Consider the following 72,089-nt stretch of genomic DNA (forward strand, 5'->3'; position numbering starts at 1 on the left):
CTGTTGGCAATCTGTATATCTTCTTTGGAGAAACGTCTATTTAGGTCTTCTGCTCATTTTTGGATTGGGTTGTTTGTTTTTTTGTTATTGAGCTGCATGAGATGTTTGTAAATCTTGGAGATTAATCCTTTGTCAGTTGCTTCATTTGCAAATATTTTCTCCCATTCTGAGGGTTGTCTTTTGGTCTTGTTTATGGTTTCCTTTGCTGTGCAAAAGCTTTTAAGTTTCATTAGGTCCCATTTGTTTATTTGTGTTTTTATTTCCATTTCTCTAGGAGCTGGGTCAAAAAGGATCTTGCTGTGATTTATGTCATAGAGTGTTCTGCCTATGTTTTCCTCTAAGAGTTTGATAGTGTCTGGCCTTACACTTAGGTCTTTAATCCATTTTGAGTTTATTTTTGTGTATGGTGTCAGGGAGTGTTCTAATTTCATACTTTTACATGTCTATTTCTTTTGGTGGGAGCATTTAATCCATTTACATTTAAGGCAATTATGGATATGTATGTTCCTATTACCATTTTCTTAATTGTTTTGGGTTTGTTTTTGTAGATCTTTTCCTTGTCTTGTGTTTCCTGCCTAGAGAAGTTCCTTTAGCATTTCTTGTAAAGCTGGTTTTGTGGTGCTGAATTCTCTTAACTTTTGCTTGTCTGTAAATGTTTTAATTTCTCCATCGAATCTGAATGAGATCCTTGCTGCGTAGTGTAATCTTGGTTGTAGGTTTTTCCCTTTCATCACTTTAACTATGTCCTTCCACTCCCTTCTGGCTTGCAGAGTTTCTGCTGAAAGATCAGCTGTTAACCTTATGGGCATTCCCTTGTATGTTATTTGTTGCTTTTCCCTTGTTGTTTTAATATTTTTTCTTTGTATTTAATTTTTGCTTGCTTGATTAATATGTGTCTTGGTGTGTTTCTCCTTGGATTTATCCTGTATGGGTCTCTCTGTGCTTCCTGGACTTGATTGACTATTTCCTTTTCCATGTTAGGAAAGTTTTCAACTATAATCTCTTCAAATATTTTCTCAGACCCTTTCTTTTCTCTTCTTCTTCTGGGACCCCTATAATTCGAATGTTGGTGCGTTTAATGTTGTCCCAGAGGTCTCTGAGACCGTCCTCAATTCTTTTCATTCTTTTTTCTTTATTCTGCTCTGCCGTAGTTATTTCCACTATTTTATCTTCCAGGTCACTTATCCGTTCTTCTGCCTCAGTTATTCTGCTATTGATTCCTTCTAGAGAATTTTTAACTTCATCTATTTTGTTGTTTATCATCGTTTGTTTGCTCTTTAGTTCTTCTAGGTTCTTGTTAAACGTTTCTTGTATTTTCTCCATTCTATTTCTAAGATTTTGGATCATCTTTATTATCATTACTCTGAATTCTTTTTCAGGTAGACTGCCTATTTCCTCTTCATTTGTTTGATCTGGCGGGTGTTTTACCTTGCTCCTTCATCTGCTGTGTGTTTCTCTGTCTTCTCATTTTGCTTAACCTACTGTGTTTGGGGTCTCCTTTTTGCAGGCTGCAGGTTTGTAGTTCCCTTTCTTTTTGGTGTCTGTCCCCAGTGGGTAAGATTGGTCCAGTTGGTTGTGTAGGCTTCCTGGTCGAGGGGACTGGTGCCTGTGTTCTGGTGGGTGGGGCTGGATCTTGTCTTTCTGGTGGGCAGGGCTGTGTCCAGTGATGCGTTTTGGGTTATCTGTGAACCTATTATGATTTTAGGCAGCATCTCTGCTAATGGGTGGGGTTGTTTTCCTGTTTTGCTAATTGTTTGGCATGGTGCATCTAGCACTATATCTTGCTGGCTGTTGGGTGGAGCTGGGTCTTAGCATTGAGGAGGAAATCTCTGGGAGAGCTGTCCTCAATTGATATTATGTGGGGCTGGGAGCTCTCTGGTGGTCCAATGTCCTTAACTTGGCTCTCCCAGCTCAGACCCTCAGACCTGACACCAGGCCGGAGCACCGAGACCCTGTCAGCCACATGGCTCAGAAGAAAAGGGAGAAAAAAAGAAAGAGAAAAAATAAAAAATAAGAAAAATAAAAATAAATACAATAACATTTTTAAAATAGAAAAAAATTAAAACAAAAAAATTAAAAAGTAATAAAAAAAAAGAAGAGAGCAATCAAACCAATAAACAGATCCACCAATGATAACAATCGCTAAAAACTATACTAAGATAAACATAAAAAAATAGAAAGAATCCAGTCGCAGACAGCAAACCCCAAGTCTACAGTTGCTCCCAACGTCCACTGCCTCAATTTTGGGTTGATTCATTGTCTATTGAGGTATTCCACAGATACAGGTTACCTCAAGCTGATTGTGGGAATTCAATCCCCTGTTCCTGTGGCTGCATGGAGAAATTTCCCTTTCTCTTCGTTGTTCGCACAGCTCCTGGGGTTCAGCTTTGGTTTCGGCCCCTCCTCGGCATGTATGTTGCCTTCAGGCATCTGTTCCCACCCAGACAGGACGGGGTTAAAACAGTGGTTGATTAGGGGACTCTGGCTCACTCAGGGCTGGGGAGGGAGGGATACGGTAGTTATAATTGGAGTGCGGTATGAGCCTGCAGTGGCAGAAGCTGGCGTGATGTTGCAATAGCCTGAGACACACCGTGTGTTCTCCTGGGGAAGTTGTCCCTGGATCATGGGACCCTGGCAGTGGCAGGCTACACAGACTCCCGGGGTGGGGGGTGGGGGGGGCGTGTGAACTGTGACCTGTGCTTGAACACAGGATTCTTGATGGCTGCAATAGCAGCCTTAGCATTTCATGCCTGTCTCTGGTGTCCAAGCTGATAGCCATGGCTCGCTCCAGTCTCTGGAGTTTGTTTAGGCGGTGCTCTGCCTTCTGTGGGCAGACAGGGAAAGAATCCCCTCTCCTCATGCACCCCGAAACAATGGTCTCTTGCCTCTTAGCGGGTCCAGAGTTTTTCCTGGACTCCCTCCCGGCTAGCTGTGGTGCACTAGCCCCCTTCAGGCTGTGTTCACGCAGCCAACCCCAGTGCTCTCCCTGGGATCTGACCTCTGAAGCCCAAGCCTCAGCTCCCAGCCCCCACCCGCCCCTGCGGGTGAGCAGACAAGCCTCTCGGGCTGGTGAGTGCTGCTCGGCACCGATCCTCTGTGCGGGAATCTCTCCACTTTGCCCTCTGCACCCGTGTTGCTGTGCTCTCCTCCGTGGCTCCAAAGCTTCCTCCCTGCCCATGCCCCCTCTCTGCCAGTGAAGGGGCTTCTTAGTGTGTGGAAAGCTTTCCTCCTTCATAGCTCCCTCCCAGAGGTGCAGGTCCCATCCCTATTCCTTTGTCTCTGTTTTTTCTTTTGCCCTACCCAGGTACGTGGGGATTTTCTTGCCTTTTGGGAAGTCTGAGGTCTTCTGCCAGCGTTCAGCAGGGGTTCAGTAGGAGTTGTTCCACGTGTAGGTGTATTTTTGATGTATTTGTGGGGAGGAAGGTGATCTCCACATCTTACTCCTCCACCATCTTGAAGGTCCCCTGCATGGGAAATCTTCTGCTCAATTCTCCTGTGAACCTAAAGTGCTTTTAAAATCAAGCCTATAAAAAAATTAATATCCTTTAAAGTACTTAAGTATGTAATGCAGAAGAGGAATGGAACTTCTGGGAGAAAATCACTAAGTATTTTGAGATTTGTAATAATTTATTCATATGTTATTAATGCAGTTTTAGATGTATACACATTTAAGTTTTTATTTATTCTGGATACTTGTGAATACTAATATCAAAAAGGAGTATGTTATTGCTGTGTATGTTACTTGCTCACAGTAACTGTCATAAGTAAACTGTTCCCCCTCAACAACCTTAAATGGCATATTATATATAATTCAATGTGCTTCTTTGGTGTATAACATTTTCTTATGTATATGTGGCTTCTAGAAATTTAGCCATTTATTCAGCACTTAGTGATCAGTGTGTCAGGCACTCTGCCAGTTGCTGGGTATTGAAAGATGAAAACTTTAAATTCTGTCTGCCTTCCAAGGGTTCACATTTATTGGAGAGCACAGATACTTAGTCATATAATTGTAGGTTCTTAATAGTTTCCAGGGACTTCTCTGGTGGCACAGTGGTTAAGAATCCGCCTGCCAATGCAGGGGACACGGGTTCGAGCCCTGGTCTGGGAAGATCCCACCTGCTGTGGAGCAACTAAGCCCATGCACCACAACTACTGAGCCTGAGCTCTAGAGCCCACGAGCCACAACTACTGAAGCCCATGTGCCTAGAGCCTGTGTGCTCCGCAACAAGAGAAGCCACCACAGTGAGAAGACTGTGTACCACAATGAAGAGTAATGCCTCTCGCTGCAACTAGAGAAAGCCCACGTGCAGCAATGAAGACCCAATGCAGCCAAAAGTAAGTAAATAAGTAAATAAATAAATAAATACATTTATTTTTAAAAAAGTTTCCAAAAGTACAAATAATTGGCTGAATTATAGAGGTAAGAACATGGTGCTATGAGATGTTTCAGAGAGTCATCTAAGCCAAGGAGGGAGATCAGAAAAAGTCTTCAGAGTACACTTGAGATGGTATTTGAAGGATGACAGGGAATTGGCCAGATTGGGTGAAGGCAGAAGGTGGGTACCATGTCCAAGCTAAGGGAATGGTACATGGCAACGCATATATGTATGAAAGAATGCTTTTGGGAATTGTAAGAGGTTGGGTAGGTGTAAAGTGGTAGAAAGCCCAAATACTCCTCTACGGAGTTATGACTTGGTTGTCAAGATACTAAGAAACCACAGAAATATTCTAAGCAGAAAGTGACATGAAGTTATATGTGTTCCAAAAAGATCAATCTATCCTTGGTGTAAAAATTAAACAGGGGAGGGGTCAAGATTAGAACGTGAGAAAGGTTAAAACCTGAACTATGCTGGTCTCAGTAGGGTTTGAGAAGGAGACAGATTGAGGACAATGAAATGTGGTCCCAGATCACTATTGCCAATCATGAACACGGATTAAGTGCCATCAAGATTTTATCTTTGTTGCTTTAACTTCCCTCTAGAAATTCAACAATGTATATGTGCGTGTGAACGAAAATATCGTCTCCTTATTTTAATGTTACAAATATATCTCTTTGGTAGCTTCATCTTTTTCTTACTTATTAGCTTAAAGTCAGTCGAATGACAGCAAACTTTATATGTGTGTTCTTCCAGAGAGTCTATCTAAATTCTAGTCAAGCCATAGTATAGCAGATGCATTCTATGTGTGTCTAACAAAATCTTTTATTACCAATGGAATTTTTGCACCATTTTGCAATGAACTGGTAGTTAATGTGTGTTTACTCTTTTCAACATGCTTTTAAAATCTTAACTGGGAATGAGGCACTGCGGGATTCAGCTGTTCTAACTGTGAACAGAAAGGTCTGCAGGAGCATCTGATGATACACATAAGGAGTCATGTCGCTCACCATACACGTGGGAAACGCCAGTTGAGGCTACAGGCACATTGAAGAGAGCTGGGGTCAATTTTAAAAGAAAGAAAATAAATTTGATGTGAAAATATCTTTGTTAGTACTGTTGTTAGGGGAAACACTGACTGAAACCGCCCGCCCTGGCCAGGCAAAGACAGTAACAATTTGCATGAGTTATTTTACGGCAGGAGATCCTGGTAAGGAACACGGAACTAACAAGCCACCACCAACCAGAAGAATATGGGAAAGGTCAAAAGGAGAGAGGAGACACCAGTCCACATGTCCTACCAACCTCCCAGAATATCCTCCTCACTGGAATCCATCTTGGCTGAGAGGTTGCGCGCACCACCAGGAAGGACCCTGAGTCAGAATGATTGGCCAGAGACAACCCGGAAACTAACCCCATTCCCATAAAACCCGAGACTGCGAGCCACGTGGCAGAGCAGTTCTCCTGGGTTCCCTTACCCTCCTTCTCTCCACCCCGGCGCCCCTTCCCAATACAGTCTCTTGCTTTGTCAGCACGTGTGTCTCCTTGGACAATTCATTTCCAAGTGTTAGACAAGAGCCCACTCTCAGGCCCTGGAAGGGGTCCCCCTTCCTGCAACACTATTGTCCTAACTTGTCACGTTTTTGTTCAAATTTGGAATGAATTAAATAGAGAAGTAAGTATAAACTCTCTGTGCCTTAGCTTCCTCATGTGTGAAGATTTCTATGAGATTAAATTAATTTTCACCTGGGGATGAAGCAGTCAAGTGCAGACTTCAGACTTCACAGACAGAATGCTGGGCTAAAATTCCAACTTGACCACTAGTAGCCCTGTGACCTTGGGCAAGTTATTTTCCCTCTCTATACTCAGTGTCCTCATCTGTTAAATAGGGAAAATAATAATACTTATTTCATAGAGTTGTTGGGAGATTAAACAAGTTAATATTTACAGTGCTCAAAATAGTGCCTAGTACATAGTAAGTGCTATGTAAATGTTTGCTAAATATATAAAATTAAAAACAGGGAAAAAAGGAAATAATTTGGTCTCAATAAAAGCTTGTTTCTTTCCCTTTCCATTTCAGATGCTTTTAAAAAAACTTCTTTGGATGAAATATAGTATATGATTTAGGTCGCAGAGTGATCTGTGAAAAAGAACACTTCTTTTTAAAATAGTTTTCCCCATTTTTCCTTTAAAATCTCTTTCAGGTGTATCAACACATACAAATGGTGATTTACATAGGAGTGTGAATTTGGGTATATATCAATGTTTATATACATAAATAAATGTATTTTTATGTAAAAATGTATATCCAAAGACTTCTGATTACATCCTTTGTTATTGTATAATCCCTGTGATAATGACATTAGTGTCTGAATAGGCTGGTCAGTCAATACATTCTGATGTGAGCCTCTTTTTCCTGTTCATTGACAGGACAGAACTGAGACTAAGAGAAGCAACAGTGCTCTGATCTAGTTCTGATCTAGCTTGCTTTCCAAAAAAGAATAGTGTTTCCATTAGAGTATTTGGCAAGCGTGAAGTAGTTTTTGTGTTTTTTTTTTGAAGACCTGCTTTTAAGGCCAAATTTGCTTAGGCTGGAGCCCTACTGTTGGCTTAGAAGCCACATTCACCACTGGCCCCTTAGCTGGGAAACACGAATGGCCAATTATTCTGTGACCTGTTGCTGAACTGTTAACAACCTGCAAAAAAGAAGGTCCTCAGCAAACATCTTTTAAAATGCAGGAGAATCTAGGTGTCAAAGGATGTCCATACCATGGAGACCTTTATATCATAATGCAGACCCCTCCTAACTCTTAAAATGGAGGCACCACGGTGACTGTTTCATTTGACAATAACTGGGGTGACCCTGTGTAATGAGAATGAACCATCCTAGCAAGACACAATACCATAGGCATTTTTACTGATTAAACAACCCCAAGACTAGAATTTCCCCAAAGACAATGTCTAGGGTTCTCCTCTTAGTACTCAATTTCAATCTGAAAATATTTGACCTTTGATGGCAGCCTTTTTATTTTGGTGCTTTTCATGACAGCTGAGGGAGGTACAGGGAGGGCTGTGTGGGAGAGTCCGAAAGATAAGTAAACAGTGGACTGCATTTCTTTCATCTGAAGACACCACTCCACATTTTATGCTTTCTGAAATCAAGATGTGCAATACAATCGCCATTGCATTAAATGGTGTGTGTGTGTGTGTGTGTGTGTGTGTGCGTGTGTATGTTTTTCTTTTCTCCATTTTCCCTGCCCAATCCTAGGAGTTTCCCCCCACTAAATTGCCACTGGAAACTGTCTAAATCAATGAGGAGGTGATTACAAATGATCGCCCACCTGCTGAGTGTAAAGAGTTTCACAGCAGGGCTGAACCTGCCTCCTTTGGCCATTCATTTTCTTTCTCTTCCCTTCAATCCCTCCCTCTGTGGAGAGGGAGCTTTACATCCCTATCTCCTTCCTCCAAATCACACTGTGATAATGATATGGTTTTCTGTTATTCTGAGGTCTTCTGGTTGCTTTTTCACTCCTCTTGGAAGAAGAGTTCAAATACTCAAGATCTACTCCAGTTAATTCCTTGATGGCCCATTTGCAGGCTCACCGAGTCTTTCTAAATTCTAGAGCTCCTCATTTTTAGTAAGCACTGATCATTTTTCACCACCCATCTTAAGCAAATAAAAACTGTAGAGGGAAAACTAGAACAATGGCTCTATTTATTATTCTACAAGAATCTGTTAAGCAACTAATACTTTCTAAGAACACTACGGCTGAATACTACGGTTAAGATGAATCATTCTGACATTTGGATATTTGCTATCTTGGCAATTAATTACATTACTCCTTTTGTTTGTCTCTCTTGTTGCAAGAAGTCTTGTGGGTGTGGATGACCTTGTTAATCATATCTCTGTTCAGAGGTCCCTTACCTGTGTATTCTTTTTATTTAACTTTTTTATTTTTTAATAAAAATTGTATGTGTATAAGGCATACCATGACGATTTGATATAGAGTGAAATAATTACCACAGACCAGTTAATTACCATCTCATCTCACATAGGTACCTTGTGTGTATGTGTGTGTGTGTGTGTGTGTGTTATAAGAACACCTGAAATCTACTTTCTTAGAATTCAATACAGCATAATTAACCATAGTCATCATGCTGTGCATTCGATCTCTAGACATATTCATCCTACATAACTTTGTACCCTTTGGCCAACACCTTCCCACCCCTGGTAACCACTGTTCTACTCTTCACTCCTCTGTATTCACTTTTTAAAATTCCACATACACATGAGATTGTGAAGTTTTTTTTTTCTTTTCTGTGTTCCCTTACCTGTATTTTCTATCATTTGAGGAGAAGAATAATTCTATTAGCATGCAGAAGATTCAGGCATTTCACTTGTAATTATGAAAACCTGGGCATAGGTGATGGTCAACAAAAGACTAAATTGAACTAACAAAAAACCCTCACAAGCCTGGACAAAGTCATATTTCTCAACTCTGTGGGGCTTAGGACAGGGTGTGAGGCCTGAGGTGAGGACTGTGGCTGTCATTACTTTTTAAATTCTCTTCCTGGGGCTTAGGCTTTAGAAATCGGTAAGATAAGAGCTTGGAATTTTTTATTTTTTGGTTTGTTTGTTTTTACTTTCCAGGGATGGCAATTTGGGGCTGCAATTGGCGTGGCCCTTCAAATCAGGAAAAAAAGAGGCTTAGTAAGGCTAATCTCAAATAAGACCATAATAATAATAAAAAGGAGTGCAAATGAAAACACTGTCAGAGAGCATGCAGTGAGTGAGTGCTCCCCTTACAATGCCTGGGGTGATTTTGTGTTCATGAGTAATGAGTCTGCAGTCTGTGATCAAGATTAGAGTACTGAATCCAGAGACCATTGCTGGATTTTGGTATGCTTTACAGTTCACTTATGTTGTTATTTTTATTCACAAGGCCATTTGATATAGTAGGCTGTTGAATCAGACAGGCCCCAGTTTGCATCCTGGGCACTTAATTATCTATCTGACCTTAAATAAGGTCTGGATTTAGACTTCTCTTTTGTAAATAGGAACGGTAATATTTATTTCATAGTGCTGCTGTGAGATTTCAGTACGTCTGTACAATGTATCTAGTACTAAAGGAAACTCTTTTCTTCCCACTTTTCCTAGCTTATGGCCTTCTTAAGTACTTATGCTCTACTTAAAAATAAAGCATTTTCTAAAGAACTGAAGGAACATCCTTTAGTTACCACATCCTTTAGAAAATAGATGAATCATTCAATAGCTAATAACAGAAAAGTAATTAGTGGCATGATGATGAACTCTTCTGAATGGCTAAGTGGCAAATTAAACTTCAGGAATGCCCCAAACGATAGCATTATAAACTGCATAAGTTTAATAAATGGGTTCCCACAGGTTTATGCATCTTTTAGAACTGTTAGTTATTTCTTTTTTCTTTCTTTCTTTTTTTGAAAATTCAATAAAAACTTTTTTTAATCATCATAATCTCATTATCCAGATACAAGCCAAGACAACTCTCAGTACACAGTATTATCTTAATGGTTTAAAAATATACACATAGAAAATCTGGGGATCTCACTGCATGGGCTGTTTTACAGTCTTTTATCCATCTAACATTACGTGTAAAAATGTTACTTTAAAAAGCTGCATGATGTTCTCCTGGGGGTGTACCATACCTTATTTAATCATTCCCAACCTGTTTCCTATTTTTCTCAAGTTAAACTTTTATCCCGATCTCCTTCTTCAGAGAAACACTTAAAAGTTATTGGGGCAAAGGGAGTGCACTTTAATTTTTAATATTTTTTTCTTAAATTACAGAAAACTTGTCTTCACCATCAGATCCACTCCAGAGAAAGTCTAGGGTGGCTTTAATCCAGTTCAATTCAAACCACCCCAAATTCTCTTCCACTACTGTTTTCAAGGTCTTAAAGAACATCTACCAGCACAATCGCACAGACCTGTTGGTTATTAGGATATTTTTCTCATTTCTTGAAGCAGAAAGTCTAGGGGAAACCTCCAAACTTGAGAAGTCAAGTTCCCGTACCTGCCCTGGGCTTATGGACTCCTTCTTTAGCCTAGAGTTACTTCAACACTGCCTCCTGGTGGTAGAGAGAAGAGGTATTTTATAAACAGATTACAGGTGTAGGAGGTATTGGTTTGATTGGCTAATAAAAGTCCAAATGAGAACTAAATTCTGAGAACAAAAAAGGAACAATATCAGATCAAATCAGTATGTTTCCTACTCTGAGCAAGAAACCATGTTTCTTGGATTTGAGAATCCTTTTATAAAATATGAGCAATGGGCGTTCCTTTGGCAGACGAAAGACTGAGGAAGACTCACAGATTGGTTGAACAAGGGATACAAGGATTATTTCATTTTAGTGCCTTTGGGAGGAACACTGTTTTTCCTTGTCGTCATTATAGTAAACTGGTGAACACCCAGGGAATTCAGCCAAAGACTAGTAAAATATCAGAGTTGGAAAAGGTAGTAAGCATCCTTGAAGTCTAACTCGCCTTATTATAGTAAATGACTAGACCAAAATCACACAGGCAATTAGTGGCAGATCTTAGGGCCTGGAATAGTCATTTTTCACTGAGCCTTTATTAAGTGCCAGGTATTGTGCTAGATCATAACGGTATAGTGGTAAAAATTCAATATAGCCCCTGCCCTAATGGAGCCATTGGCACATTGATAGCTATACCCATTGTCTTCTATTGTGAGAAGACTGTGAAATAAATGCTCTTCAAAAGTGATATTTGGAGACTTCCCTGGCAGTCCAGTGGTTAAGACTCCCCACTTCCACTACAGGGTGCACGGGTTTGATCCCTGGTCGGGGAACTAAGATTCTGCATGCCATGTAGCGCGGCCAAAAAAAAAAAAAACCTGATATTTGCTTGTATGGAGATGTGTCATCAGGCTGGACAGTGAAATTCCTGGGAGTTTAGATTCCCTACCATAGGCAGGATTCTATGTTATGCATAGGCAGGCCTAGCATAGGCCCCTGCTTAATTTAAAATTGTCAAGAGCAATGATGTCAAGCCCTCATAGAGGATAAAAAATGAAGCCTTTAACATTTAAGTTATAATAGATGGATCTCATTTTCACATTACTGTCGTATGCCTATAGAAGTTTGGGTGGGTCCAGGATCTCTGGTCCCCTCTGTGGAAAGTCAGAGCTTACTCATTTTAGCCAACGTGGAAGGAGTTTACCTGTCACTGTTTAAAGTCATTACGCCATGCAACACTGAAAGTGTCTAAGTATGAAACTCATGAATTAGTTTACAACATATCTCGTCATCATGATTAATGTGGTTAAATAATAGTACATGGACTCTGTCCTTTTCTACTAGTGTGATGAACTCCCAATGCATTTCAGTATAGAGGTCCCAATTATCTCAAAAGTCACTGTTGATAGTTTTTAGACTTTCATGTTTACCTAAGCAGAGAAGACCACTGTGTGTGTGTGTGTGTGTGTGTGTGTGTGTGTGTGTGTGTGTGTTTAGTTGTCCCTTTCTCTCCAACCACTTTGCCAAGGTGACACAATATGGCTCTAAGGAAGTTCCCCCTTAACTTCTTAATTCTAATCTAATTTTCCCGGATGGTTAAGGGGCAAGTGATCACCAAGTACTCATTTTATTGACAATTTAAGGATTTATGGTTTTTATACTAGTATTATAAGGATTTAAAACACATAGACCCTTATTTTCCATCATATAAAATGTTCTTTCCAAGTTGTTTTGAACAAATTATCTCTTTGCTTTCACACATGTTTGAGGAAGTATCTTTCTGGCTCAAGTTTAAGTGGGATCAGTGATACCTGTCTCTTACAGGGATATTTTAAGAAGCAACTTGGATAATCCAGGTAAAATGCTTAGCACAGTACTAGGCACTTATGTGCCCAATAAATAGCAATTTCTTTTATTATTTGATAAAATAATTGGCAAATGAGCTGATAATTGGCAATCAGCACAAGTCCAAGTAGGCAGGTAGCTATCAGCACATCACATTATAGACGTCATGGACCCAGTCATAGGGAGGTTTGTGCCCAAGATATAAACTTGTATCCATGGTGAAGGTGGATAAGATATAGAGCAAGTGTATAATTATTGTGAAATTGTGCCATGAGATGGAAATCTGTCATTGGAGGCTCCAAGGACAAAATAGGCTATTTCAAGGCATGATTGATAAACAAATGAGGGAACTCCTATTCTGGGAATTAGAATCTCAAATCCAAGCCAACCAGTTAGAAGTGATCCTTTCATAGGGATACACATCCCTCCATAGGGTGTAAGGACAAACACACCCTCCCAAATCTTTATCAGTGTTGCACACTTCAGGGCTCCGCTAGCGAGGCTAGAGGGGGGAAGGGCAGAACCAGCAAGTGGTTCAATTCTCCAATGGTAGAGTTAGAAATGGTTGAGAGAAAGAAGACTTTAATTATGAGTCCAGGAAAATGTGTATCTGTGCATCTAAGAAAATTAGCCATTAAACGTCCACAAAGAAATTGATCCCCAAACAAATTCTGGAAGTTCTGTGTTCAAGGGGGAAAAAAAAAGAAAAAGAAAAAGCAAAGATTTGGAGTAAAGATTTTGTGTGTGATTTCCCACTCAACTTTGGACAAAATACTTACCCTTTCAGAATCTTAATTTTGTCCTCTGCAATAATAGTGCATATTGGGACTTCCCTAGAGATCCAGTGGTTAAGAATCTACGCTCCCAATGCAAGCGGTGCAGGTTCGATCCCTGGTTGAGGAACTAAGGTCCTGAATGCCACACAGGCACAGACAAAAAAAAAAAATAGTGCATATTAGAAATACAGAACTATTATGGCAAATGATAAAGTGCATAGGGAAGCATGCAGATTGTAAATACTGTAAAGTGCTTGTCATTATTTTTACCCACTCTTCCCTGCTGTGCCTTTCTCCATCCTCTTCCTTCTCTTTCTGACCAAAGAACACATTCTCTTACATTCAGAAGACAGTAGGTTAGACCAATGCCCTCTCCCCTCCTATGAGCCTTGGCAATAGGAGTAGAGGAATCTCCACTGCCTTGTGCCCTCACAGGTCAAATGAACAGAGGCTCTGGCTAGGTGGCAGTGACCTAGGAGCCAGACAGCTCGGAACCTAAACTCGTTAGTTCATGACCTCTCATTCCTTGCTCTTAGCAGAACGAAGACAGCACCTGCCACAGAACTATCCCAAATAGGTAGAGAACTCCCAAGAAGCTCTCCTTTTTATGGGAGGTTCTCTTTTGCCTGTGGATCCCATTAAATTATCTACCCTCTTCTAATCTTATGGTTTATTTTTTGATTAGTATGATGGTCTTTCCATCTAGAAGATCAACTGGCTTTTTTTTTTTTTTTCTATAGGTTATCTGAAGCCTCTTCTGCCATTCTGTACCTGTGGAAATGAGAAGAGGGAAGCTATCTTATTTCAGGGGCAGGGAGGGGACCCTGTGAATGATGCAATCATTTCTTATGGGAAGAGAAACACACTTGTGTGTTTTTAATATATAAAACCCATCCAAAGTTGTAGTAACAAAGGGCGTTGCAGAGGAATTTGAGATTATTCTCTGATGAGAAGAGAACCATGACATCACAGGGGAGGGATCTGCACCAGTTTCATTGGAGTTTCATTGTAGTCAGAGCCTGTTGCCTAATTTCATTTCTAGTTGGGGTTAAACCATTTAAAACTTACATCTGTCTGCATATCTTGCTGCTTACAGTTTTGGCAAAAGATGGAACACAGGTATAACCATCAAAATAAATTTATGGAGGGATCATTATTTGTTATTGTCGTTGTTTTAATAGTTGCTTTGGGATTCATATTTTTCCCCCTACTCTAATAGTGATTTTTATGATACTGAGCTAAAAACCTTTCACTCTGCTCTGAAACACAATGTATTTTTCTTTCTTTCACAAATGATTATCACAGAATTCATGTGGTTTTCCCACAGAGAGGAATTACTATGTCGATACACTAAGTTTTCAGATTGCACACATCTTCACCATTCTGCCCCTCTAGGTTTGTGTACTTTTTATTTCTGGCAGAAATTTCTCAACATCCAAGCCTGAAGCAAAAAGTTGGAAACAGATTTTTCTCCAGGGATATCTTTTTCTACATTCAGGAAAATGTTTTATTTTTCCTTCACTCAGATTGAAGGGTCTTGAACCCTCAGCAAACTGAAAAGATTTCTATGATCATCTAGTTCAAAATCCTTATTTTTCAGATGAGAAAACAAAGTCAGCAAGCTGTCGACCCAGGACAGATACTGGTGTAGTTCCAGTCTAACTCCAAAGACCTATGAAGCAGGAATGCCAATGGTATGAGTTCTCATCCAAGTCTGAGTCTGAGTGTGAAGGAAGTAGAAGACCAAGGTCCCAGTTTGAAGACAGAGAGTGAGTTGTCTCCTACTCAGTCTTTTTGTTCCATTCAGCCTTCAGCGGATTGGATGGGCCCACCTGTACTGAAGAGGGCAATCTGCTTTACTCAGGCTACAGATTCAAATGAAAATCTCATTCAGAAATGCTCTCACAGAAAGACTCAGAATAATGTTTAACCAAACATCTGAGTACCCTGTGGCCGAGTCTAGTTGATATATACAGTTAACCATCACACTGTTCCATATCTGAAGACCCATTAATGTACTTGGCTAATGAATGAGTTTATGCTTTAGCTTTCAGGAAGAGTTATTGAGGGATAATATTACATTTCCCCTTCTTTCTGTCACTTCTGTGTCTGTGAGGGGAAGAAAATGGTATCAGGGTTTATTCCCTTAGTGTCGAATTATGCTACAGTCTTTAGGAGGCAGTGGTGGCAAAGAAAGTTTCCTTTAAATAAAAAAAAATATTTTGCTTATCTCCCAGTTATAATGATAAGTTAGTTTGGTTGGGTCACTTCCTTTAAAGTTGGGATCCTTAGGAGAAAACTCAATTATATTTTGTGGCATTGGGACAAAGACCATTTATCATCATCATGAGTTTAATTAGGAATGTTTGATGTCCATTTGTTTTTCCTGAAAAAGCTTTGGCTATTTTCATGTCCATGGTGAATTGGACAGTTGATATTAGATTCTATTACTTTATAATTATCATTTAACTCATAGTTAATTATATCATTCTATTCTAGTTGCAAATATTCAACTAATATCTTGTCTCCATTCCTGCTTCTGCCCCCAGCAACAGAAATCAGTCATGAAGGAAGAATCAAGACTAAGTAGTTTTTCCATTTGGCCCCATATCAAATGTATTTATCAACACCCAGAATTAGCTCAGCAAATCCAACTCAAACTGAGAAAGCTGCCTTCTTTTTCCATCTATACTGCCACTACTTTAGGTCAAATTCTCATCACCTCACCTGACTTGTTATGATGGCCTCCTCTTGGTCACCTTGCCTACATATTTCTTCTCCTCCAGCCTATTCTACTTATGTCTGATTCCACTTCCTAAACCTCAACTATGATCAAGTCATTACCCTTCTCAAACATCCTTTGTACTCGCTATTACCTCCTAAACAAAGGTTCACATCGTAACCTCATACTCAAAGCCCTCATGCAGAAGTGGATCCAAGTTTATATATATAAGCACTTAACTTGGCATAGAATAGGCACTCATGTGGTATTTGGTGACTGAAGGTATAAACACGGAGCACAGATCTGAGGACAGGTCTCGGCTGGGAGATGAGTCTTACACTCTTGGTTGATGGGGCAACCAGTTTTAAAGAAAAAAGGATTCATTCATCTATTCCACACTATCAATATTTTCAGTTTCTTTTAATTATTTCCTTTCTTTCTTTCTCTGGTTGTGCTGGTTCTTAGTTGCAACATGCTGCCTCCTTAGTTGTGGCACGTGAACTCTTAGTTGTGGCATGCGAACTCTTAGTTGCGGCACATGGTATCTAGTTCCCTGACCGGGGATCGAACCTGGGCCCCCTGCATTAGGAGTGCAGAGTCTTAACCACTGCACCACCAGGGAAGTCCCTCTTTTAATTATTTTCATCATAATCTTACTACTATTAGGCTAGTCTACTTTTTTTGGAATTTAGATGAGAACATGTTATTTATATAGAGAGGGCTTCAGGACATGGGTTCTCCGTCATTTCCTCCAAGAAACGTTTCTCTCCTAAGGACTTGATTTCTCTATCTATTTATCTCTCACCATTTACATGTTACTTCTACTCTGGAAAACAACCTCAGTTGGAACAGTTAATCCCTTTCAACTTGAAAAATTTTATTTATTAATGTGCTTACTCACCCAGAGATTATATTTGTTTTATATCTTTCTTACATAGTAAAGTGCCAGGAAATTCCCTTTGGATTGCTGATGGTAGCATCTACCCAACTCTACCCTCTGCTCCAGAAAAGTATGTGTCTATTGCCTGGAGTTGTTTTGGCGGTTCCTACGAGAAGGCAGGCTCCCTTAGGTGCATTGCTACATCACTGAAGATCACCTGTCCTAGGACTGTGAGTGTTTGTGTATGTGGTAGTGAGTGAGGTGGGGATGGGGAACATAGTCTTCTTGGGTTTTTGAAGATACCCTTCTTTACAAGGGTGGACAAATTGAATGCTATCCAGGTAAGCAAGAGAAGAGAAAGGGATCAGAGTCTCTACATTTTGAAATTTTAAAGAGATAAGCCTCTTTGAAAGCCATTATGAAACCCTGGGGAAGAAAAGAGGTTGTCATTTTAAATTCATGGGATGGTAGATGGGAGATCAAGTCCTAAAGATTTAAATATAAACCTCCTCAGGGCAGGAAACTTGTCCAGGTTGCCAGACATTGTACCTTCAGAGTCAAACATAGTACCTGGGTCATGGTAGACACTCCACATCTAGTAGGCACACTAAATGTTTATATATTTAGTACATGAATAAGTAAATGACCTAGCATAGCTGATTTGGCTCAATTGGAAGTGCTATGCATTTAAACACAAAAAACTGCAACCTTGAAAATACATGCCCAGAATACCCCAAGATGCGTTTGGAATCAAATGAGTGGGATTCTTCTACAAAGAACACAGTGGCCAGTTCAGGAGTCTGGATCAACAGGTGATCCTCTCTGTGTGACTGTCTAACCACTTTTCAACTTTAGCTTCATATAGTATTGAGAATCATTAGCAGTTGCGGGCTGGTGAGATTGTATCTCTGGCTCCCCTTGAGCGCAGAAACCTGCTTGATCCCTTCTTTTGGATGGTACAAGTCCTTAGAGTTCTTTGGGAAGTCAAAGTAAAACCTCAGGAGGAAAATCTTAGACTTCTTCCTGCCAAAAATACACCTGTGTTTTAATGTTATTACATAAACAATGAAAAAAACTGTGACTGCATTTTTTCTCTGAGCTTGTGGAGCAGTTCTTACTGAATGAATAAATAGATGAATAAATGAGACCAAGTTGGTAATCAGGCATAAGTCACAAGCAATAAACAGGCAGTGTCATTGCTTTCCTGGAGTTATTTATCAATACTCTGAATCACTCCTTTACTCAAACAGAAATGTAGCACATTACACAGAACCTTTATATGTAGGCTAAAACACCCACCACATACAATGGGATTAAAAACATGGTGAGGTGGAAAGAAGACTGGATTGGGCTCAGGTCATGTGACCCCCGACCTTGCAGGTAGCTCTACCATGTGGCTGTCCTGTGATGCTGGGCAATCACTATGTTCCCTGAGGGTCTCACCTCTGTCCTCTGAAAATTGATGAAGGTAGAGTCAATAATCTTTTCCTTTCAAGGCTTAAGATTCTTTTATCCCCTGAATGGGACATTTTGTCAAAGAGCTTCTTCCATCTAACAGTAACTTTTTACAGGCTATGCTGTGGCAAGTGAGAAACTGAAAAGATAGGATTAGTGGTTGTAAAACCAAAATGGCTTACAGGTTTTAAAAAGTAGTACTGTTCAGTGTCCTTTATTCATACAGCAAAATCTAGTGATGAACTCATCATTTCCATTATAAATTGAGTATTTCTTGGTGTTTATAAGTTGATTGGAACATTTAGCTTAGAATTTAATTTTGCCAAGTTTTCCAAGAGCTCTTAACACAAAAGTGATATTCTGCCATTAGGTAAGAAGCCACAGGAAAATAAATACATAGAAAAACACCAGTGACTTTAAAAACCAGATGCATACCTTCACAAGCCATTTAGAGAATCTTCTTCTCTTGGTTTTATCAAAGGTTAATACTTTAAGCCAAAGGAAGAAAACTGAAGAACAATTGTAAGGAAAAAATTGTGTGCATGATGAAAAAAATAAACAAGGGAGAAAAAAATAATCATGGTGTATTAGTTAAGAACTTAGGTTCTGGAGAGAGATTGACCTTCTGGATTGGAAGACCAGTTCTGCCAGCTCATAGTTATGTTGCTGTCAAAGGAAAGAACTGAGGCAGGATTCTCTGGGTTAAATGTCAAAGTAGTATTACACAGAAGAGAAAAATGACAAGTTCTGTCATAATCTACTTAAATCCTCAAAAATAGTGTGAGCTTTATAGCTAAAACGAGAACACAATTCAAATTTACAATTAGATGTTTTCCCAATAGGTAGAAAAAAGTGAGGAAAAAACACAGGCTGTGGCAAGAATAGGCTTCCAAAGCTCTTCAAAATTGGATTGCAGCCTACCAGAGGACTGGCCTAATTGGATGGGGTTCTTTGGAGACTGAGAACCGTGATGAGAATTTAAGGCTCCATCAGGGTGGACCCATTGTGATTGGGACAAAACATTTCTTTTATAGGATTTTGGACATTTAGAATATGAATTTCAAAAGTGCAAGATAGGCAATACATCATCTTAAAAGGAACACTGGACTTCTAGTTAAAGAATTGACAAACAAGATTACTCGAAAACACTTTCTAATAAAAAAATCCTATAAATGATGGATAAAATATAGCACACCTTCCTTTTAAATGTACCACTGAGCTCACAAGAATGCAAAATATGTCCTCAAGGGTCAGAAACAAAGCATAACTAAAAGTTAGATTGTTGGGAACACAGGCAAATACGACAAGTCCTCTGGGGGTTAGCAGGATGCGGGTAACTAGTTTTTGATATCCAACCAGGGACAGGAAAGAAAACCTTAAACCTGTGTTTTGTTGTAAGCTGGAACTGGCATCCTTCAACTGGGTTTAGAATCTGTGGAGGTCCACATTCAAAGCAAAAGATTGGACTACTAGAAAAATCCACCTACCACATAGGTTGATAGGAAGAAAATCTTGCTCTAACTAGGCTCTAGATTAAAAAAAAAGTTTCCACTGAGAATTTATACTGCAGACTTATTCTTCCTGAGTTTTGATACTAGAAACAGTTATATCTACCAGGGATTCATTGCAGAAACAAATGCAAAGTACTATAGAAAGACTACCATTCATACTATTCTGTAGAAGATTTCCACAGATTAAACCTTAAGGACAATGAGCTCACAATCTAAAATTTCCAAACACATTAAAAAACAAGCAACCATGAGAAAATCAGCCGACAAAGGATTGAGCCACACCCCAGCACAAGAACCTCACGTAAGGAATTACTGAATAGAGATTACAAAATCATTGAGTTTAAATAATTAAAATTACAAAAAGGAAAATTAAAAAGGGAAAACCTCAAAAAAATCAAGCAGATCTGGAAATAGAGTCAAATGAGACTACTAGAAGGAAAAAATATTACAGACAAAAACATTCAATTAATGGTATGACAGAGACTTATAACACACCTTCCCCCCCTTCCATTCTTCCATTCTCTTCTCCCTAATAAAATCCTGGGGAATGTACCTACCTGTAACAAACAAACAAACAGAAACAGAACAAAAACATTCCTGGGCTCCCACATAAGTGCAGCCATGTGACTAAGTTGTAGTCAATGAAATACTAGCTAAGTTTGTTGGCTAATTTCCAGGAGCCACGTTGTAACTTTAAGAATGGAAGCCATGAAAAGAATCTGAAAAAGAATATACATATATATCTGAATCACTTGATTGTACATCTGAAACTAACACAACATTGTAAATTAACTATACTTCAAAAAAAATGGTTAAAAAAAAAAGAATGGAAGCCAAATGCTAAAGATTCTTACTACTTCATAGAACTGCCATAAGAGCCTGAAAAGGCATAGTTTTGGGTATCTTCTATAGGAGAGAAACAATAAGCTTATATTACTAAGCCACTGGTTTTTTTTTTCTGATTTTTATTATAGGCAACTGAACCTAATTATAATCATGATAGAAAAATTAAACAGCAGAATAGGCTCTGTTGAAGAAAGAATTGGTAAACTAATAGAAATGAGGAAATTTTCCAGGGAGCTTCAAAGAGGGATAATGAGATAAAAAATATGAAATTGGAGAACTGTGGAAGATAGAATGAAAAGTGCGTGTGCATGTGTGTGTGTGTGTGTGTGTGTGTGTGTGTGTGACTGAAGAAGAGTAGACAGAGTTTGGGGAGGAGCAGCGGCCTGGTAAATGTGCAGGGAAGGAAAGAAACGTTTGACGAGACTGGCTGAGAGTTTTCTAGAATTTTGAGTCTTCAGCTTCAGAAAGTATGTACCAAGATAATATATATACATATATATACATATATATATGTATATATATATATATACATCAATCCATACCTACATATTTATTTCTTGGTAAACTATAAAACATGCAATACAGAGATCACAAATGCCACCAGAAAAAAAAGACAAAGTTTCTTCAAGGGAACAAAAGTAATATGGGGAGGAGTTCAATAAAAATAAGCCAAAAGGGGTGGACCTTCAAGATGGTGGAGGAGTAAGATGTGGAGATCACCTTCCTCCCCATAAATACACCAAAAATACATCTACATGTGGAACAACTCCTACAGAACACCTACTGAATGCTGGCAGAAGACCTCAGACTTCCCAAAAGGCAAGAAAATCCCCACGTACCTGGGTAGGGCAAAAGAAAAAAAAAAAACAGAGACAAAAGAATAGGGATGGGACCTGCACCAGTGGGAGGGAGCTGTGAAGGAGGAAAGGTTTCCACACACTAAGAAGCCCCTTCACTGGCGGAGAGGCGGCATGGGAAAGGGGGAAGCTTCGGAGACATGGATGAGAGCACAGCAACAGGGATGCAGAGGGCAAAGTGGAGAGATTCCTGCAAAGAGGATCAGTGCCGACCAGCATTCACCATACTGAGAGGTTTGTCTATTCACCCCCCCAGGGCGGGTGGGGGCTGGGAGCTGAGGCTCGGACTTTGGAGGTCGGACCCCAGGGAGAGGACTGGGGTTGGCTGCGTGAACACAGCCTGAAAGGGGCTAGTGCACTACAGCTAGCTGGGAGGGAGTCCGGGAAAAATTCTGGACCTGCCTAAGAGGCAAGAGACCATTGTTTCAGGGTGTGTGAGGAGAGGGGATTCGGAGCACCACCTAAATGAGCTCCAGAGACGGGCGCAAGCCACGGCTATCAGCATGGACCCCAGAGACGGGCATGATGCTAAGGTTGCTGCTGCAGCATTCAAGAAGCCTGTGTGCAACCACAGGCCGCTATCCACAACCCCTGGGAGTTTGTGCAGCCCACCACTGCCAGGGTTCCGTGATCCAGGAACAACTTCCCTGGGAGAACACATGGCGTGCCTCAGGCTGCTGCAATGTTACGTCAGCCTCTGCCACCGCAGGCTAACCCTGCAATCCATACCCCTCCTCCCCTCTGACCTGAGTGAGCCAGAGCCCCCTAATCAGCTATTGCTTTAACCCCCTCCTGTCTGGGTGAAGAACATATGCCCTCAGACGACCTACACGCAGAGGCTGGTCCAGATCCAAAGCTGAACCCCAGGAGCTGTGCAAACAAAGAAGAGAAAGAGAAATCTCTCCCAGCAGCCTCAGAAGCAGCGGATTAAATCTCCACAATCAACTTGATGTACTCTGCATCTCTGGAATAACTGAATAGACAATGAATCATCCCAAAATTGAGGCGGTGGACTTTGGGAGCAACTGTAGACTTGGGGTTTGCTTACTGCATCTAATTTGTTTCTGGTTTTATGTTTATCTTAGTTTATTATTTAGAGCTTATTATCATTGGTAGATTTGTTTATTGATTTGGTTGCTCTCTTCTTTCTTTCTTTTTTTTATTACTTTAAAAATTTTTTATTTTTAATAATATTTTCTTTATTTTTTATTTTAATAACTTTATTTATTTTATTTTATTTTGCTTCTTTCTTTCTTTCTTTTCTTTTCTCCCTTTTCTTCTGAGCCGTGTGGCTGACAGGGACTTGGTGCTCCAGCCGGGTGTCAGGACTGAACCTCTGAGTTGGGAGAGCCAAGTTCAGGACATTGGTGCACCAGAGACCTCCCGGCCCCACATAATATCAAACAGTGAAAGCTCTCCCAGAGATCTGCATCTCAATGCTAAGACCCAGCTCCACTCAACGACCAGCAAGCTACAGTGCAGGACACCCTATGCCAAACAACTAGCAAGACAGGAACACAACCCCACGCATTAGCAGAGAGGCTGCCTAAAATCATAATAAGTTCATAGACACCCCAAAACACACCACCGGATGGGGTCCTGCCCACCAGAAAGACAAGATCTAGCCTCATCCACCAGAAAACAGGCACCAATCCCCACTACCAGGAAGCCTACACAACCCACTGAACCAACCTTACCCACTGGGGACAGACACCAAAAGCAAAGGGATCTACGAACCTGCAGCCTGCGAAAAGGAGACCCCCAAACACAGTAAGTTAAGCAAAATGAGAAGACAGAGAAATATGCAGCAGATGAAGGAGCAAGGTAAAAACTCACCAGAACAAACAAATGAAGTGGAAATAGGCAGTCTACCTGAAAAAGAATTCAGAGTAATGATAGTAAAGATGATCCAAAATCTTGGAAATAGAATGGAGAAAATACAAGAAACATTTAACAAGGGCCTAGAAGAACTAAAGAGAAAACAAACAATGATGAACCACACAAGAGATGAAATTAAAAATTCTCTAGAACGAATCAATAGCTGAATAAATGAGGCAGAAGAACGGATAAGGGACCTGGAAGATAAAATAGTGGAAATAACTACCGCAGAGCAGAATAAAGAAAAAAGAATGAAAAGAATTGGGGATGGTCTCAGAGACCTCTGGGACAACATTAAATGCACCAACATTTGAATTATAGGGGTCCCAGAAGAAGAAGAGAAAAAGAAAGGGACTTAGAAAATATTTGAAGAGATTATAGTTGAAAACTTCCCTAACATGGGAAAAGAAATAGTCAATCAAGTCCAGGAAATACAGAGAGTCCCATAAAGGATAAATCCAAGGAGAAACATGTCAAGACACATTAATCAAACTAGCAAAAATTAAATACGAAGAAAAAATATTAAAAGCAGCAAGGGAATAGCAACAAATAACATACAAGGGAATCCCCATAAGGTTAACAGCTGATCTTTCAGCAGAAATTCTGCAAGCCAGAAGGGAGTGGCAGGACATATTTAAAGTGATGAAAAGGAAAAAACTATAACCAAGATGACTCTACCCAGCAAGGATCTCATTCAGATTCGACAGAGAAATTGAAACCTTTACAGACAACCAAAAGTTAAGAGAATTCAGCACCACCAAACCAGCTTTACAACAAATGCTAAAGGAACTTCTCTAGGCAGGAAACAGAAGAGAAGGAAAAGACCTACAATAACAAACCCAAAACAATTAAGAAAATGGTAATAGGAACATACATAATGATAACTACCTTTAATGTAAATGGATTAAATGCTCTAACCAAAAGACATAGACTGGCTGAATGGATATAAAAATAAGAACTGTATATATTCTGTTTACAAGAGACCCATTTCAGACCTAGGGACACATACAGACTGAAAGTTAGGGGATGGAAAAAGATATTCCATGCAAGTGGAAATCAAAAGAAAGCTGGAGTAGCAATTCTCATATCAGAACAAATAGAGTTTAAAATAATGACTATTAAAAGAGACAAAGATGGACACTACATAATGATCAAAGGTTCAATACAGGAAGAAGATATAACAATTGTAAATATTTATGCACCCAACATAGGAGCACCTCAATTCATAAGGCATATGCTAACAGCCATAAAAGGGGAAATCGGCAGCAACACAATAACAGTAGGGGACGTTAACAACCCACTTTCACCAATGGTCAGATTATCCAAAATGAAAATAAATAAGGAAACACAAGCTTTAAATGATACATTAAACAAGATGGACTTAATTGATATTTATAGGCAATTCCATCCAAAAAGAACAGAATACACTTTCTTCTCAAGTGCTTATTGAATATTCTCCAGAATAGATCATATCTTGGGTCACAAATCAAGCCTTGGTAAAGTAATAAAATTGAAATTGTAACAAGTATCGTTTCCAACCACAACACTATGAGACTAGATATCAATTACAGGAAAAAATCTGTAAAAAATCAAACACATGGAGGCTAAACAATACACTACTAAATAAACAAGAGATCACTGAAGAAATCAAAGAGGAAATAAAAATACTTAGTAACAAATGACAATGAAAATACCGTGACCCAAAACTTATAGGAGGCAGCAAAAGTAGTTCTAAGAGGGGAGTTGATAGCAATACAATCCTACCTCAAGAATCAAGAAACATCTCAAATAAACAACTTAACCTTACACCTAAAGCAATTAGAGAAAGAAGAACAGAAAAACCCCAAAGTTAGCAGAAGGAAAGAAATCATAAAGATCAGATCAGAAATAAATGAAAAAGAAATGAAGGAAATGATAACAAAGATCAATAAAACTAAAAGCTGGTTCTTTATGAAGATAACAAAATTGATAAACCATTAGCCAGACTCATCAAGAAAAAAAGGAAGAAGACTCAAATCAACAGAATTATAAATGAAAAAGGAGAAGTAACAACTGACACTGCAGAAATACAAATGACCATGAAAGATTACTACAAGCAACTATATGCCAATAAAATGGACAACCTGGAAGAAATGGACAAATTCTTAGAAAAGCACAACCTTCCAAGACTGAACCAGGAAGAAATAGAAAATATAAACAGACCAATCACAAGCACTGAAATTGAGAGTGTGATTAAACATCTTCCACCAAACAAAAGTCCAGGACCAGATGGCTTCACAGGCGAATTCTATCAAATATTCAGAGAAGAGCTAACGCCTATCCTTCTCAAACTCTTCCAAAATATAGCAGAGAGAGGAACACTCCCAAACTCATTCTACAAGGCCACCATCACCCTGACACCAAAGCCATGCAAAGATGTCACAAAGAAAGAAAACTACAGGCCAATATCACTGGTGAACATAGACGCAAAAATCCTCAGCAAAATACTAGCAAACAGAATCCAGCAGCACATTAAAGGATCATACACCATGATCAAGTGGGGTTTATCCCAGTAATGCAAGGAATCTTCAATATATGCAAATCAATCAATGTGATAAACCATATTAACAAACTGAAGGAGAAAAACCATATCATCATCTGAATAGATGCAAAAAAAGCTTTTGACAAAATTCAACACTCATTTATGATAAAAAACCCTCCAGAAAGTAGGCATAGAGGGAACTTACCTGCACATAATAAAGGCCATATATGACAAACCCACAGCCAACATCGTTCTCAATGGTGAAAAACTGAAACCATTTCCACTATGATCAGGAACAAGACAAGATTGCCCACTCTCACCACTATTATTCAACATAGTTTTGGAAGTTTTAGCCACAGCAATCAGAGAAGAAAAAGAAATAAAAGGAATCCAAATTGGAAAAGAAGTAAAGCTGTCACTGTTTGCAGATGACAGGATACTATATGTAGAGAATCCTAAAGATGCTACCAGAAAACTACTAGATCTAATCAATGAATTTGGTAAAGTAGCAGGATACAAAATTAATGCACAGACATCTCTTGCATTCCTATAAACTAATGATGAAAAAATCTGAAAGAGAAATTAAGGGAAGACTCTCATTTATCATTGCAACAAAAAGAATAAAATACCTAGGAATAAACCTGTCTAAGGAGACAAAAGACCTGTACGCAGAAAACTATAAGACTCTGATGAAAGAAACTAAAGATAATACAAACAGATGGAGAGATATACCATGTTCTTGGATTGGAAGACTCAACATTGTGAAAATGGTTATACTACCCAAAGCAACCTACAGATTCAATGCAACCCCTATCAAACTACCAATGGCATTTTTCACAGAACTAGAACAAAAAGTTTCACAATTTGTATGGAAACACAAAAGACCCCAAATAGCCAAAGCAATCTTGAGAAAGAAAAACAGAGCTGGAAGAATCAGACTCCCTGACTTCAGACTCTACTACAAAGCTGCAGTAATCAAGACAGTATGGTACTGGCACAAAAACAGAAATATAGATCCATGGAACAGGATAGAAAGCCCAGAGATAAACCCATGCACATATGTCACCTTATCTTTGATAAAGGAGGCAAGAATATACAATGGAAGACAGCCTCTTCAATAAGTGGTGCTGGCAAAACTGGACAGCTACATGTAAAAGAATGAAATTAGAACACTTCCTAACACCATACACAAATGGATTAAAGACCTAAATGTAAAGCCAGACACTATCAAACTCTTAGAGGAAAACATAGGCAGAACACTCTATGATATAAATCACAGCAAGATCCTTTTTGACCCACCTCCTAGAGAAATGGAAATAAAAACAAAAATAAACAAATGGGACCTAATGAATCTTAAAAACTTTTGAATAGCAAAGGAAACCATAAACAAGGGAAAAGACAACCCTCAGAATCGGAGAAAATATTTGCAACCAAGCAACTGACAAAGGATTAATCTCCAAAATATATAAGCAACTCATGCAGCTCAATATAAAAAAAAAAGAACAACCCAATCCAAAAATGAGCAGAAGACCTAAATAGACATTTCTCCAAAGAAGACAAACAGATTGCCAACAAACACATGAAAAGATGCTCAGCCTCACTAATCATTAGAGAAATGCAAATCAAAACTACAATGAGGTATCACCTCACACCGGTCAGAATGGTTATCATCAAAAAATCTACAAACAGTAAATGCTGGAGAGGGTGTGGAGAAAAGGGAACCCTCTTGCACTGTTGGTGGAAATGTAAACTGATACAGTCACTATGGAGAACAGTATGGAGGTTCCTTAAAAAACTAAAAATAGAACTACCATATGACCCAGCAATCCCACTACTAGGCATATACCCTGAGAAAACCATAATTCAAAAAGATACATGTACCACAATATTCACTGCAGCAGTATTTACAATTACCAGGACATGGAAGCAACCTAAATGTCCATCGACAGATGAATGGATGAAGAAGATGTGGCACATATATACAATGGAATATTACTCAGCCATAAAAGGAATGAAACTGAGTTATTTGTAATGGGGTGGATGGACCTAGAGTCTACCATACAGAGTGAAGTAAGTCCTAAAGAGAAAAACAAATACCGTATGCTAACGCACATATATGGAATCTAAAAAAACGGTACTGATGAACCTAGTGGTAGGGCAGAAATAGAGACGCAGATGTAGAGAACCGATTTGAGGACACAGAGGGGGAAGGGGAAGCTGGGATGAAGTGAGAGAGTAGCATTGACATATATACACTACCAACTATAAAATGGATAGCTAGTGGGAAGCAGCCACATAGCACAGGGAGATCAGCTCGGTGCTTTGTGTCCACCTAGAGGGGTGGGATAGGGAGGGTAGGAAGGAGAGGCAAGAGGGAGGAGATATGGTGATATATGTATATGTATAGCTGATTCACTTTGTTATAAAGCAGAAAATAACACACCATTGTACAGCAATTATACTACAATAAAGATGTTAAAAAATAAAATAAGCCAAAAGATAATTGGAGACTGGAATACTATTTTCAAAATGTTGGTAGAGAAAGGACAACCTCGTATTCTATAACCAGCTAAAATATAACTTAAATATGAGGAGAAAATAGAAACATCTCCATCTCTAAAAGCCAAAGAGCTTTCACTTCTAAACCCTGAAAGAACTGCTGAAGGAAATACTTCAGAATGAAGAAAGTTAAACCTAGGGAGAAAAGAAATGATTGAAGAAATAGTGAGCAAATAAACTTGCAAACATATGCATAAATCTAAGTAAGTATTGACTATGCAAAATAATAACATATGAATGCCTCATTGTGGGGTTTAAAAATTTGAGGTGTAACTCATTGGCTAACAATAACACACGAGGCAAGAGATCCTGATCCGAGTTTAAACATCCTAAGTTCCTTCAGTTTCTACAGAGGAAAGTAGACGTATTGATAAACATTAGATTTTGCTAAATAACATTTAAAGGAAAGCTCTAAAATATTAGAAATAAAAGGGTAAATGTGTGGAGCTAATATTTAGGTAAATTTAAATAAATTTTGACTTTTAAAACAATAATAGGGTTTCCCTGGTGGCGCAGTGGTTGAGAGTCCGGCTGCCAACGCAGGGGACACGGGTTCGAGCCCTGGTCTGGGAAGATCCCACATGCCGCGGAGCAACTAGGCCCGTGAGCCACAATTACTGAGCCTGTGCATCTGGAGCCTGTGCTCCGCAACAAGAGAGGCCGCGATAGTGAGAGGCCGCAACAAGAGAGGCCGCGATAGTGAGAGGCCCGCGCACCGCGATGAAGAGTGGCCCCCGCTTACCACAACTAGAGAAAGCCCTCGCGCAGAAACGAAGACCCAACACAGCCATAAATAAATAAATTTAAAACAATAATATGTGTGACCTGTGGGATTTACAATATATACAGAATTAAAATATATGACAAAAATAGCTTAAAGACTAGGGGGTAGAGATGAAGTTGGTAAATTGATTTTAAAATGTTCTCGGGCTTTTCATTTGTCTGGAAATTGGAAAAAATACTAATTTGAGTAGACTGTAATAAGAATACATTTACCATTTTTAACTTAACACTAAAAGAATAATAAGTGAATAAATAACAATAAACTTATGGAAGGGAAATGGATAATTTTAAAATTCTACCTTACTGAAATTATGGAACACCTAAACCAGAACAAAAGATAGATTGCTTCCAAAGGAATAAAAATACAACTGAGGGTAGAATTCTCAATGGGAATAGCAGCAAAAAGACAAGTACTTTTTAAAAAAGTCAAGTAGAAGGACAAAGAAACTGAGAACAAATGAGAAAAACAAAATAAATAGGATAATGGTAGATTTAAAATCAAATATGTCAGCAAATACATTTTATCATAAATGGATATTGAATTTTATCAAAAGCTTTTTCTGCATCTACTGAGATAATCATATAATTTTTATTCTTCAATTTATTAACGTGGTGTATCACACTGACTGGAGATTTGAGGATATTGAAAAATCCTTGCATCCCTGGGATAAATCCCACTTGATCATGGTGTATGGTTCTTTTAATATATTGTTGGATTCGGTTTGCTAGTACTTTATTGAGGATTTTTGCATCTATGTTCATCAGTGATATTGGGCTGTAATTTTCTTTTTTTGTGGTATCCTTGTCTGGTTTTGGTATCAGGGTGATTGTGGTCTCATAGAATGAGTTTGGGAGTATTCCTTCCTCTGCAACTTTTGGGAATAGTTTCTGAAGGATATGTGTTAACTCTTTTTTAGGTGTTTGATAGAATTTGCCTGTGGGGCCATCTGGTCTTGGACTTTTGTTTAAACAAAAATGCGGTAAATGTCTTTTATAAAACAAAGGTAATAAAACTGAGTTTTTACAAGTTCAATCCTGCTTACAAGAGACACACCTGAAATATGGGAACCCAGAAAGGTCGAAAGTAAAAGAATAAAAAATATATCATGCAAAAATTAATCAAAATAAAATCAGACTAGCCATACTAATAACAACAAAGTAGCCTCTAAAGCAAGAATTAATATTGGAGACAAAGAGAAAGATTTCATAATGATAAAGAGGCCATTTGAATAGGAAGATATAATAATTCCCAATTTTTTTGCACCGAATGATAAAGCCTCAAAACATATGAAAAACAGAACTAAAGGGAGAATTAAACAATACACCATCGTGGCTGGCAATTTTAATACCTTATTTAACTAATAGAAAAAGCCAACAATAAAGAATTGGAAGATCTGAATATCAAGATTTTAAAATGTGAGCAATTCTCAGGGAATGATCACAGAGATGACATCTGATCACCTTTGCCACATAACAGAATCTCATCATGGGAGTGACACCCTGTCACTGTTGACTTATTCTTGGTCAGAAGCAAATTACAAGTTCCTCCTGCACCCAAGGGGAGGGGGTTAGACAAGGCCCTGCCTCATTGAGGGTCCCCTTGGCTGTCTCCCATATTTGATTTATATTTATAGATTGCCTATTATGTATCAGATATGGTGCTGGTGTGAGGACTGCTGAGTGAAACGGTCATCGCTGTCTGCTCTCAAGAAACCCCTAGTCTAAAGGGAAACAAAGACAAACATTTAATAAACAATATGTATGTGTAATGACAGAAATACGAAGGGCAGGACCTTCCCCATCCTAGTGGCAGGATGAAGGAGATCAGGAAGAATGCATGAATGAGGGCAAGCCTGAGCTGCTTCCGAAGAGATGGCATCTACAACCCAGGTGCAGAGAGTGGGGAAAGACATCAGGTAAAGGGGACAGTTGAGCGCGCTTCCCACGTGCCTGAGCCATGTTGCTGAAGGGCAAAAATAAAGTGCTTTTTAAAATCAGAGACATAAGAGGAAGGTAGGGGCCTTGTACACCTCTTTCGAAGGGTTCATCCCCTTGCCCTTGCGCTGTCGGTCATGGTTCATTTCTTACTTGTTTTGTCTTTCCAACTAGACTGTGACTGAGACTAGAGACCGTGGCTTAGGCATTTTACAACACCCTTGACAGCACGGATTTCTCTAGCAGTCAGTCCTGAACTTGGCACATGTGGATGGATTGGATCAATGAGCCAGCCAAAAGCACTCTTTCCTGGGAGTGACTGTTTGCGCTCTGGGACCCACCTGCCACCCCACCCAGACCCTGCGTGCGCTGCTGTGCGGCCTCTCACAGCTGCTCCCCTGACCCTGCCTCAGCGGCGGCTGCGTCACCGGGAGGACGAAGGGATCCCGGTGTACCGCGCGCACATGGCCTTGTTTGTGGTTAGCGGACCCCGAGGGAAGACAGGCTGCTCAGCCCGCGCCGCTCTGCGCGTTTCCTGTTGCTGTGTTTTGCAGGAGGGCGGGGCGTGTGGCGGCGGGTTCGGGTGGAGGGGTCGTGTTTGCAGCCAGGGATGACTCGCCCGCGCGCTGCTGTGCTCGTGCCCTGCTCCCCAAGCAGCAGAGGAGGGGAGCCGGGCTGTTCCTTTCAGGGCCGCCAGGTCCCTGAGCGACTGGGGGAACACCCGCTCCCTCTGCGAAGTGGGCAATGTTTAGGCTGGGCCTGGCGGGGAGAGTCGGCTGAGTCACTTGGGACGGAAGTAAACCCTGCTGCTGGGCTGGGGCTGGGAGGACAGGCGTCGTGCAAAACCCTCAGGCTCGCGGTTAAACCCGTCTCCCGTCTGCTGGAGATTTTGAGCCGCAAGACGGCCCTTAACCTGTGTCCCCGTCCCCACCCACACTCAGATGTAGCTTCTTTTGTGAGTGGCAGATGGCAATGTTCCGGTCACCCTGAGATCCAGGGCAGGAGGGCAGCCGGATTTAGAGGGTCTGGAAAAGATCTTAAAAAAAAAAAAAAAGAAAAAGTCAGCTGTCTTGTTCCCAGTATTTCTCAGCTCTGTGCCCTCCTGCACAATTTGAATTCCACTTCCTTCCTCTGTCCTCCCCACACCTCCCCTCCCCTCCAAACGAAAACAAAAACAAAAAACCCTTAGATCTCAGTCCCAGGATAGATCTGTTATTTTAAAAATTCTTTAAAAATAACTGTTATTTGATTGTGTTATTAAAGAAAAGCCAGAGCAGTTAGATCAGGGCTAAAATTAAAGTCTTCATGAAAAAAAAAAAAAGTTTTCTCCACAGGTAACAGATAAGGATATGGATGAAGCAAAATGTTGCCTGGGATTTAACTTCAGGTTGAGAAAACTACATAGAAGGAACACAGCAGTGGGAATCCATGGGAATCAAGAGTTGGCAGTACATCTCTGCCCCTCTCCCCGCCAGTGTTCTCATCTGGAGATGGCAAGCCTTGACCCAGAGATCTCTGAGTGTCTTAATGAACCAACCTAAAAGTCTATGCTGCAGAGATGATCGCTGAAAGGGTTTGCGGTGCTGTAACTTTAAAAACCTCTCTGGGATTTCTCAGCCTGCTGAGTCAGTGGCGTCTGATCCCCAAAGGGGCAGCTTCAAATTAAAGGGTGGGAGCCTTGAAAGAGTGCGGGAAAGCCCAAGAGACACAAGGAGTAGGTGTCTGAAGTCTGGGAAGGGGCAGTGAACTGTGAGAACGAGGCTCAGATGTCTGGATCTATTTCATGGTTTGTCTCATTAACTCTACACATTTGCTCATGCAGAGGTTTGATTTAATGATGTTGTGAGAGGATCAGGTAACACTGAAGGCCCATGTTTCAGATGACTGTGCTGAGGCATGGGCACTATTACAGTGGGGAGAGAAGAGATGGAAGCAGCGCTGGGAGAACTGGGTGCCCTGCTGCTCTTCCCTTGGCTCCCTGGAGACTGGTGGGGTGTGGTCTGCTGTCCTTTTAGAACCTCCTCAGCGTACCAAACCATTCAGCAGCAGGTAGATCCGGAGTTGCTTTGGGGTGCAAGGTTACAGGATGGGATTCCGAGGTGCACTGGATATGATGCTTGACCTCCAGGAATTAGACATCCACCACATCCAAAGGTACCGCTGCTTGTTGATGAGATCACAAACTTCACATCACACAGACTCAAGTTCCAGCTCTGGTCTTTCTTACCTCTGTGTGCCTGAAGAGCTGCAGGGTATAGTTGTGTAGGATGTTCACTGTTCAAGGGTGTCAGGCCCCAGAAGTATGTGGGATCTGAAATCCAGCCCCTACTCTGCTGTTTCAGCCTAGTGTCCTGGCACAAGAGCTGCTTCCACTTGGAAGAAGAGGTTTATTTTTCTTAATAGAGCAGAGACATCAATCACTTGCTAAACGTGTATGCCCTGAGGATGGTTCTGCCTGGAGGGACATTTTTCTAATTTGCTCGAAGGCATCCTGTGAGCTAGGGTATCAGGTCAGGGGTGGCCCTGTGAACTTTTATGATCCTCAGTTTCCTCATCTGGGAAGTGAAGAGAATAAAACACACTTCATGGGATTGTGCAGCGATAAGTATAAACAAGGAATCCAGTGAAGTGCTCAGTACTAGGTAATAAATCCTCAATAAATAGCGCCCTTATTATCATCGTCATAATATCTACCTCAAAGTTTTGCTCTGAGGATGAGTTTTAAAAAAAAAAAATCATAAAACAGCTGCCCTGTGTTCAATTAATGTTAGCAGGGGTTTTTTGTTTGTTTGTTTGTTTCATCCCTTTTTCTCCCTAATGTTCAATAATGTCATGATAAACAGCAGAAACTGGATGAGATGGGAATTGTGGAGAGGCGGAGATTCTTTAAGTCAGGGCTCAGAGAACTTCATGGTAGAGGTAGAATTTAAATTGGGCATTGCATGCAATTTTTCCAAAGATGCTTGGAAAGTATGCATGAACTAAAGCGATGGGGATGAAACTGAACAATTTCTCTTAATTCTCACTATGTCTTTTTTTTTGGCTGTGCCACGTGGCATGCGAGATCTTTGTTCCCCGACCAGGGATCCAACCCTGGTCCCCTGAAGTGGAAGCGTGGAGTCCTAACCAGTGGATCGCCAGGGAAGTCCCACTATGCCTTAACCCATTAATTAAATAGCTGGAAAACTCTTGAAAGAGAAAAAAATAACAGTGGACAATTGGGAAGTTTCTTTGGAAATGGCAGTGGGTGGATACTCTTCAGCAAAGGAGCCTTATCTCCAGAGCCACGGCGTTTTACGGGAGGCCTGATAACCGCTCCCTCAGGAAAGTACCCAACATCTAGGAGGGCTAGCTCTGGAGTCGCAGCTGCACCGAATAGAGAGTAACTCTTCTACATTTGGTGACATTTCGGCTAGTGGCTAGAGCCCACGACAGCAATGAATGGATTTGTCACTATCAGTTGATACCCCATCAGACTCCTTCTGTCAACAAGCCTGGCTGCTGTTACTTCCCTAGAAGAGTGAGAGCGATGTTTTGTTTCTGTCCCGCATTCAAAGGCCCATTTAGTCAGCCTCAGGTTAGAGAGAACAAAAGAACGCAGTTTCTTTTTTCAGGTATTTTAAGGGTAGTGTAAGTCTTGCAGTTTTTCAAGTCATCAAATGCAACCGTGAAAATTCTTATTTCTCTTTTCCATTTTTTTTGCTTTGTGGGTCGGATCTGGAATCTAGTTCTGGCTCTGCCTCTAACTGCTTGTGTGACTGTGGTCTAGTCCCTGAATCCTTCTGAATCTCTTTTTCTTCATTGTTTAAATGATAAAACTTCCCTCATTATCCTTTCTAAGATAGACCTTTCCTTCTTGTTATTTTGTTGAGCACTGTCATTTTTATTTCTTTGTGGAACTTATCAAAAGTTGTATCAAAACTTATCTACTTCATGTATTTATTATTATTTTATTGTTTAAAACTGCCTCACCAGTCTAGCACGGTCTATATCTATCTTGTGCACTATTGTATCTTTTTTTTTTAAACATCTTTATTGGGGTATAATTGCTTTACAATGGTGTGTTAGTTTCTGCTGTATAACAAAGTGAATGAGCTATACGTATACATATATCCCCATATCCCTTCCCTCTTGCGTCTCCCTTCCACCCTCCCTATCCCACCCCTCTAGGTGGTCACAAAGCACCGAGCTGATCTCCCTGTGCTATGCAGCTGCTTCCCACTAGCTATCTATTTTACGTTGTATCTTTAGTTCATAAGAGGTGCAAAAATATTTGTTTTGTAAATGAATCAATCACATTAGTTAAGTATATGGAAATTTCTTTTTGAAAAGAGTAAATTGTTACATAAGTTTAAGTCATTCTTATAATCTTTATTTGCCACTTAGTATTTATTTTCACTCTCATTTTTCTTGCAAATTCACTCTTGGGTGAAAGGTAAAATCAGGAGAGAAAGCGCCCTGAATCACTCATGTCACAAAATGTAAAAAATCTATGACCATTTTTAACCCATGGCTATTTTGTGTGTTTTAAGGGCTGTTACTTCTGCCCGCAGATAACCCTTCCTCGCTGTCAGCCACAGAGCCCTCATTCTACCCTGAAACAGTTCACTTATTTAAGGTCTTATATCTCGAGTGCAAAGAAGAAAGGCTCCCTCATATGTTACCAATCATTAACATTTTTTTATTAAGATAAGGAGCACTGTCAAGAGTAAAGCCACAAGGAAGGATCAAAAATAACGGAACCACACAGACCCATATAAACATATACATTTCCTAATGAACAAGCAATAAACACAGGCACAAGGCTATGTAATTCCATTTATAGTAAAGAATTATGTCTTTAAGGGAAAGAGAGCCTGCAAAGGTACAGTTTAACCATCACCAAACCTGTTTCATTGTTATACTAGTCCATCTGAAGCTAGGGATAAATCTCCTTTAGAAGAAGTTTAGAGAAGAGATTTCCTTTTTCTTTCATTTTTTAAAAAAATTTACAGTTAGATAACTAAAAGGGTCGCAATTGAAACTTTGAGTTCTGCCTTCGTAACTGGAGAAATAGTCTGCTTCCAAATTCAACCTTCTGCTTCTTGGAAAACAGATAACTATTTGCAATTTTAAATTCATAGCATTTCCATTTTCAAGATTAACAACAACAATAAAATCTAGGAGTCTCACCTCAGACGCATCTCATTTCATGAAATGCAGATCAAATACATTCAGGAACTATCAGATGTTTGTAAATAGCAATGACAACAAGAAACTACAAATAGTATTTTCAATTTATTACATTCTTACAATATTCCAGACATTAAGGTAGGTATTTACAGCCATATGTATCTTTTCATCTTTCTTATAAGGTTATCCTTGAAGATTGAATCAGATGTTAACCTATAAACTGCTATTATTTAAACTGCTAGCTGTTTACCAAATCCATTCTCTCCTTCATTAACAGGGCTGTAGCTGTAGTCCTTTTGCTTTGCTTAAAAAAACTTCTGGATTCTGTACTTACCCTTTTTCTCTGCTTCCTGATGAAGGAAATGATGCTGGTTACAATAAACACGGACACCTTGTCTTAAAGATGGTATCGAAGCTGTCCTCCTTGGTCTCTAAATGACTGCAAGGAGGAGAGCCTTGGACTCGTATGTGAGTGAGAAATAAAGTTCTATCTTGTTTGAACCACTGAATTTTAGGGACTCTTTTTAAAAATAGCAGTTATCATTATCTTAACTAATATGAATGTTAGAGGAAAGTTCCTGGAACATAGAAGCAATGTTCTATGAATAATTGCTAGTTTTTATTATTTTTATTACTAGCAGTAATTGTCCTCACAGCAACTCTGTTTTTAGATGAGAATCATGGTAGAAGATACAATGAATACTGGAAAGCTATGGGCTGTCTGGGCTAGCAATCAATTGCTAGTCAATGAAAGAAGAAGCCTCAGTGGAGGAGGTGACCATTCTCCTAGTTGTTATTTTAATTCCTGATTTGAAATTTGTCTTATTTTCAATAATGATATTTTTCTCTGTTCTGTAATCTTTTACGATAATGGGAAGCTGAAAATAGCAAATGCCCTTAAATGTAGAGGGATTCATAATAAACCGTGTATGAAAAGGGAATCTATTCCATCATCTAACTCTTCCTGCAGATGAAGAGTCCCGTAAATCTTAATTCTAAGGGGATGGGAGAGGAGACACTAGCTTGTACTTCTTCTAAATCCTGTGGCAAGTAGTGGTCATTTGCAAAGCACAGGATTTCCAGGGAACCATCCCAGAAAAAGATGTGGGTAGCCCTGATTTTTGTGTGTATGAGCTGTGGCCAGGATCTGGAAGATGGGTTTTATATTCCATTTTTTTAATTGTAGGTTGCTCTATCTATACTTCAGTGATGCATATTCTCAGATCCTACCAACTTTCCTCATTATTCCACCCCAAAATGATCTAGGCTAAAACTGCTTAGGCGCAGAAAAGGGGGGAAATAATTGATTGGAAACCCTCCAAAAGGAAGAATTGGGTCATGACCTTTGAGAGCTCGGTTCCCTTTGTCTGTTTTCCCTTTTCCCTACAATGGCACCACCTTGCAAGGTTCCAACAAACCCTATACGTACAGGAAAATCTGCATCTCATTTCTGCTGAAATATGTTTTCAATTTAGGATTTGAGTTTCCAGATTGACTTGTGAACATCTAAAGGACTCAATGTCATGGTGACATAATGTTCCCCAACGGCCAGTAGGCCGTCAGCAGAGAAATGGGCAGTGATTAGCTAGCTGTCAGTGGTCAAAGGTGCTGATGTGACTATGGAAACCAACGTGGGAAAACTGAGAAGAAAAGAGAGAAAAATCGATGGTGCGGTGGGGGAGGGGAAACGGTACAAGGGAAGCTTTATAAGCTAAAGGGATTATTAGAAGATGAAATATGAAGAGGGACAAGATGGCAAAGGATGGAAATTTTACAGATAATTTGGAACAAGTTTAAAAGACCACTTTAAATAGAAAAAGATCTTAGGAAATACATTTTCAAACCAAGGGGTAAGAACCAGAAAATAAAGGGAAAAGTAATCTACATTTGAAGAAATTAGACTCACAGACAGTCCAGGGTCTAATCATGATGGAATGATTTAAAAAATCATGATAATAATAATTTTTAAAAAGCAGTAATTCCCAGGACTACTTCTACCATCTGTAAAGATGTGTTTACAGCCCAATCATTTTGCCCCCATTTTATTGAGATCTTCTCATTGAATCATTTGGGGGAATATTAATATCCCTGCTTTACAAGAGAAAACATAAAAATCAACAGGTTTTAAAACTTGTTGGAATTTTCCTCTTCTTCCCCTCTATTCTCTATTCCCTAAGACAAAGTTTTGATCAAATTGTATTTAACTGTGTTTGTCTGAGAGGTGAAAAGTCATCACAAAAATATACCACTGGGCATACGGAGGAGGGAAGAGGGAACTATCCTGTTATATTTGTTTTGTTAATGATGACTTAATGGGATTTAATTTATCAATTTATATATGAATCTCCCCTCTCCCACCCCAAACCAGCCCTGGGAGCCGCCTCATTTCTCCTCATTGGCCCCTCTCTGACCCCTGATGTAGCTACCCATAAAGCAGGCATTCCCCTTATGTCCAAGGAGATGCTCCGATTGATTTTGCTTGATTCACTGTATTTAAGGGACAACTGCATCCAAAATTCCATCCCTTACATAACTGAGAATCATGAAAGGAAAAGTTCATTTTTGTGCTATTTATGGGAAAGTGGCCTGGAGGGAAGAAAACCTCTTTCCAATATTTGGCTTGAGACCTTTCTGTGAGAAAAGAAGTGTCGTTTGCTCAGCAAAGGTTTTTGTTCACTATTTTGAGTATTCTGGACCACATGTATATACAATATATATTTGCCATTAAAAAGCCCCCTCAGGGGGCTTCCCTGGTGGCGCAGTGGTTGAGAATCTGCCTGCCAATGCAGGGGACACGGGTTCGAGCCCTGGTCTGGGAAGATCCCACATGCCGCGGAGCAACTGGGCCCGTGAGCCACAACTGCTGAGCCTGTGCGTCTGGAGCCTGTGCTCCGCAACAGGAGAGGCCGCGATAGTGAGAGGCCCGCGCACCGCAATGAAGAGTGACCCCCCACTTGCCACAACTAGAGAAAGCCCTCGCACAGAAATGAAGACCCAACACAGCTAAAATAAATAAATAAATAAATTTATTAAAAAAAAAAAAAAGCCCCCTCAGGGCTTCCCTGGTGGCTCAGTGGTTAAGAATCCGCCTGCCAATGCAGGGGACACAGGTTCGAGCCCTGGTCCGGGAGGATCCCACATGCCGCGGAGCAACTAAGCCCGTCCGCCACAACTACTGAGCCTGTGCTCTAGAGCCCATGCTCCACAACAAGAGAAGCCACCGCAATGAGAAGCCCACGCAACACAACGAGGAGTAGCCCCTGTTCACCGCAACTAGAGAAAGCCCGCGCGCAGCAACGAAGACTCAATGCAGCCAAAAAAAAAAAAAAAAAAAACCCTCAAAGGAAAAATGAGAAAGTTACAAACTTTATTTGGGTGCCCCACAATCCCTTTTTAAGTCTTTTTTTCTCCTTTCTTTCTAACCCCCAGCCCTATTCCATTTTATCCTGCTTTAAGTGTATTTATGAGTGGGTTTATAGAAACAGAAATGAGATCAAGTGGGCAGAAAATCTGAACCCAAGAACAAGTAGTTCTGGAATTATATCAAACACTGCTTCTTAGTAGTTGTGTGACTTTAGTTTTAGCATCTCTGAATTTTCATTTTTTCGCTATAAAAGTGGGGAAAAGAAAGCCTTCCTTTTATAGTCCTTCTGTAGATCTTGTGTGAATGGGCTTTACTTTTTCACAAATAGAAACTTCTCAGTAAGTAGTAGTTTACATTTTTGAAGTCTAAAAAGCCTTTAGAGTCAAAGAAAGTAAGCTATACTTATGGATTAGTACTGTATTTGTGGAATTTGAATTCTCAGTCAGAACTAGTTCTCACTTTTCTTCTGCCCCATCCTTTCTTTGTCAGTAACATAGCACTTACCATGCTATAATAAGTAGTTATTAATGTGTCCCACTACCAGACTTTGAGTTTCTGGAAAGTTGGGATTATGTCTTTTTTATACTTTTAGGTCCTGCAGGACAAATCTGTATTATTGGATGCTTAATTCTTACAGGCTGTTTGTGAATTTGCTCAGCGCTTCATGTTCTTCTCAGATATGATAGAAACCAATCTTTTGCCCAGGTTCATAGCTAACTTGACTTTTTAAGACTTGCAATGGATGGATTCTCCTAAAGTATTCTAAAGTCTTCCTCTTTTTTTTTTTTTTTTAATGAAGTATAGATGATTTTCTCTTTCTTCAGAGCATGTTTCTAATTAAAAATGACCAACACCTGCCCTAGGCTGGACAGGATAACACCTGTGTGAGATGCAGCTGCTATAACAGTGCTTCCATCTGCAACATATTACGTTTTGTTTATTAACAGAAATGATTTTTTTTCCAAAGGAATTCATTCGAATAAGAGAAAGAGTGACAGACAAGCAAATGCTTTTCTCGCTATTGCTCAAAACTTTTCATTCAGGTTTCAGGTTTTCCTTCATCCTTTGCAAACAGAAGAAAAAGAACATAAACTCAACATCCAAGCAAAATAAAATTGGTTGAGTCAATTCTCAGCTTGTTCCAGTTGGGATAGTTACTGCGGGGAGCTATAAATACCATCCAATTTCATACGGTACTGTTTGGAATTTTAGCTGAAGTAATTCTCTTGTCTGCATCAAATCTGCTTATTAAATCTGACTAGAAAAAAAAAATCCTCACAGTGGACCAATGAGTATATTTTATCTACCTTGCTTCCTTAGCTTTCTAAAGTTTTGCTTGTATGTGTCTAAGTTTTGACTACCAAGACTTTTAAAAAATCTTTAAATTGGACGTTTTGACCAGAAAATGCAATAGAGAGTCACATTATTTCTAAACAAATTTTCTAACCACAAGGTTGTCCTGCAACGTGTCTGCTATGGTGAAATCTAAATTTTTCGTAGTGTCTTTTTTCTCATCTGGAAGCAATTGAATATTGAATGTTACAGACAATTTTTTGTGCTTAGTCACATTATGCAAATTTTATATTACTAAGGAGCATTAGCATATATTTTTAAAATATTATTTGGTTCAAAATATAATTGCAGTTCCTGCCTTTTAAGACCTTGAAGAATGTTGGAACTTTGGGTATGGCTGAGTTTGGTGGATGTGAGGTGGTATTTAATTTACAATAACATAACTTTCAAAAGGTTCCCTTCATTTATTTTCTTTCCTTTCCCCTCCAGCATGCCTACTGAATTGATAAAACTTTGTTTTTTCAAAGTTAATAAAAAACCCTACTCCTAAATTTGGCTCTGGTGCCTCTCTGGACGACCAAGTTTTGTTAATGGTCTGATAATCTGTTCCCTTCTGAGGAAGTTCTTCAGAGGTCAGAGGCTAATGGTATCAAACATCAGCCTGTCTGGTTTATTGTAAGGGTGTTTCGTTAAGATCAAGATCTCAGATAAGAGCAGAGTTGCTCTGGTTGGGAAAGGAAATGGTTTCTGATACAACACAGCAATTCCTAGAGGGAAGCAGACAGCGGGAGATCCCCTGAATACAAGATAACTTGTAGTTTGCTTTCCTCTAAAACCCTTAGAGAGTCAAAATACCATCATTAAATACTGGAATAACCCAACCTTGATTTATGGATGAAAATAAAACTCACCTTCAGATCTACACTATTATGATGAGCAGCAAATCAGATGAGAAGAAACTGTGAAGCAGAACAAATGGGTTGGCAGTTCCTCCAGTTTAAACCCATCCTCCCTGGATTTGGAGGTCAAAGCTCACCGCTCAAGGGGACACATCATATTTTATTTAAGCACTTTTCTTCTAAGGAGTTGAAAGCACCTGGCAGACATGAACTCTTTTGTGCAGTGAAAGATAACACAGATATTCCCAAGTAAACAGCTACATTTGAAGATCAGAGTAACTCGGTCCATCCAGTTTAATAATATTGATATTATTTCCACATTACTTTGTTTCTTATGTACACTTTCAAGGTGATATATCACTTAAGCCAGTTCCCTGATTTACAGGAAGATGGCTCTATCTACTTGGAGGCTTTTTTTCACAAAAGACTAGAGTTTTGTCAGTGTCATTACAAAGTCCCTCCCTGTGCACGAGATTGTGTGCTCTGTGAATATTTATTCCCATTTTTTTTCTCAATTTTACTTTCACTGATCAAGGACTATCTTAAAAATATCCAATTATCAACTGAGGAGAAAATGTTCAGAAGAACAAGGAGAATTAAAATATGACTGGGAAGTACGGGAGAGTGTTTATGGTGACACGGTAGTTCAACCTCTTCATTTTACTGATAAGGAAAACTCAGAGAATACCAAGTTTTTTATTTCCAGAAGGAGAAAAAGAGAAAGAAAGATGCTTGTGTTTATGGCGAAACTGTCCTTTGAAAGTCAGTGTGGTTCTGAGTAACTATACCCATCAGGGTTTGGGTTCTTCCTCTGAAAAGGGACAATAGTACATTAAACCATGACCATGTCTCCTAGTTCTAAATGACTAGAGTCATCTGGATTCCTGCCTTGGATACTACGACTATATTTTGTTCTGAATTAATTATGTCTTCAAAGCCCATGGCTTATATGGAGCTGGTGAATGATGTCTGGCTTGCTTTTTCACAGATTAACTCAGCTTTACACTGACTGTGTTTCTAAGCTTCCAGGTGCTCTCTGGTCCACAGCAGAGGAAAGACAGAAAGTATTTTTTGTTCCAGATAGCAGGGCATCCATCCATTACCCAGCTCTACTGGCTTCTGGGGTCCCAAGTGAAGATCACAAACTTCTTCTGCATCCAGCCATCCTTTCAAAAACTGCCTGAGTCCATTTCTTCCATGAAGCCCTACCTGATCTCCTTAAGCTTCTTCTGACTGGTTACAGCTCTAACTGCATTGTTTATCTGACAGTGGTTCTTACATTGCTTATTTCTTGCATGTGTCTTTTGTACCTATCTTACTTCCTCAGTGACTCTGTGAAGCCTGTAAAGAAAGGAACTCTGTCTTTTATATCACTGTCAATGTCTACTGTGCTGCTGGACCTAAAAGTAGATGCTTAACAGCACGCTTTAATGTATTCTCTGCAGCAAAAGTTGTAGTTACAAGAAAAAACTTCTCCCTCATTTTTATCCTCTTATTCACCTCCTCCCCACCCACTGTGACAATGATTGCTTGAGTGTGACTAATGATAGAATAACTTTACACTGGTTTATTCATATACCTTGCATTTCATTCTACATAATTACACTGTGAGATAACTGTTATTATCCCCAATTTTCCAATGAGAAAATGGAGGTTCAAAGAGGCTAAATAACCTCCCTGGGGTCACATAGGCAGCAAGTGGCAGAGTAGACATTCAAGACAGGATGTAGTTCTCTCTCCTGAGGATGTTTTTCTTATTCCTCGATGTCTCATTATCTTCCTTAAGACAATGTGACAGAGTTGCATTACACAAACTGTTCCGCACTTACATTAAAAATGCAGAGATAAATAGCAAGTTTCTACCGCATAGCACAGGGAACTATAGTCAACATCCTGTAATAAACCATAATGGAAAAGAATACGAAAAAGAATATATATGTATATTTTAAATGAATCACTTTGCTGTACACCAGAAGCTAACACAACATTGTAAATCAACATGCTTCAATTTAAAAAAATGCTGAGATAAAGCCCAGGTATACACTGGACACAATTATAAAGTAGATGTCATTTATCTTGGCTACTACAGTTTTACTTTCAGGAACGTTTCCCCTTAGTGAGTCCTCTTCTCTGAAAATACTCAGGAGTTTTCATTGTCCTGACACATTACCTTCCTCCCCTGTTCTTCCTATCTTGCTTACTCAGAACCCTCAAACTCACTGACATTGAAGTGTAAATTACTGCTAAAATGTATTTCTTCTATAGTTATTTACATTTCTCATGTAGAAAATGTAAAGCAAAAGAGACGATTTTTGACTGGTAGTTCAGATCCATACCAGAGAATGTGGGAATGTCAAAAAGCACTCCCTGCCTGTTATTTTCCCTCAAAAAGAGCCACACGGTAAAAATAAATATTGGGGAGGAGAACATTGTCTGTCTCCTAGGCAAGTTTCCAAAATCATATCCTGGATTTCTAGGTCTCTGGATCATTCCATCACAGCAGTAGTCTGTGTGAAATATTGCAGAGTAATAAAATCTACGGGTTGAGGATAAACCAGCTTAGTGTCCCCAGATGGCTATAATCCAAAATCCAGACCATCCCCTCAGAACAACTGGATAGTAACAGTGAAACAAACAGGTGCAGGACAGGTGCAGTGGGATGAAGACAGCCTCAACTAGGGAGCTGTATATGTAGGTGGTGTCAAAAAATACAAAGAAAAATAATAGCTCATGCCATGCCAATCTTTTGTATTTTTTTTGATTAAACTATTTTACTTGGGACTAAAAACAAAGTAAGTCTACTCACATTTTCTGATTGAGAATTGTAACCAACTCCAGAAAATCCTGTCTTTCTGTTAGTTCTTTCCTTGGTTACTCAGATTATTTTTCCTCACTTACCATTTCCCCAAAATTCATCTGCTTTGTGTAATTTGATTACCTTCAGAGCATCTAGTTCCACCCCTTGTACACTCTGTAGGTGCCATGAGATCAGGACAGTATTAATCCACTCCTTCTTTCAGGGGTGGGTCTTGGTTGACATGACCTTAATCATGCCCACTCCTCCTACCACAATGACTGGCTCATAGATAATCTTGGAGCCCAGGCTTATTTTAGTTACTGTCTAAGCTTAGGATTTAAATTGGTCCAATCAGAGCGAAACCCTTGACTTTTGTTTGCTGATTGATAGCAGAAAATCTGCATCTTTTTCTGGACAACTTGCAGATGGAAGGCCTAAGATGGTTATAGCCATTTTGCTATAATGAAAAGTGCCAATCTGGAAACAAAATCTACTCCTATGTAAGGATAGCCAAAAAAAAAAAAAAAGATAATTGCAGAACAGTGGAGCTGGAGCATTGGTCAAACCATACCTGCAGCTACAATTAGGCTTTTCATTTAAAAAACAAATTATTTTTATTGTTTAAATCTATTTAATTCATATTTTTCTGGTTCTTATTATAAAAATCATGCTATATGATAAGCCATGTATTATAATATATTGATGCTTCCACCTCAGAAGCACATATGTATTTTTTTTTTTCTTTTGAGTATTTTAACTTTGAGATATGGCTTCCATACAGGAAAACACACTCAAACATATTTTGAGTATACGTTTGGACAACATGTATACACCCATGTAAATGACACTTCACTCCAAATTGGAATGGATTTAAAGAATGGCTGCAAATTCTTGGAGTCCTGAGATGGCCACGTGGATGTGTCCGAGCTAGCCTGCTGGAAGGTGAGAGGACGCCTGGAGGAGAAGCAAGGTAACCCACCTCAGAGCCTGCCAACAACCAGACATAAGTGAAAGGTCCTTCTAGATCATCCAGATCATATAAAAGTATGTATGAAAGATGTATAAGATCAGATGACAAAAACCACCCAGCTGACCAGCAAAATCATGGGCTAAATAAAGTGAACGTTGCTTTAAGCTTTGCAGTGGTTTGTTACACAGTGAAAACAAAGTGATAGAAAAATATAGAACATTTCCCTTACCTTGGAGAGTTCCCTCATGCCCCTTTTCTGTCAGGTCTTACCCGCCATAAGGTAGCTACACTTCTGATTTCTATCACTATAGTTTATTTCTACTTAAACTTCATAAAAAAAACTTATACATGTTATATTTTACACATATATTATATATCTTTTGTGTCTGGCTTCTCTTACTCAACATGAAGTTTTTGAACCTATGTTTTTGTGTGAATGTTCCTTGCTGAGTATCATTGCATCATTGTGTGACTATGGATAATTTATCCATTCTCCTTGATGAACTTTTGGGTTGTTTTTGCTTATTCCAATTCTGGCTGTCTCCTAATCAAGCAATTCTTTTTTGCCTGCTTGGTTGAATGTAGCTACTAGAGGTAATTATTAGGCTCTCTTTCTTGATTTATGTTAGCAACTCACTAGCAACTGGTTTCTTTGTAGCGACATTACCCTTTAAACCAGAACTATAAATTGTACAAATAGTAGGTGGTTTTATTATCTAACTCTTAGTCAGAACTTTAGTTGATTTCTCTTCCAATGCCAGAATCTGAATAGTATGAAGATAATCCTGATGACAAAGTAAACTTAGAGGGAGAAGTGGCACTGAGCTTTTTCTCATGTGTTGTTTGATCTGTTACTGCTGAAAATCTCTATTTTACCGGGTAATCAGAGAGCTTTGTAATTCAAACCTGCATTGCTGCGCTAAGGTAAAGAAATAATTATTTTATTTTCATTGTGACTATATATTATTAATTTATAAAATAAATATTAAGATTCTTTACTGCCTCTTCAAAATGCATTATTGTAGAGAGAACTTTTTATATATAAAAAGCTTAGCCTGACGCCTAGCACTTGTTGGGTATCTGATGCATATAGTTTGCTTTCTTCTTCCTTCTGTGTAAGTGCAAAGACATCATTAAAGGTCAGTGGACATGCTATAGGTCATATATGTGACAGGAATAAAAATACTTCTCACTATGTTCAAGTTGAAGAAATAATGCCAGTTCTTGCACACAACAGTAATTGACAAAAAAGTTGTTCAATTCTGCAACGGCTGGATGAATAGAGCTTATTCACATCAAAACAAAAAGCTTGAATCTACAAGCCACAAGCAATTTTAGGGAGTTTTGAGGTCTCACTCACTTTCTTTGTCTATGAACTACAGTTCTAAGGAACATATCTGAATGCCAATTTGGAGAAAGATCCTACATGAAACAGCAAGAAAACAAGAATACACTGGTGATCAAGATTTCTTGGGGAATAATAATTCCTATTTACATTGAGTTTTAGGGATATTTTACTCTGTCACTTTTTGAGAGACTAAGACATTTCTACCCTATACCTCCACAAATTCTTCATTGCTAGAAAAGGAAATTCTCTTTCTTTTTTTTTTTTTTTTTTTAAAACTTTTCCTCAACCTAGGGAATGAACATTATCTCTCCATTGTTGAAAATAAGAGATTTCAGGGTGTATTGGAATGGATTGTAAATGTATAAATACAAAACTGATTTGGTGGTTGACTAATGATGTCCCCAGGTATCGGGGTCTAGTAGTACCCCTGTCATGTATTTTCCTTTTAGATCTGCCTGAAGAATTGCCTCAAGGCCTGTTTAATCCCAATCTGATAGCATGGAAACTAGGAAGACTCACTTGGGACCAGTGTCTCAGGCCTTTGAATTCAATGGAGAAAATCCTGACTGTTTTTTGTTGTTGTTGTATAGCCTTGGGCAACATAACAAATGAGGATTATAAAAGAAAAGTGAAGAAAGGTATAGAAAACAAACTGTCTCTTTGATTGGCTGCACTGTGCCACCTTTGAAACACAAATAAGATGAATGCCCAAAGGTTAAGATGAACATAAAGAAAGTTTTCAGGATGAACCTTTATCTTGAACAGCTGCTTCTTATATGTTTGTTACTAAGGCCTAAATGATTTCTTTATATGGCCACAAATTTTCTTCCTTCTATAAAATCAAATATGTTGAAGTGTATTTTTGTCATAGAAGAATGATCTGAGAAAATATGGTATCTTCCTTCAAATTAATATGCGCTTGCAATACACTTTAAAAAAGAGTAGACATGTTCTTAATTAATATCCCCTTAATAAAACTGCTAGATTAAGTGATATTATCCATTTCCTCTATTAATCATACTGGCTGAAGCCCACAGTTACTGAACGCTCATGACCAGCAGGCTTTTCTCTAGGTGTCTTCACACCTTTATTCTCATCAAATGAGTTGAATGCTTGCCAAGTGTCAAACATGGTGATTCCCAAATGAGTTACATCAGTAACACTTTACAGTCATTACGTAATTTAACTAAATATCAAACCAATTAAATATGAGCATGAAAGAAGATAATTATTTCTAAGAAAAATAAGCTCTGTGCCTTAAAAACAGGAATGCTCTACACTGTTAAAAATATAGAATATAGATGGACAGCTGTAAAAAAAAAAAAAAAAAAGTGGAGGAAAAAATATAACTTCTGTAAAGTCTCTGTACTCAGGTTGCTTTGCAAGGGTCTTTCACAAATTCTGCTCCAACCTGAAGAAAGCAAATGTGGGAATCTCACAGATTCATTGTGGGTGTGGTTTTCATGAGAAAAATGATGCAGATTTCAAGTTAGTGAACCTGTACTCAAAGAAATGTCTTGGCTTTACATCAAAAGTTTGGTTGATAAATGTGTATTTTCAAAGTTTTAAGTTAGATTAAATATTTATGTATTCCTCATTGTTTTTCTCTTTAACTGACTTTTTGATTGATTTTCCTTCTTTGGGTCTTAAGATAAAGAGTCTTCTACTACGTAGTATTTTTTTTTTTATCCAACAACAATGCTGTGAGGAATGGAGGACAAAATTATTGTAATTCAGATGTAAGCTGGAATTTTCTCTGCTCAGAAATTTAGTTAAAATTTTCTTGAGCGTCACCTCTGTAATTTATGGAAACTCAAAGGAGTTCATTCTGTTTCTTATAATTAATACCTTTTTTTTTTTTTTGGCAGCCTCTGCATAAGGCCCTGAATCCACTTGCAGTTCTAGTGTGGTGACCACTTTTCATTCATTATCCTGGAGAAGCTAGGGGGCTAAATAAAATATGGATGTAAAGGGACTTCCCTGGTGGTCCAGTGGTTAAGACTTCGTGCCTCCACTGCAGGGGTTCAATCCCTGGTCGGGGAAGTAAGATCCTGCATGCTGCAAGGTGTGGCCAAAAAATTAAAAAACAAAAACAAAAACAAACAAACAAACAAACAAAAAAATATATATATATATGGATGTAAAGACATTAGCACAATGCCTGGCACTCATTCAAAGGTAGGAGTTGTTATTATTAATATTTCTGTTACTTTGAATCATGACAGTGACTGTACAAAATGGTATCTTTCCCATTTTATCTGTTAAAAATTGAGACTCAGAGAGGTTAAGTGATTTTTTCCCCCAGTTTGCACAAAAGTAAATAGCAAGACCAGGGTTTTATCCTGAGTTATTTGCTCTTCCAAACCTGAGGTCACTGCAGTGTATCCATAATACATTGAGGTAAACCAAGACTTCCTTGAACACCATCAATCCAGGCCAGAAGGAAGAATGTGTTTCCAGTCTTCTTTCCAACACTAACAGAACAAGTGTTTTATGTTCCAGCCACAATTGGATTAGTTGCTATTTTCTAGCCATCATGCCTCTACTGATGCTTCTTATTTTTTTGCCTTTCGTTCAAGATCTCTCTCTCCTCACAACAATCCAGTTTTCATTTTGGAAATCCTATCTGTTCTTTGTGGATCCATGTAATTTATCTAAATCCTCTTGTTAATAGAAACAGAAATTGTACAATTATTGATACGAAGAACAGCCATAATAATACACAAAATTTATTGAATATTTCCTCTGTACTAGGCAATGTGCTAAATAGAATATATGATGCATGGTGTGCCCCATGAGGTCAACACCCATATGAAGACCTTAAGGATTAGAAGTGTTGAGTAAAAAATCCCAAGGTGTACACAACTGTTAAGTAACTGATATGGTCTGAATATTTGTGTCCCTCCAAAATTCGTATGTTGAAAATCTAATGCCCAAGGTGATAGTGTTAGGAGGTAGCGCCTTTGGGAGAAAATTTGGTCATGAGCGCAGGGCTCTCATGAATGGATTCACGCCTTATTAAACAGACTCCAGAGCACTCGCTCCACTATGTGAGATACAATGAAAAGTCGGCAGTCTGTGACAGGGAAGACAGCTTTTTCATGAGGACCTGGTCATGTTGGCACCCTAATCTTGGACTCTAGCCTCCAGAACCGTGAGAAATCAATTTCTGTTGTTTATAAGCCACTCATTCTGTGGAATTTTGTTATAGCAGTCAGAAAGGACTAAGACGGTAATATATGGGATTTGAATGAACCCAGGAACACTGACTTGGGAGGTTAGATTCTTACTCCATTCCATTTGGTGTGTGGATGTGTTCAATGGATTTGATATTTGTTCATAGGAAGCCTGTGGCAACTTCTCTTTCTCTAGGATTAGTAGATCTATCAAGCTGAGGGTAGAGGTTTTACCTGGAGTTGAAGTCTTTCCATGAAGCAGAAGAAATGATTTTTGAGCCACTAGACTCACAGAGGTTTGATTATGAAACTAAGATGTTTTCAGCATGAAAACAAAAACATGATGATAATAAAGTTGATATTCAACTTCGAAAGAAAATGCCCTAGGATAGAACATAGCCTAGACCTCAGGGACAGAAGAAAGTCAAAGGGAATTCAGTGAAATAAATCTCAATGGAATCCCCCTTCCTCCCACCACACTAAAAAGATTCTGCCATATACAGGTATGCTTCTTAAGTACTCAAATCACAGAAAACTACTTTTGGCATTTTTGCCTTTACAAGTTAGTATTTCCCTTTGGTCTATCCATTTCTTATTTTAAAAATAATAGATTAAATACATGTAAAGACATCTTCTATAAATCTGTTTTAGACAAGTTCAAAAGACAGGAAAATGTGTAAATTACTGTATTAAGTAGAATTTGTTATTAAGTTACGTAAGAAGTGTTCTTCAGTTGTATAAAAGATCTTTGTGAAGTATTTCTGCTGTCTTTGTTTTCTACACTGCATGAGTAGACACTTAACCATGAAATAAAAATTCAGAGATTTGTTTAATAATGACTAATAAAAATGCCTGCCGATCATCCATTGAGATGGATGGATACTTAACAACTTGAAGTGTTAACATAATTTGGCATCCAATATTTTATTTGCGTAAAAATGAATTATTTGTTACTGCTGCTAATTCTATTATTTCCCACTCAGCAGTCATAAGAATATGGTTATTGTTATTATCTTAATATTTTGGGTTAGATATTTAATAACAAGTTGATGGAGACATTGTAGATATTAAACTTTGAATAAAGAATGCATGCCAGGGGCTTCCCTGGTGGCGCAGTGGTTGAGAATCTGCCTGCCAATGCAGGGGACACGGGTTCGAGCCCTGGTCTGGGAGGATCCCACAAGCCGCGGAGCAACTGGGCCCGTGAGCCACAACTACTGAGCCTGTGCATCTGGAGCCTGTGCTCCACAACAAGAGAGGCCGCGATAGTGAGAGGCCTGCACACCACGATGAAGAGTGGCCCCTGCTCGCCGCAACTAGAGAAAGCCCTCGCACAGAAACGAACACCCAACACAGCCAAAAATAAATATAAAAATAAATTTGAAAAAAAATAGCACAATACAACGGATACAGTCAGCCCTTTGTATCCATGAAAAAAAAAAAAAGAATGCATGCCAGACATGCTTAAGAATGCTATGGAAGTGTAGATTGCAAATCCGATATCCTGAGTATATAGTATAATGCCTGGAACATAGTAGATGCTCAACAATTATATCAAAATCAAAAGAACTGAGCAGAAAGAGTAACAATAATCTATATTTGAAAGAATCTATGGTAAGCTTTCATACAGAATATATTGTCAAATTGTGTGATAAACCAAGATTGGTTTAGAATTTACATGACTACAACTTATCTTTTTTAAGTACAATTTTTAAGAAGTAAAATAGAATTACCATATGACCCAGCAATCCCACTACTGGGCATATACCCAGAGAAAACCATAATTCAAAAAGACACATGCACCCTCATGTTCATTGCTGCGCTATTTACAATGGCCAAGTCATGGAAGCAACCTAAATGCCCATTGACAGACGAATGGATAAAGAAGATGTGGTACATATATACAATGGAATATTACTCAGCCATAAAAAGGAATGAAATTGAGTCCTTTGTAGAGATGTGGATGAATCTAGAGACTGTCATACAGAGTGAAGTAAGTCAGAAAGAGAAAAACAAATATCGTATATTAACGCATATATGTGGAACCTAGAAAAATGGTACAGATGAACCGGTTTGCAGGGCAGAAATAGAGACACAGATGTAGAGAACAAACGTATGGACACCAAGGGGGGAAAGCGGCGGTGGGGGGGGGATGAATTGGGCGATTGGGATTGACATGTATACACTGATGTGTGTAAAATGTATGACTAATAAGAACCTGCTGTATAAAAAAATAAATAAAATAAAATTCAAAAAAAAAGGAAAAAAAAAGCAAGATGCAGAAAAGTATGAATAATATGACCCTGTTTTTGTAAAACTAACAATAAAAATATTTCGTGTACATGTATATACGTGTGTGTATAAAAAAAAAAAGAAGAAATGTTCAGTGGCAATATATTTAAACTATCTTACATGGTATAAGGTAGTGTTTAACCGTGTTCAATGTGAAAGTGTCTTGTATCATACTGTATGAGTTTGAATCACCATTCTTTTACACTGTTAAATTGTGCAAGTTAATTGAAACACATTGGGAAATTGCTCTGTGCCTCACATTATCTTCACTATAAAATGGGGATTGTCATGGTACTTCTTCACAGAGTTGTGATGTTACAATGCCTGGCACATAGTCAACAAGGTATAGATGCTAATCTTTTAGATTTTATGCTATTTCTACCTTCCTGTTGATACCATTTCTACCTTTTGATCATTACACTTTTGGAAAACTCAAGGTACGCAATGGTTTTAAATTATGTGAGGCTGCTTAGCTTTAAATAATAATAGAAGTTAAGCTGGATTTTTGTGTTTGGCATTTATTTAAAATAAATTTTTCTGTCTTCATCTGGAGTTCTCATTTTTCTCTATTTCCCTCTCAGCACCAGTTATTTCTTTCTTCCTTTTGACACCCTGAATTTTTTAAAGGAACCAACCCTTCTTCAAAATCAGTCTGTATACTTCAGGTCAGGATCCATCCTGTCTTACCCCAAGATTTCTTTCCCTTTGGCCTCTGTATTTCTTCCATATCTATGCCTAGGGCCAACTAGAATTAGGAACAATCACTGAGAATTATTTTGGGGGGATGGGTGGAAGCAAAGTGTCTACTTACTCTTTCTGCTTTAACTGAAATTGAAAACAATGTAACTTCAGAGGTGCTGGAGATTGCCACCTGGAAGCAGAAAATGAAGATGGAAAGAAACTGAGTCCTGATCTCATGCTGGGACCCCTGGAGTCCCCATGACTGGGGTTCACAGGTAACTGAGTCATAAACCAGTAGGTTCTCTTTGCTTAAATAAGTTTAATTAATTTTTCTGTCACTTGCAACCAAAAGAAAGTAAAGTGATAATCTATTTCTTGTTTTACCAGTGTCATTTCCTTCTCCCCCACGGTCCTCCAAACCCCCTATTAATTTGCTATTATTAATCAGCTCTGGCCTTAGGAATGAGATAATCTAGTTTGCTAATATTTTATCCTAATTTGAATCAATATGCTCTGAGAAGGCTTGAGAGAGTTTTGGTACATGTCTATTTAACTTCTTAGAAATGCTTTTTTTAAAAAACTTTTTTCAGAATCTTGGCCATACTTTGGATAGCTCATGCTGCTTGATAGTAACATATTGCTGTTGAACGTCTTTAAAGCCATAGAGCCTAGCATCAAATCTCAGACTTATCACTCATGAGAGTTATATATTTGAAAAAGTTATAATATCTCTCGATACCAGTTTCTTATTTTACAAGAGTGAGGATGATGATACCTCACAGCACTTAGAACAAGGCATTACATTGATGGCTGCATGTGAAATAAGCTACGTCCTTTTTAATTAATTTCTAAGTTGATGAGATACTTTCAGCTATTCAAATAATGGTTATTGATCCATGTATTCTGTTTACAGACTTTTTTCCCTCTGTAAACGTTTACTTTAAGGTATTTCATTTCCTCCTTTTACCTTATAGGAGAGAGGGTCAGAAAGAAAAGGGGAAAATAAATGTAAATATATATTACTTTTTGTTGTTTAGTTTGATATCACACATGTCGAAAAAGGCTGAAGCCTTTAATTTCAATCAGCCTTAAGAGTTTGGATTTTTGGTAGCATAGTCCTTTGTTCTTGTGTTTCTTCTATGTTTAAAACTTTATTTTCCTGCAAATACTATTTTCGCAGAAGAGCATTTTACTAGACATTTAAATTTTCTAGAATGATAGTACCTGAGGTAACTCCTGGTTTCATATCCATTTAGACATACCTGCAATTTCAGAGGAGTTATTATGTGTTTCTGTAGCATTCGAATAGTTTAAATGTGCCTTAAACACGTAAGCTTTCATTGTCAATCTTCCTGTTTTACAGTCTTTCCAATTCAATCCTGCCTTCCCCACAAGGAAGACAGCTAGGAAACCTGCTCAGATTTCCTCTTCTCAACCTCCCTGCTGCCAGGTTTCCTACTCCCTTTCATCCCATAGGAAGCCAAGAGCCTGCTCAAATTTCCTTTGTGGAGTACGTATCCCACCTGGTTACTTCTTCTCCTATTCAGCAACAGGTGGTTATTTTCGTACTGTCAGCGCTTTGGACTCCCTGGCTGTCAGATTTCATTCCCACTGGAAATGTAGACATTTGAGTTTGTTCCAGACGTCAGTGGGTATATTGCCAATTTCCATTTTCTGAAAATACTTTTCTTTTGATGGAATAATCTTGTTCCTTAACGATTCCATTAAATCAAAAAAAAAAAAAAGATTTTAGTTATACTTAAAGGCTGAATCAGTGATTGATCTGTTTGTTGCCTCTTTTCTGATTTCTTTCAAATGGTCTCCAAGCATGTGGATCATACCAAGTTAACCAGTGAACAATGGAATCAGAATTCCGGCAACCCCATTTTTTAGCCATGTTGCATCATGAATTTCAGTGTTCTTCTCTTTACCATTATATTTGGGTTGGAAAAAGCTAATGAATCAGAACTCCTAAGGATAGAACACAGGACTATATACTTAAAAAATATTCACCCTAGGTAATAGTGAATGCTAGTCAGGCTTGGGAGCCGTTAGTCAAAACAATATCGTAACAATGAAAAATGAAAATATTTAATAGGTGTTTTTTTTCCCCCATAGGAAGAGACTAAGAAAGTAAAGCTTTTTAAAAAAATTTTTTAAATAGGAAAAGCTAAGGGACAATATGATCGAAATGACAAATAGCCTCATCAATATCTCCCAGGTATGAATTTTTCCCAGCAGTCTCAGGAACGTGAAAAAATTTTACACATTATGTTGTCTAAAGACTTATCAAGTGCTTGCTTTGGCACTGAATATACTCAAGTTGCAATGATACAGAGAAGATGAACATGGTCCCTGAGCAAGGATGACACGCACATTCGTGAAGCGTTCCATGTTAAAAAAAAAAAAAAGACTTAAACTAAATTTCACTCTGAGCTCTCATGTTGTTGATCTGCCTAGAAATTCAGTCTCTGTTACTATAGGGGATTACTCCTCATCTTTTCCTAAAGGGTTGTGCAAAACCTCATACGATCTGATTCAGAGCAGAATATTCCAGAAAGCTCCTTCATTCTTGGCCCATGTGCATCATCACTAATGGGCTCTCCATTGTAGTCCTCACGGTGACTTGGAGTCAGAAAGCACCTTGGCTCCCTCTATACTTTTGGACATTAGATTTTTGGCTTTGCCTGGAGGTCCAGTGTTAAGGGTACACCAAATCCCTCTCTGAGATTATGTTGCCTTATCAAGCTCTAAGCCTCACCGAGAGACCAGGGCTTAGAGCACTGCTGCTTACAGTTTGTTCTGCCGTCCTCCCTTTCACAGTCTTGGGTAATCTCCCTGTCTTTTACTCTGATCATTTGTGCTTCTACCATCCATTTGATCTGTAATTCTTTGCCATACATATATTATCATCATGTGGCATGAATGCGGTATGAGTTCCATGTACAAATAAGATGAAAGCAACTTTCATCAACCTTTTCATTGCTAAGGGTGAAGGAAACCCAGGGCAGGGAGGTGTAATGTAACAAACATCAGCTTAAGAGCTATACATGAATGTACTTAAAATTGGAAATGGCTGCTTAAAGGCAGGAGTATATCTGAATATAATTCTCTCATTCCTAAAATAAGGACAGTAATACTTAACTGCTCTAGAGGTAATGTTGCTACAGAGGTAATATGCATAATACATCTGGCCCAGAACAATTGTTCTTTCATTATTAGAATACTGATAGTTGGCATGAGGCTGGGTAGACCATTATGAACAGGGAATGAATTTATATGAGTCTTCAGATCATAGCCTCAACCAAAAGAGCTCCATGCTTTTGAGTGGGTGAGTCTATTTCCACCTCTTCATAAGATATCTTTTCTTCCATTCTTTCGTTCAACCAATGTTTATTACTTAAGATAAATCATATACTTTGCCATAGTCTATGATTTTAGTAAGAAAGGCTAACACAGCTTGTCACAGAGTTCATATTGAGGTATGTGTGTAGTAGGGGAGGGCAGCCAATTAAAATGCAGTGTGTTAAGTGCTAAGATATATGTTGTAAAGGGAACTTTTACACGTGGGGCATCAGTCCATGCCTGAGTGGTAGAGAGAAGTGATATCTAGGCACAGAGATCACCGTCTTCTAAATACTTTGTTAATTAACTGATTATTTGTTGCTTTGCCTTCGTTTTTTGGCCATGTGGCGCAGCATGTGGGATCTTAGTTCCCCAGCCAGGGCTCGAACCTGTGCCTCCTGCAGTGGAAGCTCAGAGTCTTAACCACTGGATGGACAGGGAAGTCCCACTTTGCCTTCTTTCTAAAGGCAAAATGTTCCATAGTTACTTGGCTTTGCTAGTCATACTTTAGAACACAGAAAGTGCATTTGCCCTTGATTAATTTACATCTAGTTGCATCAGGTTAAAAAAAAAGAGTTCTGACGTCCACACTGATAGTGTCTCCTATCTTCCTTTTCTTAACTTTCCTGTTAAAAAGATTAAGGCAATGATATCCCTTTGTCTTTTTTTTCTCCTTGTTTAAACTGGGAACATTTTCTTTAAACAAAAATCTTATTGGGATATTAAAATTTAAAGCAGAAAAAAAACCCCCAACCTACATGTGTTTTTGTTAGTCAAGAACTTCTCAAATTTTCTCCATCCCCTCCGCACTATTCTTTCCTAACCCTCCAGAAATCCCTCTAGAGAACCCTAGTTTAGCTCAGATAACGTAAGACAGGTTGAGGAAGAGAGCAGGCTTTCTGAAACTGAATTATGGTGAAGAAGTGATTTAGCATTTGCCATACCTGAAATTCAGGAAGATAGTCAAGGTGACGCTTCAAATTATTTCCAATGATAAGAGTTTATAGATAAATGATGCATTAGTGAGATCTGAACTGCTTTTATTCAGAACCGTTTTCTTGTATCTTAGTAATGTTTCCTAGGCCATTCAGATTAAAAACTTGCTAGTGCCACTGGAAACAATAAAAAATGTGTCATACAGAATATGAAGAAAGGATAAAGTGACATGGTCTTGCCAATCTTATTTTTGGGAAGAACATGGAAATTTCATGTTTCTTCTTGGTGTTCTTCAAGATTCGAAGTCTTTCTCTTTTCATATGTAGGGATTTGAAAAGGTCAGTATTCAGTAAGACGGGAAAGATTTGGCCATATTTTATGAAACTCTTGGAAGAAGGAGAGGGAGGGAGAAAGAAAGAAATTTTCCAAGTGGTCGTACAGATGAGATATTATTGTGTGCTGTACTTGCTTACAGCTGGTAGTAATCACTCCTCAACAGCATACGATTATTTCCCGGTATCAAATGTGAACATGTGTGAGCCTTTCCCTTCAAGAGCACTTTTTATTCATGTTCTTGAATATAGGTTATCATTGTGATCCTAATGCACATTTATTAGAGTCTGTTTTTAATCAAATGAAAGGTCTTTACTGATGAATATTTCTTGTGGGTAAAAAAGCCAACCCACTGTAAAATGGATAACAGAAATTTCTTTGATAAATCATTTAGTTTTTCTTCTTCATTTTGAAAAACATGGCTTGGTAATGTGTATCTTCAGAGGCTGTTGTTTATTCACAAGTACCATAGATATTTTTTTACAGTAATTCAGAGTTAGCAGCTCAAAAAAGTAATTCTTTTGGAGAAGACCATCATCCACCTTATATTAAAATAATCTTAATTAGCTCCAAGGTAAAAAGTATTTTGGTCTCACTTCCATTTATTTTCAGAAAATTTAAAAGCAATTCTTTAAGATATACTTCGATATGATGTCATCATAGCTGTGGTAGGCTGAAAAAAATGTTCCCCCAAAGACGTATTCACTTCCTAATGCCTGTGATCTGTGAAGATTATTTTATATACTCATGTGGCAAAAGATGTGCACAAGTTAAGGATCTTGAGAGAAGGCACTTAGCTTGGATGATGTCGTAAACCTTAAATACCATCACAAGTGTTCTCATAAGAAAGAGGTAGAGGGATATTAGGCAAAGATACACAGAGAAGAAGATGATATAAAGATGAAGCAGAGAGAAGCCACAAACCAAGGAATGCTGACAGCCACTAGAAGGTAAAAGGAGCAGGGGATGCATTCTCTCCTAGAGTCTCTGGAAGGAGTGCAGCCCTGACTAAACCATGACTTCAGGCTTCTGAGCTCCAGAACTGTGAAAGAATAAATTTCTTCTGTTTTAAAATGTCAAGTGTGTGCTAATTATTACAACAGCTACAGCAAACAAAAATAGTTATATTAAAAAAAAACAATAATAGAAGGTACCTAAGGTAAGTTTAAATTCCTATTTTGTGTGAAATGCAAAATCAGCTGCTAGTCTGTATGAATTGTTGATTGGTTTATGTTTTTAGCGCTTTCTATAGGTTAAATTCATCCTTAATCCATTTTTCTCCCTAATCCCACATTGCAATTTTGTTGAAACATCTCTTCTGATTATGGCCCTACATGAGGTACAACTCTGATTTGCTTGGATACATTTGGGGCTGTGGTTAAAATTCAAGGTTGCTCTTCTTATTTAAATTAGTGGATATTTTATTTCTCTTTCTATTGCCATTCAGTAAATGCATATTTATGCCCTAGAAATGATCTTAGGCTTTGCAGGATTCATGATCAATAATAAGTTAGGCACATCCTTTGCCTTCATGGAGTTTATAGTGGAAGAGTAAATAAATAATAATAACAATAAACAATTGCAAAACAGTGAAAAAATATTTAACCACTGTACATGAAGACTTTGTTATTTTGATCAAGTTTTATAATAGTAATTATTTTATAGAATTCTAAAATAATGGTTCAACACAGAAAAGGTATTGATTGGAATCCATACATACAGCGTTCTTATACAGTCATGCCTCGGTATCTGCGGGGGATTGGTTCCAGGACTCCTGAGGATACCAAAATCTGTGGATGCTCAAGTCCTTCATATAAAATGCCTTTAGTACAGTCAACCCTCCGTATCCATGAATCTGGGAATTCAACCAACCTGGGAAAGAGTATTCTAGTCTCACTTCCATTTATTTTCCAAAAACTGAAAAGCAGTTCTTTGAGATATACTTCAATATGATGCCAACATACTGTGGTAGGCTGAAAAAGATGGTCCCCCCAATACATTTATTTCTTAATCCCTGGACTCTGCGAATATTAACCTTATATCCTTATGTGGCAAAAGAGGTGATTAAGGATCTTGAGAGAAAACCCTTAGCTTGGATTATCTGGGAAACCCTAAAGACCCTCACAAGCGCCCTTATAAGAAAGAGGTATAGGGATGTATAGCAGACAAGGATATACAGAGTAGAAGATGATATAAAGACAGAGCAGAGGGAGATGCAGCCAGGTTGGCTGAATCCATAAATGTGGAACCCAAGGATCCTGAGGGCTGACTGTACATGTATATGTACAACATATATCTTAGATTCTTAGTATAATTTTTTGTTGTTCTTTCACTGTAAAGAGACAAAAGAAACCTGATTATATTAGTGTAAATCCACTACAATTTCAGTGCTCTGACAGTAAATGTAATAGTAACTGTAGTATACAAAGGCAAGCATTGCAACTCTATTCCCTTATACCAAATTTATCAAGTCTTCCTGTGACACTCAGAGCAACACACCAAATCCTAACGAATGCCTTAGAACTTAGAATTTACTTCTCACTTTAAGTTTCAAGTCCTGGTATCCTTTCTTTGTAACACTCTTCCTAATGCAGATTGTTTAGAAAGAACCTTAACTTATTCTTTCATTACCAGGTTGTCAACAAATATGTGCTATGCATTCGTTATGTGAAGTGTTGGAAAATAAAGCAAAATCAGGTGCAAAGCATGACAGAGGAAAGCTGGCGAAGATGGATATTAAAGCAGACCCCTTTCTTTGTAAAGCATCTTATGAAGTCATATGAACCATAGGAAATTGCCAATATTTAATTATTTTTGACCTACAATAACTGTGATTTCATATCGTTCAACACAATCATTAGTAGAGATTTGGCAGCTCACTGGTGAATTTAATTTGACTTAGTGTAGTGTGCCAAACCTGGTAAATATATTCAGGCCAGTTTTCAGTTTGTTTCAATCATATTCAACAGAAATGAGTGGTTCTGTTTTTTCCCATAGGTCCATATAAACTAGACTGGATTTTTGCAAACACCTTTTAGATATATTCAAGTTCTATTAGGCTGCAGTTTTAGCAAAAGAAGACATTCTTCTCACTCACTTCAGTTTCTTAATACTCTAGACCAGGGATAGACAAACTTTTTTTTTTTTTTTTTGTAAAGGGCCAGATAGCGAGTATTTTAGATTTACAGGTCTTATGGTCTCTTTAGTAACTACTCAAATCTGCCCTTGTAGTGCAGAAGAGCCATAGATAACATGAAAGTGAATGAGCATGGCTGGGTTCCAAAGAAACTTTATTTATTCATAATGAAATTTAAATTGAAATATTTTGATATTTGATATTTTTGATAATTTTTTATTTTGATAATTTTTCAATAGTTAAAAAATGCAAAATTCATTGTTAGTTAATGAGCCATATGAAAGCATGCAGAGAGTCATCATTAGCCCATGGGCTGTAGTTTGTTCATGCCTGCTCTGGAAGTACGTTTGTCAAAATGTTTAGGAAACTCTTTGTGAGATTCTTTTGGGTCCATGACGCATTAGGCTTAATAGACAAGCCAAGAGAGTCCTTCCAAGTTCAAATTTCCTAGAATCCTATAACTTCAAATTTCTACTCAGGAGTGCTGCCCCAAATGCCATTATTCTAATATTCAGCAGGTTCTGTTCTAAGAAAGGAGATGCCTTTTATTTTCCAGCAGATGTTCTCAGCAGTACTGTACACTAACTGGAAAAAAAAGTAACCGAGTCAGAGAGGAAACTAAACCAAGGGAAATTTCATTTCCTTTCTAGCACAGAAATACTAGGCAGTGTCAGATTTTTCTCCTGCATTCATCAACACCTCTTCCAGATGAAGGTAGTGCTTTGAGGGTCAAATAGAACAGAGCCCTGGGCATCCCCATTGAGAGGCATGGACTTCCTCATGAGCTAGTTTCCTCATTTTGGAAGTCCGCAGTGAGATTAACTTGCTTCTTTCTTTTGCTCTGTCCTTTTAACTGTTAATATCTACTGAACAATCTTTCATTTTGCCAGCTATAATCACAAACAGCCACAGGGTTGGACAGTTTATGCCCCTAACTTACAAAGGGTTCATTCAGTGATTGATTTCATGTCTGAAAAAAAAAGATCACCTACGAGTTGTAAGTAAGTGAGCAATCCCTGTTCTTCAGGAAAATGAACACTTCATTCTGAGCTGGAGATTGGCCAACTGGACAGCGATTTGAGAACATTTTTTCATCCTCTCCTTCTTCAGCTGACTGCTCTTTCCACACTAGATAACTGAAGCTTTTACTTTCATCCCTGCCTGAAAGTCAAGCCATTTGCAAATCTATGTCACTTTCCAGAGCTGGTTGGAGAGAGAAGGCAGTAGTGTCATTTTATCCTACCTCAAACAGAATAAGGTGATTTCAGTAGAGTAGACAAAGAACTCTAAGTCACACTTAGGACTTTTCTCGTTAATGTGAAAAAAATAAAATCTGGGCATGAATTATTGGTTTGAGAATTGTGAGTGGTGACTATTACATGTGGAGTGATTTTCTTGTGCCATGGTGGTTGTTGGAGTTTTCTACATAATATGGAATCCGGTTTAATTCAAAACTTCATCACTTCTCTACCTCCCTGTGCCTCAGTTTTCCTCATCTGTACAATGGGGTAATAACAGCAGGCTGTTCTGAGAACAGAATAGTTGATTCTTGTTCTTTGCATGGTTTGCCTCGTTTAATTATTATTGACCCAAATATCAATATCTTTACTACCTGAATTCTACTCACTGAGTACATTGTGTTGGGAATGTTAGCCCTTGGAAAATCCAGCTTTTGCTTAACTCTTGTGGCTCTTCCTCTCAAATCCTATAATCTAGTCACAGAGATGACTTTGATCCCGAAAGACTATGTTCTCCCCATTTCTGTGTCTTTATACATATATTATTCCATCAGTTTAGAAACACACTTTCCTTTCTTTGACTTGCCTGAAAACTAATTTCCAGATGCTTAGAGAGTTTCCCTTTGAGAAAGACATTCCCAGCCTTTGCCCTTTCCATCCTAAGCCATAAAAGTTTCTATGCTGCATGCTGAGTTTTTTTTTTAAGCACTTGGTTTTATTTATTTATTTATTTATTTATTATTATTATTTTTTGGCCATGCCATGCGGCTTGTGGGATCTTAGTTCCCGGACCAGGGATCAAACCCTGGCCCCCAGCAGTGGAAGCGTGGAGTCCTAACCACTGGACCACCAGGGAATTCCCCTGCATGCTGAGTTTTACTCAAGCACTTACATTGTATTAGCTATGTATCTGATCCCCAGGTTTCTATACTGTCACCTCTTCATAAAAAAAGGGCTTTTTTTCCTTTGTTTTAATACCTTAGCTTAACATTAAGTCAGAAGTAAGAAGTGAATGTTATTACAATTATTGACCTATAAAAAATAATTTAATATGATAGATAAGGTTAGAATTGTAGAGAGACGCTTGGGGAGGTTTTCTCTTTTCATTCTTAGTCTTGCACACTTGATTGAGGGCAAAAAAATACTATAGCCAAGAGATCAGCAATAAACCATGTCCTGGCTGTACAATCTGTCCTGGATTTCTCTATTCTCTTAGATTCTAGCTTCACTACATTGGTCATGTTCTTTCTCTTATTATTGCATTCAATTATGTCACAAGCCCAAGTATGTGTCATGAGAAACTCAATAAGAGCCGAGGCAAATGCAGGTGTAAAATAGTTTCTTCTTGGAATGTCTTGTTCATTTTAGCAGGAAACAACCAAGAGGCAGCAAGAGTAACAAATTAGGTGATATGAATACAAAATTAAATCAGCAAACACATACTTGTTCCTATAACACAGAAAAGTCAAATTTGCAAGTTGCGTGACTTGCATAATAACAGGAATATCAATGTATTGTAACGAAGAGTACATTGGACCAAGAGTGAGAAAACTAGGTTTTCACCTGGACATTGCCATTCTCAGCTGTTTCAATTGGGCAATGTCATCCTTTCACTCCTAGTTTTCTCTTTTGCACAACAGAGTTGGTTATATTAAGATCTGGTGTGCTTTTTATTTCACTGTCAGAATGTCCAGCTAAAGAGGTCTGGGTCTGCTCTTTGATAAAAACCCTTACTCCTAACTAGTGTTTTCACAAGCTAAATCCTTTGTTCCTACCTTGCATCTGTGGGGAACTCATTCTGCTTGGGAAGTTGTGGGGTAGTAAATTTGGGAGAGAGCATTTCAGTAAGCAGGATTGCTTCTAATTTTTAAAAGCCCATAGAGAAAGTCCTAGAAGCTGGGCAAGCATTCTCTAGGATATTCTTTGGATTTTTAATTTGGATACTTTTCATTCCTTTAATCAAGCAACTGCAGGATGGGATCTATAGTAATTACTCCTCAAAAGAAAAGTCTCCTAGACTTTCTTTCCGGCTCCAAAAACTCATGTATTGAAGATTAGCCTGCTCTGCTTCTGCAGCTGGGAAATTGCTATAAAGCAGTTGTCCAAATCCTAGACTATCTATACAATCACAAGCCACTGGTGAGATTCAGATCCAGAAAATGGGCTCAGGTGAGTTTAATTGACAAAAATGTTTCCCATCTTCTGATGGAAATTCTCTTGTCCTTGCTGTACACAGTGCTCCTTATTCCCCACCCCTTAATCCTGTGCTCTAGAAGCCTAGATATGATGAAAAAAGCATTCATAGATTAAAAGAGATGACTGGTATTTGTGTGTCTATTCAACTGAAGGCATATCTGAGAACCAGCCTTATTCCTTCTCTTAATTAGGGGCTGCTGCGACTTGCCTTTTCCTGCATTTACACTCTCTATCTCCTTCCAGGGACCGCTGTGCTCATATGTGTATCTCTCCCATAAGTGACCATTACATCTCCACTCCACCCCCTGAAATATCCATTACGTTCCCAGTTCTGAACTTTACCCTGTCTATGCTCTGCTGTGTATTCAGTAATCCAGTTGAGTTTAAATTGTCAATAGTAGGTAAGAGTATAAGGCATCACATTTCCTACAAATCAACCATGTTTTAATGAGAATAAATCATGACTATAATAGGTGGGTTAATAGTTGCTAACATCAAACAGTCAAATTGGCAGGTCTACATTCCACCTTCAATAAACTTGGCCCTGCCCTTGTGTTCTGCCTAGTGACCAGAGGCCTTCATTATTTCAGAGCTCTGTGGGCTACCATCTACCATTGCAGGTATATATATTTTCCATGCCAGGGAAGGGATTTTTGCTGAAGAAAGGCTATCACGTAAAATCACTCATATTGATAATAAACTAGCCAAAGACAAAATCTTGAATCCTCCTTCCATCTCATCCTTGCTTTCCTCTCTGTCCTCACCCCTCCATTTCTGCAATTGATTTGCACTGAGTTTTATGAAAACATTTCTTCTACTGACTGTGTTGAGAAAGGGATGAAGATTTATTCCAGTCTGGCTCCCGATATCGTCAAGAAGTAAATTGTCCCTAAACACCCTCACTTCTCTGCTCTGTTGGTGATCATCAAAATTATTGAAAATGTCAGCTGAGAGCATTCTCATGCAAATGGGTAGAATCTGAGCAGCAGAGTAAACAAAAATAAAACTTCTTGCATTTGGAGGCCTCAAACTTATTTTGAAACCTTCAAGATGAATTCATTTGAATACAATTTTTCTTTTAAAATTACTTAATGTGTTCTGTTCACCCTATATGGTATCAACCTTCGTATTACTCCTCTAGGAAAAAAAAGATACAGTTTTGAGCTTCTGTTTATTCTTAAGAGATTCCAAATTACCAGACAGATAGTAAAGGGAACTGACTCAAATATATTTGTCCGAAGAGAGAGCCTTTGTAATCTATCTCCCTCATGTGCAGTTTCGAAACCACCTAACGCTAATGAATGGGAGGACCGCCTCGCCTCTGGATGAGAAACTGTCATGGTGACATCTGGATTGGATTAACTCTTCTGAGCCAGTATTCACTCTCCGACTGAAGCAGAAGCAGGGACATCGTCAGACTGTAAGACTGTAAACACTTAGCACAGGAGCAAAGTCCAGACACCCCTAGAGTCCCTAGCCACCTTTTGAGAATTCACTGTCAAGTCATAATGAGATGGATCGAAAGAGTGGGGAAGTGTAGGTTTCCTTACTCTTATCCTAGAGTTGTGTCCTTTTCCTCTTGCTGGCTAACTCCTGCAGAAAGGGGAAAAACCGTGTAACAGCAAGGGGACCACACCCTGACATTTTATTTCACCAAAACTTCATAGCCAACCTGGGACTGGTGAAAAATAAGATTCCAAGTCAAGTTACGTTCTGGGTCGTTTTGTGGCAGTTTGTCCTCATGTGGAAAATAAATAACAGGGATGCAAGAAGCATCATGTCTGATGTTTCTGATTTTTAAGATGACACGTACAAAATAAACCAACATTTTGGTCAGGATGAACTTTATCAGGGTCAGATACTTTTGTTTCCCTGGGGAGGTTTAAATAACACATTCAGAACGAGACCTTTAGCCTTGGCAACAGATTGTCAGGATTGCCCCAGGCTTTGAAAAAAATACATGTTTCTCTGTCAGTCTACCTTATTTTCCTTAACATATTGATGCAACTAGGCAATTTCAGTGTGGGCTCCAGATTTAGCACATTATGACGTGTTTAAGCAGTACATATATGGTTAAGTTCTTCACGCTAATAATCTAAGGGATCTCATTTATACTCTCTTTCCTTGGTCTGCTTTGAATAAAAATTATAACTAAATTAATATTTGTTTATTGTAAGTTTTATTTAAAGTCTTGAACTCTCCATTAAAAAAGTTAAGATTTGGGAAATTGGGTTCAGATATCATAGTGCCTATTTTCTAATATTCAAGAATCATAGAACCAGGTTGCTTGTAATCTAGGTAACAATATCATTTTTTTTTCAATTTCTGAAATGGGCAAAATTCTAGAGAACAGGAAAAAAATCCATTTCCTAATGACCCATCACAACCTTTAAAATGAAAAATAGTTAAGAAGGAAAAAATTTATAAGATTTTAAATAATAGATCAGCTTCAATTATATGAAATAAAAGAGCAGTGTTTGAAATATTAGGAATATCGAGATCAACATTTTCATGATTGTCATCAATGAAATACTAGTCAGATGCTTCCTGAGGACAATTCACAGTGCTAGATATGAGGAATTTAAAGTATATGTTTTGATCCTTATTCTGTAAAAACATTTATTTAGGGCTTCCCTGGTGGCGCAGTGGTTGAGAATCTGCCTGCCAATGCAGGGGACACAGGTTCGAGCCCTGGTCTGGGAAGATCCCACATGCCGCGGAGCAACTGGGCCCGTGAGCCACAACTACTGAGCCTGCACGTCTGGAGCCTGTGCTCTGCAACAAGAGAGGCCGCGATAGTAAGAGGCCTGCGCACCGCGATGAAGAGTGGCCCCCGCTTGCCACAACTAGAGAAAGCCCTCGCACAGAAACGAAGACCCAACACAGCCATAAATAAATAAATAAATTTAAAAAAAAAACATTTATTTAGGAAGATGAAACTTATAGATTGGCATAACAGAAGTTCTCAATGAATGATCAAGTCACAAAATGCTGTGGGAATTCAGAAAGGGAAAAAAATATTGTGATGTAATAATCAAAATAAGGAAAAATGATTTGAGTTCGGCTTAGACTATTTGGACTTTGAAGAGGAGAGAGCGTTCCAGGCAGGTGGGCCTAGAGAGCAAAGCTTTGAAGATGGTAATGAGCATACCTGTTAGGGAAACAATAAACAATTCCCTTTGATTTGTGAGAGAGCTCAGTGGAGACTCCAGGAACCATATCAGGGAGGCAATCATGCAAAGCTTCCTTACTGGGCTAAGGAATGCAACTAGATTAGCAGGAAACGGAGAAGCAAACTCAACAGGACCGGAATTATATGTTGCAAAGTGAGGGAATCATGGACACAGAAGGAAGGGATCAGAATCTCAGGAGAAAAACCTCAGAACTGATATTGCTGGACAGATCTTGGCTGACTTTAGAAGCTGCTATCCTTTAGTTCATCTTTTCCATCCTCATTTCACCTAGGCTGACCCTTTCTTGGCACTGAACACAGCAACTTGCAGTCCATGTTTCTTCTAGGCTAAAAGCACTTTGTGGATAAAAATCTGTCTTTTTTCTTTGTTTCTCTAGTTTGCAGCACATTGACTAACATATTAGAAACTCAATAGACATTTGTTAAGTGATTGATTGAATGAGTGAACAACTAAATAAGACAATTATAGCAATTGAACATTTCAGTTAATGGAACTAGAATGCCAATATTCACCTAGACATAAGATGACAATGTCTTTTATTCCTCCCTCTTTCATGTTTCCCACATCTGATCTACATCAGCAAATACTATAAGTCACATGGTAGCATCCTCTGCCATACTCTAGTGGCTGAAATTATCACAAGTATGCCTTGATTGATTAGAAGGGAGGAGACAGAGACCCATCACTAGATGGGAGGAGTGTCTAAGAATATGGGAGCACATTGTCTACTGTAACATCACTTCCTTTGCAGCCTATTGTACTTTTTTTATCCTGTATGCTGCCACTCCATTTCATTCATCTTCCTAAAGTAACAGTGCGACTTCCCTCCTCAAAAGCCTTCCATGGGTCTCCATTTCCTTCTGAATAAAGAACATACTTTTGTGTGTGTGTGTATTTCCTTTTTTTTTTATTGAAGTCTAGTTGATTTATAATGTTGTGTTAGTTTCAAGCGTACAGCAAAGTGATTCAGTTATACACATACATATATACTATTTTTTAGATTATTTTCCATTATAGGTTATTACAAGATATTGAATATAGTTTCCTGCACTATACAGTAGGTCCTTGTTGTTCATCTATTTTATATACAGTAGTGTGTATATGTTAATCCCAAACTCCTAATTTATCCCTCCCTCACCTTTCCCCTTTGGTAACCATAAGTTTGTTTTTTAAGTCCGTGAGTCTATTTCTGTTTTGTAAATAAGTTCATTTGTATCATTTTTTAGATTCCACATGTAAGTGATATCATATGATATTTGCCTTTCTCTGTCTGACTTACTTCACTTAGTGTGATAATCTCTAGGTCCATCCATGTTGCTGCAAATATATATATACTACTCCTTCTTTATCTATTCATCTGTCATTGGGCATTTAGGTCGCTTCCATGTCTTGGTTATTGCACGTAGTGCTGCTATGAACATTGGGGTTCATGTATCTTTTCGAATTAGAGTTTTTGTCTTTTGCAGATATATGCCTAGGAGTGGGATTGTTGGATCATATGGTAGTTCTATTTTTAGTTTTTTTAAGGAACATCCATACTGTTCTCCATAGTGACTGTACCAATTTACATTTCCACCAGCAGTGTAGGAGCGTTCCTTTTCTCCATACCCTCTCTGGCACTTATTATTTGTACACTTTTTGATGATGGCCATTCTGACTGGTGTGAAGTGATACCTCATTGTAGATTTGGTTTGTGTTTCTCTAATAATTAGTGATGCTGAGCATCTTTTCATGTGCCTGTTGGCCAACTGTATATCTTTTTGGAGAAATGTTTGTTTTTTGATATTGAACTTATGAGCAGTTTGTATATTTTGGAAATTAATCCCTGTTGGTTGTATCATTTACAAATATTTTTTCCCATTCCATAGGTTGTTGAATAAGGAATATAATCTTAATTTCATCCCACTTTTGCAGTATTTTCTTCCACTATTCTTAATGCATTTAAACTATACTGGACCCAAACTTACTATTACCTATAAATGTTAGCTTTCCTGCTTTTATCATTTTTGCTAACGTTCTGTCTTCCACTTAGAATGCTGTTTATTTGTACAGTACCTTCAGTTTCTAAAACTTCATCTACCCTTCAAAATCTAACTAAAAACACACTGCTTCAGAGAAGCAGATAATAAATAATTATCTATTGTGTGTATACTTCAGCATGTCCTTCACTGGATTACTTAATTATATTTGATTCTACTGAGCAGGCTCAAATTACACTACGCCATTACTCGTAAAAGTTAAAACACTTAAATATATAATATATAATTACTTAATAAGAATTTAAAAATATAGTATATACAATCACTCTAGCAAAAGTTTAAAACACTAAATTTGAAGTTTCAGTCCAATACTTGTCTCATGATCATTCTTTTTACCAACTACTACTAAACTTCTCCCTTTCTCTGTATTGGAGGTTAAATCAAACACAATTTTAAATATTATTTCTAAAATATTTTACATTTTCTAAGTTCAAAGGCTTCTAGTGCAAACATATAACACTTGGGTTATCTTGATGACTGAATGGCAGGTTGCCAAAAAATTCTTACATGGCTTAGTCTTTAGTTTGCTCAAAATGTAAAAAAGGGTCATCAGTTCATCCTCTCTTCTTTTTTAATTGCTATATAATTGACATATAACATTATCATCTTCTCATAGTAAGTCCTGTCAAATCACTTTGCATTTTAGTGGTTTTAGGTCTGCAGTCACCACAGCTGCAAGCAACTATATAGTCTATTCTCTCTTCCATAAGGAAGTAAATAATTAAATGTTTAAAATAAATTCTGCCCTAGGTAAATATAATTCTTTTTTATGTGATATAGACAGATATTTCTCTTGAACAGTTATAAAAACAACTAAAAACACACAAAAATGAATGTATATGGCTAATTCTATCATTTATAGAAATGGATTCTAATTTTTTTGTTGTTTTAAGAAATGATGAATAGCATAAAGTCACCATTCTTAAGCAAGCTAAGTATGTATTTATGTAATAGGTATACATTTATGTAATAATGCAATGTTGAACTCCTTTTCTAGGTGTTGTCTTAACATCGTTGTCTTTTTCTCTGTGTTTCATTACCTGGGTGCAGAACTTCTCCAAGAATAGAATTAAAATTACTGCAATTCACTGTCTATTTCTTTCCAGATTTCTAACTAGAGTGGATGTAATGCAAAATAAAATTGTTGAACACATGGTTCTAATAATGAAAAACTTAAAAGATATCACACAATAGCAAGAACATATATAATGTCTCTTTTTGCTAATTAACTAGATTTCAGAAAGATTCACTACTAAGGCTTTAAACGTAGATTTAGGCCACTACATTTACCTGTTCAAGAAAAATAACAAGATCAGATTATTTTAAAGCAATTTTAAAATGATACTGAAAAAAATGTAGGCAAAATATTTTAAAAAAGCAATCATACGTTGATTAAATAAATTACAGTGTAACCATGGAACAGACTATCAGGAAACTGCTAAAAATGAGGTAGTCCTATGCCTTGACAAGGAATGATGTTCATAATACATTATGAATAAAAAAAAAAATTGTTTCAGAAATGTATGCTTAGTATTGATACCACTTTTTCAATCTCTCAGAGTAAAACCTTGAAATCGTCCTTGACTCTTCTCTTTGTCTCACACTTTGCTTTTAATTCTTTGGGAAATATTTTTGACTCTACTTTCAAAATATGACACCATCTCTCCTCTGCAGTGGGCTCATAACAGTTCTCCTTGTTCTTCCTTTTGCCACCCTTCAGTGGATTCTCAACACAGCAGTCAGAATAATTTCTTTAAAACACGTCATATCATGTTTACTGTTTTGCTCAAACCTGCCAGCGGCTTCCACCTCGTGCAAAATGAAAGCCAAAGTTCTTACAATGGGCTACAAGGGCCTCCATGATCTCATTTCCCACTACCTTCCTGTTCTTATCTCCTCCTACTCTTCTTCTCTGCTCCACTCCTGCTCCGGTAGTTTCCTCGCTGGTCCTAGAACAAGCTAGGCGTTCCGCCTTAAGGCTGTTTCATATCCCTGGAATGATCTTCCTGCAGATCCCACATGGCTGACTTGCTCACTTCCTTTAAATCTTTTCCCAAATGTCATCTTCTGAATGAGACCTACCTCAACCACTCCGTTGTAAAATAGGACATTACAGCCCCGGCTTCTCCCCTAGTCCTGTCTAGTCCCCTTAACCTTTCCTACCACACTATACATTACGTATTCATTATAGTCGTTATTTATTATCTGCTTCTCTCTAAAGAAAGTAATCACCATGAGAGGATAGATCTTTGTCTATTTTGTTTCCTCCTATATTCCAAGTATCTGGAACGGTGCCTGGAATACAGAATGTAATTAATAAATACTAATGGAATAAGTTTTTTTTTTTTTTTCCAGTAATATAGAACCTAGTCTCAAGAGACATGTATCAACTGTTGGTGAAGATGGTGGCTAGAAAGTTTGGAGGGGTGGATAGCGTTTTTACCTTTCACTTTCGATAGCTCTATAATGTTATATTTTTAAAAACAGTACAACTTTTATAATAACAATGCATGTCTAAAAACAAAAAAGAGAAAAAAGTCAACCTTAATTCTACTATTCTAACACATTCAATACTGATTTTTCCTGTGCAATTAAATAGACTTGTAAACAAACAGATTACAAATAGCTTTTGCAGCTACATATTTTTGGACACTTGATTCTAATATACTGCTTCAAACTTCTTTTCATTATGAAAGAAAGATTCCTAATATGTGTCTCCCC

The 72,089-nt window shown here is 38.4% G+C and overlaps 2 non-coding genes across 2 annotated transcripts; one reads left to right on the plus strand and one right to left on the minus strand.

Moving 5' to 3' along the window:
• Window positions 1–16,283: 16,283 nt before the first annotated feature.
• On the minus strand, window positions 16,284–16,356 carry TRNAR-CCU (transfer RNA arginine (anticodon CCU)). Its single transcript has one exon. It is a non-coding gene; the product is annotated as a tRNA-Arg (tRNA).
• Window positions 16,357–55,248: 38,892 nt separating this feature from the next.
• On the plus strand, window positions 55,249–55,351 carry LOC137751658 (U6 spliceosomal RNA). Its single transcript, XR_011070909.1, has one exon. It is a non-coding gene; the product is annotated as a U6 spliceosomal RNA (small nuclear RNA).
• Window positions 55,352–72,089: the final 16,738 nt, after the last annotated feature.

This window comes from Eschrichtius robustus, chromosome 17 (assembly GCF_028021215.1).
Source record: "Eschrichtius robustus isolate mEscRob2 chromosome 17, mEscRob2.pri, whole genome shotgun sequence".
Lineage (NCBI taxonomy): Eukaryota > Metazoa > Chordata > Mammalia > Artiodactyla > Eschrichtiidae > Eschrichtius > Eschrichtius robustus.